This window comes from Lactuca virosa, chromosome 7, assembly GCF_052849685.1.
Source record: "Lactuca virosa cultivar CGN04683 chromosome 7, Lactuca_virosa_CGN04683_v6, whole genome shotgun sequence".
NCBI classification, from domain to species: domain Eukaryota; kingdom Viridiplantae; phylum Streptophyta; class Magnoliopsida; order Asterales; family Asteraceae; genus Lactuca; species Lactuca virosa.
The window spans coordinates 120,198,523-120,270,611 of NC_136432.1; the positions used below are offsets into that span (position 1 = coordinate 120,198,523).

General features: G+C 37.6%; 2 protein-coding genes across 2 annotated transcripts; both read left to right on the plus strand.

The window, feature by feature from the left end:
* The first annotated feature begins 20,924 nt into the window (after positions 1-20,924).
* Positions 20,925-32,819, plus strand: LOC145127083 (uncharacterized). Its single transcript, XM_079062329.1, has 7 exons — positions 20,925-21,000; positions 22,812-22,962; positions 29,326-29,555; positions 29,869-30,755; positions 30,894-30,951; positions 31,339-32,072; positions 32,451-32,819. The coding sequence occupies exons 1-7, from the start codon at positions 20,925-20,927 to the stop codon at positions 32,817-32,819; spliced, it is 2,505 nt and encodes an 834-aa protein (XP_078918455.1).
* Positions 32,820-58,830: 26,011 nt separating this feature from the next.
* Positions 58,831-59,313, plus strand: LOC145127084 (uncharacterized). Its single transcript, XM_079062330.1, has one exon. It carries the CDS (start codon positions 58,831-58,833, stop codon positions 59,311-59,313), a length of 483 nt encoding a protein of 160 aa, XP_078918456.1.
* The last annotated feature ends 12,776 nt before the right edge of the window (positions 59,314-72,089 follow it).

Sequence of the window (72,089 nt, forward strand, 5' to 3'; positions counted from 1 at the left end):
AAAACCCCTTTAATTTTAATACCTTTCATATTTACTAAAATATCCATTTTTTAAAGAAGTTACCAGTTGTTTTGTGAGGTGGGGGCAGAGTTCAGTAGTTAGGTTAGTATGAGGTGTGGTGTATGGAGGCAGGGTTGAGGTGGATGTGTGGTGTGGTAAGTATCAATGTGTTTATGTGAGAATATGTGTATGTGTGTGTGCGGTATGGTGGTGAGGGTGGGAGTGGATAAGGTTGTATGTATAGTGTAAGGGTGGACGTGGGTGGCAGTAGAGTATATGTGAGGTAGGGTTGGGTAGGCATGTGGGTATGGGTATGGGTATGATGGCAGGGTTTGATGTGGTTATGGGGTAAGTGTATGTGCGGAGGTGGTGTCTGTAACGACCCAAATTTTTGAAAGAAATTTTCATTTTTAATTAATAAAACACATTTACATAAACCATGAAATCCCAACATAATTGTTTTCAAATCACCATTCATTACAACTTATTTAAATCATCAGAGTGTCCCCAAAACATATCAGTGAAAGAGAGATAGAGTGCACGCCGCGCCATCATGCCTTGCCCTTGCCCTTGGGCTCAGATGTACCTCAAACTATTCCACAAACAGTAAGAAAATGCTTAGTGAGTTCCCCAGAGCATACCACACATACAATTCAAAGATCACATATCATATTAGCCCTAGGCTACATACATTACATAAGCCATGCATACAACATATATGGATGCCCTGGAAACCCTCCAAGGTCTTACTCCGGGTGTCTCAGGAACCCCCCGGGGTCTTAGCCCATGTGCCTCAGGAACCCCCCGAGGTCTTTACCATTGATGCCTCGGAAACCCTCTGAGGTCTTATACCCAGGTGCCTCGGTAACCCCCCGAGGTCTTTCATGCAAATATCACAAATAATCAAGCATAACACATCACATAACAATTAATGGGCCGGCCTTGGTGCCTTAGACCCATTGGTATGGTGAGGAGACTCACATCTGTCTGCTGAATACAAAAGCTGCTCTCCTAACAGTCCGAAACCTCCCGAGCTGAATAATAATATTAATTAATTGTCTGGACCTTACTTAATCATAAGAAACCCAAACTTCGAACCCTACCATGAGGCCCAATTATTTTTCCCTTACTAATGGGCCTAAAGTCCAAGTCCAAAATCATTAATGGGCCTCTTGGCCCAATAAGGCCCAACCAATATATCCATGGCCCATAATAAATGATATGACTTATAGTTCACAGAATACCACCATGCCCAATAATCAAATGATGCCCAATAGCTCAAAGGCCCAAAACAGATTCAGCCCAACTGTGATGCGTACGCTCGGCGTACCATCCTGGTATGCGCAGCGTACTGGGGTCTTGGCACTACGCGCGGCGTACACTGGGTTACGCCCAGCGTACTACCAGTTTAAGCACTTTCTCCATTAAGTGCTTAATACTCGTTTCCTTTACGTCCAAAAGCCAGATCTAAGTTTGTTCAGATGTCCTAAGGCATAAAGTTGGCAACTTTATGCCTTTGCGTGCCTCATATACACCCAACACCTCCATTAAGACCTTTTCAAAGTCTTTGACCCATGCATGAGGCCAATACTTCCTTCGAGACTCCATTTTTATGATACTAAAAGACCAAGGGACCCCAGAGCTGTCATTCCCATCTTCTGAAGTTGCTTCACTCACCAATGGTGGTCCAAAATCAACCAAAAGGGACAAGATAGAAAACCGTAGCTTGATCTAGAGATTTAAGATGAAAGATCCAAGATTTTTACCTTCAGAAGCTTTGCAAGATGACCAAGATGCAGGTTCTTGAAGCACCAAATCGTCCCAAGCTTGCTTGACCACCTCTTCTTATTAGAATGAACACTAAAAGGGCCACAAATGCACTTTTTAAAGCTCAAAATGGTCTCACAAGTTTCTCTAGAGTGTAAGAACGTTCTAAGGCTGTGGAGGCTCTCTAGGGTTAAGTCCAAGGGACTTAAGGTCGCTTAAATAGGCCTCATGTCCGAAAATTAGGGTTTTGGACCCCTGGCACGTACGCCCAGCGTACGTCCAGCTCCACCGCGACCATCCATACATAGTACGCTAAGCATACACTTAAGTACGCCCAACGTACTTAAAGGACCAATTATGCTAAAATGTAAATTCTTGAGGGTTTCAAGTCGTACCTGATTTAGGGTGTGATAACTCTCCCCTACTTGAACTAGACTTCGTCCTCAAAGTCCGCAGTTGCAAACAGATCGGGGTAATGCTCCCGCATCTCCTCCTCCAGCTCCCAAGTCCATTCGGAGCCCTTCTAGTGCTGCCATTGCCCCTTTAATAACTTCACTTCCTTGTTCCGGAGCCCCTTTGTCTTCCTATCCAAGATGGCGACCGGGCTCTCGACATAATTCAGGCTCCCATCCACCTGAATGTCATCCAAGGAAATAACCGCAGACTCGTCAGCAACACACTTCCGAAGCTGAGATACGTGGAAGGTGTTGTGAATCTGACTAAGCTCCTCTGGCAACTCTAAGTGATATGCCACCTTGCCCACTCGGGACGTGATCCTAAACGGGCCTATAAACCGAGGCCCCAACTTGCCCCCTTTTCGAAACCTGATGATCCCTTTCCAGGGCGGCCCCAACTTGCCCCCTTTTCGAACGTCGTCGGTCAGCATAACTTTTCTGACGGCTCTGCGCGACTCGCAACCGGTCACGCAGCTGCTGAATCAATCTGGTAGTCTTGAGCACTACCTCAGTGCTCCCCATGACCCGATGCCCAACCTCGTCCCAACACACTGGGGTCCTGCACATCCGACCATATAACATCTCGAATGGGTCTCGGTCAATACTAGCATGATAACTATTATTGTACTAGAATTCTGCCAGTGGGAGGTATGTATCCCAACTCCCTTCAAAATCCAGCACGCATACACGAAGCATGTCCTCTAGTGTCTGGATCGTCCTCTCACTCTGATCATCATTCTGAGGGTGGTACGCCGTACTGAAATGTAGCTGAGTGCCCAGTTCCTCGTGGAACTTCTTCCAAAACCTGGAAGTAAACCGGACATCCCTGTCGGAGACTACAGACACGGGCACCCTGTGTCTAGCCACCACCTCCTGGACATAAATGTCTGCCAGCTTCTTCGCGGATATACTCTCAGAAATCGGAATAAAGTGGGCACTCTTCGTCAGTCTGTCTACGATCACCCATATGTCGTCCACATCTCTCTCCGTCCTGGGTAACTTCGTGATGAAGTCCATAGTGATATCTTCCCAATTCCACATGAGAATGGGGAGCGGCTGAACCTTGACATGAGGTCGCTGATGCTCGGCCTTGACCTTCCTGCAGGTCAAGCACCACTCCACGAACCAGGAGATCTCCCGCTTCATGCAGGGCCACCAATAACCCAGCCTCAAGTCCCTATACATTTTCGTATCTCCTGGGTGTATAGAGAACTTGGACTTATGCGCCTCCTCTAATAGCCTCTGCCTCACTCCCCTATCTCTGGTACCCATACCCGACCACATTGCGTCAAAAGGCCGCGGCTATCCTTCACCAACAAAGGATACTGCCCCCGAATCCGCTCGATCTTCCAATTCTCCTTCTTCACCCCCTCGACCTGACCCTCTTTGATCATATCCAACAAAGGAGAAGTCACCTTCATCCTCATGGAAATGTCCCTAATCGGGGTCCCCCCCGTCTTGCGGCTCAATGCATCAGCCACCACGTTGGCTTTCCCTGTGCGATATAGGATCTCACAATCATAATCCTTCAGCACATCCAGCCACCTCCTCTGTCGCATGTTGAGGTTCTGCTGATCCATCAAATACTTCAGACTCTTGTGATCGGTATAGATAGTGAACCGTACTCCATATAAATAGTGCCTCCAAATCTTGAGGGCAAACACCACTGCCCCCAATTCCAGGTCGTGAGTGGGGTAATTCGCCTCATGAGGCTTCAACTGCCTCGAGGCGTAAGATATCACATGCCCCCTCTGCATCAGTACCGCACCTAACCCTGAAATTGATGCGTTACAGTACACCACCAAATCATCTAACCCCTCATGTAGTACTAGAATTGGAGCCTCGCATAACCTCCATCTCAGGGTCTCAAAAGCCATCTGCTGATCCGCACCCCACCGAAAAGTCACATTTTCCTTGCTCAAGCAGGTCAATGGCACAACAATCTTGGAGAAATCCTGGATAAATCTCTGATAATAGCCTGCTAAACCCAAGAAGCTACGAACCTCTGATGCATTCATCAGTACTTCCCACCGCATCACAGCCTCAACCTTGGCTGGATCAACCAAAATACCCTCCTGATTGATGACATGCCCCAAAAACTGTACTTACCGCAGCCAGAAATCACACTTGGAGAACTTAGCATAAAGTTTCTCCTCCCTCAGGGTCTCTAATACCTCCCTCAGATGCTGCTCATGCTGCTCCCTGGTCTTAGAATAGACCAGGATATCATCAATAAAAACGATCACCGACTGATCCAGCATCGGTCTACACACACTGTTCATAAGATCCATGAACGCTGCTGGGGCATTGCTGAGCCCAAACGGCATCACCACAAACCCATAATGCCCATACCGAGTCCTGAAAGCCATCTTCGGTATATGCACATCCCGAATCCTCATCTGATGGTATCCCGACCGAAGATCAATCTTGGAAAACCATGACGCACCCTGAAGCTGATCAAACAAATCATCGATCCTCGGCAATGGATAATGGTTCTTCACCGTTAGTTTGTTCAGTTCCCTGTAATCAATGCACATCCTGTGGGATCCGTCCTTCTTTTTCACGAAAAGGATCGGTGCCCCCCACAGGGAACTGCTCGGACGAATAAACCCTCAGTGTAGCAGCTCTTGAAGCTGCGTAGATAGTTCCTGCATCTCCGGTGGTGCCAACCGGTATGGTGCCTTTGATATCGGAGCGGCACCCGGCACCAAGTCAATGCGAAACTCCACCTGGCTCTCCGGAGGCACTCCTGGTAACTCCTCAGGGAAGACGTCCCGAAAATCCTGTACCACTGGCACACTGTCCACATCCGTCACGGTCTCTATTCTCGTATCCGAGACATAAGCCAGAAATCCCGTGCAACCCTGTTGTAAAAACCTCATAGCCCTCGCAGTCGAAATGAGGGTCGGTCCTTGCGAGGCCCTCTCACCATGAATAACTAGTTCTCCCCCACTTGGGGTTCAAACCCTGACCAACTGGCGCTCGCAATCAATCATGGCCCCGTTGGCTCCCAACCAATCCATCCCGACAATCACTTTCAACCCTCGCAACGGTATCGGAACTAGATCAACACGGAACCTCTCGCCCAACACATTGAAGACATAGTCCTAATATACCCTCGCAGCACTAACGGTGTGATCGTCAGCAATCTCTACCTCAAGCGGGGAATCCAAGGTTCCCGGCGCGTCCCGAAACTTCTTGCTAAGCGCAAGAGACACAAATGATCGGGTAGCTCCCGAGTCAAACAAGACATGAGCTGACACACCATTGACCAAAAAGGTCCCTATACATATACACAATACACATATAAGCAATACAAATTAATAGAGAGCAGGGAGAATAAATACATACCAGTCACGACATCTGGCTCTACCCGAGCCTCCTCGGTAGTCAGCTGGAAAGCGCGCTTTCTCACTGTTGGAGCATCCGCCTTAGCAGGGAGGCCATCAGTGATCCTCATTGTGACAGGCGCAAGCGCCATCACTGTTCCTCCCCCTCCCTGCAACCTCGGACAATCAGCCTTTTTATGGCCAGTCTGGTTGTAGTGGAAACATATCAAACCCTTCTTGGGGCAATCACTGCTCACATGGCCCTGCTGATTACATGTATAACATGTCAGACCCGTCCCTCGGCATGCTCCACCATGAGATCTCCCACACTTAGGACATCGGCCACGGCCCTGCTGGCCCCTACTCGTTGAATCCGAGGTCTTAGGCTTCTTAGCCTGACCCACTATTGTCTGAACCTGCTCCGTCTTCCGCTTTCTGCGCAAGTCCAACTCCATTTCCCGCTCACGGGCCTTCTCCACCATCTCATTCAGGGTTTTGCACCCTGTAAAGCTCACAAACTCCCGGATATCATCCCTCATCATGGAATGATATCTCATCCTCCTCATGTCCTCGTCAATAGCATACTGCGGAATCAACAAAGATCATTCCCGAAACTTGGCGGTGATCTCCGCCACCGTCTCGGTAGTCTGCTGCAAATCATGGAACTCTCGCACAATTCGTTGTACCTCAATGGGTGGTGCAAACTCCAAATCAAATCGCCGAAGAAACTCGGCCCACGTCATCTCAGCCACCCCGGCTTGCCCAACCTATCTAGTAACCTCGCCCCACCAATCTTGGGCCCTGTCTCTCAGAATACATGAAGCAAACCCAACCTTTGCCGCATCCGGGCAAGAACTCGTGCGCTGGGCATTCTCGATGTCCGCCACCCAGCGTCGGATGACAATGGGGTCCTTGACCCCGAAAAACTCTGGCGCCCCACACGCCTTGAACTCCCGGACCGAGGGAGTTCGGGCCCCAATCTGGCACGCAGCAATCTCAGCCCTGAATGATCTGAGTCTCTCCTCCATGATCTCCATAATGCCCTCCTTGACCATCCCAAAAAATGATTGGGGTAGCGTCAAGGATGCCCTTCGTAACCTCGGCTGCAATGATATCGCACAGTCTCTCATCAATAGGCTCAGTACCGCTGCCCGATCCAGACCTTGATCCTGATCCCCCTGCCCCAAATCGTGTCACCACCATGTTGAGCTGAAATGTCCTAAACCATACAAATCAGGACATATATATATATATATATATATATATATATATATATATATATATATATATATATATATATATATACATATATATATATATATATATATATATATATATATATATATATATATATATATATATATATATATATATATAGGGGAGCTTCCCACACCGGTCCTCCTTAGAGCTGTCAGCTCTAGCATTGGTTCGGGTACAGGTCCAGTGCTTTCAGTAGTACGGGCCCAATACTACTTTCCACACCTACCTGTAGCTTTCCCCAAGGCTCTACCTGATAACTCCAATTCGTCCCAAAATAAATCATAACCCACAACCCACTTCATAACCCAAATCCCAGGCTGTCCTAAGATTTGCTCTACCCATATTTATTGGACCAATCATAACAGGTTGCCTTTATGCATGCAAATTATACACAGAAAAGGATCAAATAGACTTTCGAATAGAAGATTCTACCCTAGGACCACAACCAAATAAGGAACAGGAAATAAGGCCAAATCAATCATCCTGAGGCTATAAACTCTTAACCGTATACAATTTTAAAAGCATACACATAGCAAGTCTCATACGAACATCGAGCTCAAATATCAGTATATCATGGCTAACACATTGGCTACTACTTACTTGGCTCGGCCGATCACGCGCGTTGCACTCTCTTCTTTTCATTTCATAAAAGTTTTTAACTTTTATTTTGAAAACAATTTATCATTTCCTTAGTTTGACTTCTGACACACCCGAGAGTGTTCCCGAAGCCCTCAAACTAAGGCTCTGATACCAACTGGTAACGACCCAAAATTTTCAAACAAATTTTCATTTTTAATTAATAAAACACATTTGCATAAACCATGAAATCCCAACATAATTGTTTTTAAATCAACATTCATTACAACTTATTTAAATCATCAGAGTGTCCCCAAAACATATCAGCGAAAGAGAGATGGAGTGCACGCCGCGCCATCATGCCTTGCCCTTTCCCCTGGGCTCAGATGTACCTGAAACAATTCCACAAATTGTAAGCGAATGCTTAGTGAGTTCCCCAGAGCATACCACACATACAATTCAAAGATCACATATCATATTAGCCCTAGGCTACATGCATCACATAATTCATGCATACAACATATATGGATGTCGTGGAAACCCTCCAACGTCTTACTCCGGGTGCCTCGGGAACCCCCCGAGGTCTTAGCCCATGTGCCTCGAGAACCCCCCGAGGTCTTTACCGAGGATGCCTAGGAAACCCTCCGAGGTCTTATACCCAGGTGCCTCGGGAACCCCCGAGGTCTTTCATGCAAATGTCACAAATAATCAAGCATAACACATCACATAAAAATTAATGGGCCGGCCTTGGTGGCTTAGACCCATTGGTATGGTGAGGAGACTCACCTCTGTCTGCTGAATACAAAAGCTACTCTCCAAACACTCCGAAACCTCCCGATCTGAATAATAACATTAATTCATTGTCAGGACCTTACATAATCATAAGAAACCCAAACTTCGAACCCTACCATGAGGCCCAATTATTCTTCCCTTACTAATGGGCCCAAAGTCCAAGTCCAAAATCATTAATGGGCCTCTTGGCCCAATAAGGCCCAACCAATATATCCATGGCCCATAACAAATTATATGACTCATAGTTCCCAGAATACAACCATGCCCAATAATCAAATGATCCCCAATAGCTCAAAGGCCCAAAACAGATTCGACCCAACTGTGATGCGTACACTCGGCGTACCATCCTGGTACGCGCAGCGTACTGGGGTCTTGGGACTACGCGTGGCGTACACTGGGTTACACCCAACGTACTACCAGTTTAAGCACTTTCTCCATTAAGTGCTTAATGCTCATTTCCTTTACGTCCAAAAGCCAGATCTAAGTTTGTTAAGATGTCCTAAGGGATAAAGTTGGCAAGTTTATGCCTTTGCATGCCTCATATACACCAACACCTCCATTATGACATTTTCAAGGTCTTTAAGCCATGCATGAGGCCAATACTTCCTTCAAGACTCCATTTTTATGATACTAAAAGACCAAGGGACCCCAGATCTGTCATTCCCATCCTATGGAGTTGCTTAACTCACCAATGGAGGTCCAAAATCAACCAAAAGGGACAAGATAGAAAACCCTAGCTAGATCTAGAGATTTAAGATGAAAGATCCAAGCTTTTTACCTTCAGAAGCTTTGCAAGATGACCAAGATCCAGGTTCTTGAAGCACCAACTCGTCCCAAGATTGCTTGACCACCTCTTCTTCTTGGAATGAACACTAAAAGGGCCACAAATGCACTTTTTAAAGCTCATAATGGTCTCACAAGTTTCTCTGGAGTGTAAGAACGTTGTAAGGTTGTGGAGGCTCTCTACGGTTATGTCCAAGGGACTTAAGGTCGCTTAAATAGGCCTCATGTCCAAAAATTAGGGTTTTGGACCCCTGGCACGTACGCCCAACTTACTTCTGGTACGCCCAACGTACGTCCAGCTCCACCGTGACCATCCATACATAGTACGCTAAGCGTACACTAAAGTACGCCCAGCGTACTTAAAGGACCAATTATGCTAAAATGTAAATTCTTAAGGGTTTCAAGTCGTACCTGATTTAGGGTGTTACAGTGTATGTTATATGGGGGGTGAGGGGTTCGTATGTGTGGATTTGGGGTGATGTGGCCTACGTCATAAGGTATAAGCTATAAGTCATAATCCAATACGACAAGCCTTTAATCCCCAAGCCATAAGCAATAGACCATAAGCCATAAGTCATAAGCGATAATCCCTAAGCCATGAAACCTTAAGTAATAAGCATAATCCCTAATCACTAAGCCATAAGCCCTAAGTCATAAGCCATAGGTCATAAGCTTGTGGCTTATATCTTGTGATTATATCTTAGAGATTATGGCATGTGACTTATGGCTTAGGGACTATGATATATGGATTAGGGCTTATGGGCTATAAATCATGGTTTATTATGTATGGCTTATGGCTTAAGGACTATGACTTGTGGCTTTTGGCTTATGGCTTATGGCTTATGGCTTATGGCATATGACTTCTGGTTTATGGATTAAGTTTTAGGATATAATTTATGAATTATGGTTTATGAGTTAGGGCTTAAGGTTTATGGATATAGGTTTAGGGGGATTTGGCTTATGGTTTAGGGCTTATAAATTCATAAGAAAGGGTGCAAGGGTAAGATTGTGAGGTAAGCTTTGCGTATCGGGTGTGGAACCTATCACTAATTAATATATATGGCTTTGAGTATAGGGTTTAAGGCATATGGCTTAGGGATTAAGGCTTTGTCTTAGGGCGTAAGGTCTATGGCTAAGTAATGTGTATGGCTAAGGGTTCATGGTTTATGGTTTATGGCTTATGGATTACAGTTTGTGGATTATAGCGTATGACATAAGGCTTAAGTTTTATAATTTAAGGTTTATGGTGAATAGTTTAAGAGACAAAAGGTTTAATGCTAAGGGGTTATGGCTTATACCTTATTCCATATGGCTTATGGCATAAACCATAAGCCCTAAATCATAAGATCTAAAGTGTATATCCTAAAGCATAAAGCCTTAAGTCACAAAGCCTTAAGCTACAAGTCAAAATCCATAAAGCTATAAGCCATAAGCATTAAGCTTTAAGCTTCAATCTATAAACTTTAATCATTAAGCACAAACGCATACATACTTATGAATTAGGGTTTATGGCTTATGATTTATGGTTTAAGGCTAAAGGATTAGAGCTTAGGGCTTAAGGTTTAAGACTTGTGACTTTTGTCCTATGGCTTAAGACTTACAAGTTATAGCTTATGAATTAAGGGGTAGGCCTTAGTGATTATATCTTCTACCTTATGACATATAGTTTATGACTTATGGCGTATGACTTAAGGCTTAAAGCTTATGGATTAAGGTTATAGGTATAGGGCTTAGGGCCTATGAATTATGTCACTCACCGGTTATAAAGACTGTTATATATTTTATGTTAAATAAATCTTGATATACTATTAGATATTTTATAATGATTTAACCAATTATAATTTAGACAACTATAAAAAAACAATAATAAAATATTAATAAAGAAAATAAAAAATTTAATAAAATGTATATAAATTTTTTTAAGAAATAAATGTTTTCATAAACAAAATTAAAAAGATAAATTTTTTTCCAATTTTATAAATACAAAATACAAGCATAAAATTTTATTTTCAACTTTTCGTTCTAAATTTTCCTTTTTCAAATCAGGCTACATTGTCCCGCTCATATTTTGACCCAAAATATATCTAATCTAAAATCATACCAAAATATTTGAAAGATTAAAAATAATGGGTTTTGAGCATTCTAACATTCCTATGGTGTACATGCAACCCTATAAACCTTGGATCTATGTTTTCTCTAAAATACATGCAAATAAAAATTTCCAAGGTTTTACATCCTAACTAGCATGACATGGGGAACTTGTATCATAAAATTACTAGTAGAATGACATACCTTTTATAGTGGTTGATTGCTTGGAGTTTGAGAGCCTAGCACCAATAGTGTGGATGCCTCAAATGGAAATCACAAATCACCACAAACTTTGGAAAAACTCTTGAGAGAATAATGCACACTCTTGAATTGGCCACTACTCTTGTACACACACAACTAGTCCCAAATCAAGTGCCAATGACTCCTTTATATAGTGTGGAGGATTAGGGTTACATCCATGTAAACCCTAATACCCATGACTCTTCCTTTCCAAGGATCCATGGGTTAAAAGCTCCATGGACCATCCATGGACTCCCATGCAAGCCTAGCCCATTCCAAATGAGTATTAGCCCACACTATATAAAATACAAGAGCCTATATTTAATTAGTCACCTTTTTGATCACTAAATTAATTCTAAATTAATTTATGATCAATACTAATTAAATAATATGATTTCATATTAATATATTATAACTTATAATATATTAACAAATCATAAACACATTATTCTCAAAAGGTTATCCAAATCGTTCGGGTGAAGTGCAACCCAAATGGACCATGCCGGGTCGGGTCAAGTGCATCTTAAATATTGTTATGGACTAAGACACCTTATCCAACAGTATCCCACTTGGATAAGTCTAATAACTATATTTGCATATATGACTTCAGGAACCAACCGACAATCGTATCTCTCAAAACTCTGTTGAACTATGAAGCGCCATTTTAGATAAGTGATCATATAATCCTGTGTTCTAGATACCAGACGGACAAATGCATGGAACAATGTCTTACTTATTGTCCAACAGTTTGTTTCTCGATTTCCCGATTTGTTTGACATAAAACTTAATTGAACACATCAACTACGTTCGGATCGAGCCTGGTACATGGGTCAATACAAAATCATCGAGGGGCCCAAATATCGCTTCTAATCCAAGAAGGAACAGATAAACTTCGACTCATATGCTTGTTCTACTACTTGTTGAAATATACACAAAGGCACATTTTATAACATCGAGTTACCAATGCGTTTACGTACAATCAATGTATAAACAACTCATAGGCAACAAGTCGTATCTCTAGGTTTGAAGACTTATATGATATTACCGTCTCACGATCACTCGAGATAAAATTCCATGAAGTGATGCAAGTGAGCGTGGGTTTATTCCAATACTCAGAACTTATGAGCACTCATGAATGTTGTAGCAACCATTGCTATGGCTAAACATCTTTAGACATCTACAAGCCCAATTCATGACCGTCTTAATTCATACCTACTTCCGACATATGACCGACTGTGGAAGTTTGAATAACTTAGTCATTCGGAAAGAATAACCTAGTTATTATGGAAGTCAAAACATGCAAAGTGAAACACAAGAATAATTGAATCCAATATGGTCTCAGCACTTATGAATATAAATAAAACACCTTTTATTCATCACCATATTGATTACACATTTTTCTGTTTCGATTTATCAACTTAACACTTGAATTAAAACAATAGTTGTCCCATGCCCCAAGCATGTACACTAGGTTTTCTAAACAATAGTCATGCCATACTCCAAGTATGCAAACTATGTTTGTCTATGATCCTTGCTTTGTGAAGTAGATCACTTGAACATAATTCCAATGATGCTCATTTCACAATCCCAAATCCTTACCGTAAATGTAAGAATATCAAATTCTTGTCATTTACTGTAATCTGTTAGATTTTAAACTCATATGCATTGATCCTCTTGCAATGACTATGCACGAAAGTCACAAAGACCTGGCAACAGACATTACAAACTATTCCAGTGGAGATCAATTCCATGGAAACGAAGTCTCACATTCAAAGTACATTCCTTTGAATATCCTTCTTGCATAAAAGTTTCTAACTTTCTCATAGATTCTTAAAATCCAACTCCCAATATGGAAAACATTTCCATATTCCCATTTTGACTACTACTTCTGAACAAGAGCCACCTCTTTTCAGAATATGTCAATATGGCCCTTTCCAAAATTTAACATCATACTTCCAACTGTCCATGGGAAACCAATCTTAGGTAAACCTCAGATTGTTCTCGACAATTGCTTAATCATTTCTGTCATATCCAGTTCTATCCCTTTTTCCCTCTTAATGCTCTAGGCATTTTCAAAATTTAGAACAGATAGATATTGTAGCACATGTGATCGATCCTATACCCGAAGCATATGAGACACGATTCATGATGTCTCACATAAAGACATGATACTAGATCAGTCTTTTGCTACAATATTTTTTTTATTTGCCATGTTCTCAAAAATCGACTATGAAGAAGGATGTCGTAATCATAATCGAATTTTGAGAACGCAATATATATAGAATTCCCTTATATTGAACCATTCCAACATAAAATTCATATATATATATATCCTTGACTAAAGACGATTGAAATCTCAATCTAAACCACAAAGATTGAAATGAAGTATAATCTCCTCTCCCTTAATTATAGCAAAACAACCTTTTCCAAGTGAAACTTTGTTTTCTATAATTAACAATACTTATCATAATTGATTATGCCCCCACTTGTATAATAATTATTTAGCATAACAATTATACTCCCACTAGCTTTGACATGTACTCAGAAATCAACTTCTAGAAATCAATACTTTATTGACTTTCATCACCAAAGTTCAGATTTCTTGATACGAGATACTTCGACAAAACTTTATCTAAGCTTCTCAGACTCATACATCTTTCCTTAGATAGTTCACATGTGTGTCTAAACAATTATGAAGAGGGATGTCGTAATCATAATGTTTAGACCTTTTTGCCATTTCTCACAAGTCCATGTTAGTGTGCCGGTTAACCACACACGCTCCACTAACGACTTTGAGAATGCAAATATCACAATTGCTATCTACTTAAAATCTACTTAGTGAAAGCGTTTCCTCACCATCATTTTCATGAATCGGAAATAAACCTTGTGACACTTAGATTTTATGGTGTATGTGTTCCTATCCATATGAATTTGTCAAATCCATAATCAAAGGACAAGGTTAGTGACAAACTCAAACTCACATGAATTGAACTTGTTCAATCTTGATTTCTTGCCTCTTGGTAGAACAAGGGCCCACCATTGCTTCCAAGTTGTTATGGACACAATTGAGAACTCACATAACTCACATACATAGGCAACTTTACCGGAATAGGCACAAAAACAAGAATTATGTCAACACGATAGGTTACAAACCTCAAGTCATGTGCTAGCGATAAACAATAGGTTTTATCCTTGATTAGTTCTTGAAACTTTCAAGACCTTTAAGACTCCCACTGTCCTCTTGACATATAAGTTTCTCTTTGTCAAGAATCATTCCTTGACAACCAAACAAATATTCAAGAGTCAGTGCGGATTCTTATCAAGATAAACACTTCACACAATTGGCCTTAGTTGGTCTTTGTTTTATCCAAAACATCACAACTTGTCAATTTCAAATGTACAAGAGTAGAAAACATTTTACTCTTACATTTGACAAGTGTTATAAACCTTCTTTAAGATGTGTCACTCAAGTTACAATCTTGGAGTATGACTCTAAGGCTTGTTTTGGAACGAAGTATGACTCATCATCTCGATTTTAACCACTTCAATAATTCATGACTCCTCTTCTTAGCCATAAGAATGCACTAAGATGTCCTTATAGGATGAATTGTGATATGGTCTCACAATCATTAAGATGATCATAAAACATGATACTAAAGTACTCTCCCATCTTTTCAGATTTGAGAAACTTTTATCTTTCTGCCAAATTTGATTCTTCCCATTCGTTCTGCCACACATCGAAACTTTTCCAATGTTTCAAAACTATACTTAAATTATTAAGTATAACCATATTTACTAAAATTTAGTAAATCATGACGAATAGTCATATTGATCTTTTTGTGGTGGACTTTGACCTGCACACACCCAGTGTACCCGATCCTTTAGTCTTTCACCTGACTCACATATACATGTGGTCAGGGAATTAGTCTTAACTTTCCAAAAAATGAAAATTCTCATTCATCATGCAATACAACCTGCATGATTCCAAGTTTCAGTCCAATTGAAACTTGGGTGATGAGAATCTTTCCTTATTTGGTAAATTTTGACACTACCACAGATGAAAGAATCACATTCATTATTGCTAGAAACACACAAACATTAACATTCCATAAATGTCATTGCAAGGAGATATAAAATAAAATAAAACAAAATTTTTATTTATTTATAAAATGCGGAAAAACGTTTTCCTTACAATGCAGCTTTAAATGGAAAGTATGCTATTACATATTTCCTAGCAATCTATCATAACTCCTAAGTAGTAGCTCAAGAATCCGATCTTCGAACCATGCGATGAAATCCATCTTCGTGATCAGATTCAACATACTCTTCTTTTAAGCTTCCTTCCCTTTGCTTGATCCTGCAAAACATTAAAATGCAACCCAGTCACATCATGTATTAAGAATAAAAAATTAGGAACTTAACAAAGTTAGATAGTGGACTTACCTGAAGCAGAACCATACATTATGACTAAAGATCTCAGGTAGTCAGGGCAGCTTCGATTCCAATGTCCCTTTCCTTGGCAATAGAAACACACAGGCTCATCTGAGCCATCACATAGAGCAGTCTCAGAAATGGCCTTTCTCTTATGATCAACACTTTTGACCATGGTCAATTCCTTCCCTTTAGGAGAAGGAATCATTTATGGGATGTCCATGTCATCTTGGGAGGCAGACCTTCCAGTCAAAGTTGCTTGACTATTGCGCCAAATCATTGCTGATTCAGCAGCAATTAGCAAATAGGTAAGATCTATTAGGGTCATGTCGAGATCTGTCACGTAGTAGTCTTTAACAAACTCACTATATGACTCAGGAAGTGACTGAAGAACCCAGTCAATAGCCAACTTCCTTGGGAACCCGCCACCCATCATCCTTAGCCTGTCATTGTGTGCCTTCATCTCCAAGACATGTGCACACACTGGATTTCCATCCTTGTGTTTACTATCCAATAGGACTTGAGTGAGTTTGAACTTTTCAAGTCTTCGAGCTTGTGGGTCAGGGAGAATAATTGGAGGAGGTGGAGGAAGTGAAGCATGATGTTGTGGGGCATCATCTTCAAGAGATTTTGGAAGATCATACTTGTCTGAACCAGACATCTACAATGGGAGAGATTCAAGTTAGTTGATTTAAAATCCTTAATATAACACCCAATATGAAATATTAAGGCTAGGACCCAACACAATATTTTATAACTTGGAAGAGGGATGCCGTAATCCAAGCTATAGAATATTTGAAGGTAGGTGAATGACGATTCACCAATTTCCACCATGAAAAACGAAATGATTTATTAGGTTTTATTTGGATTTGAAACTCCTAGATCTTTTGAAATTCATTGAACTTTTCAATGGCATGTTTCAATCTCGATTGTGCCCTTCAGATTTTGTGACTGGGATGCCGAGGATCACAAAACAAGGTGTGAATAACCATGCAAATTCACTTGGTACCCTTAGTATTATCACCTAATCAATGTGTCGGTTAACCACACGCGCTCCACCGATCTATGATAAACATTAAGTCACCCTTTGCCATCCTTACTAGTCCAAGTTAGTGTGCCGGTTAACCACACACGCTCCACCAACGACTTGGTAAGGTGCAAAGTGTAAATTTCATGGGTTAGCACCAAATTCACATTTTCCTAAATTAACTAAGATTGAGAATTTATAAAAGGTTTAGTTACTTTATATTCATCATTATACTTTTAATGAGAATTATAGTCATTGTCCAACCCGTTCGGCTAACGACCCTCCACCAGTCAAGGAAGCGGTGGGTGAGAGTGGACACCCATTAATCTGCCATTTTATAGGAAACAACCTTATACCCCCCTTATAGACCGGCTTCGTGAATGAGGCCTACTAACGGTAAGATTGACTTGCTCTTATACATATATATTAACTTATAATACTATAAAGTATAAGGGTTGAATTTTAACTTTTAAAACTCTAAGGGTTGGAACTAAAGTGTGTGTGAGACCTTACAAATTCCAAAACTTGAGGGCAAGTTTTGAACAATTCAAAAACTTTTGGATTTTCATAACTTATGAGTTTAATTAAGGTTTAAAAAACTTTTAATGAAGAGACTCTTGGACATCCATAACTTTAGGACAAGTTATGGAGTCCATAAAACTATTTATGATGAAAAGACTCTTCAACTTATGTAACCTATGATTTTTAATGGACTTTAAAGAAAAAACTTTTGGTAATCCATAACATCAGGACAAATTATGGAATCCATTAAAACACATCAAGATCAAGAATTAACTAACAAACAATTTGCAAATAATTCCTATGATCTAACAAAACTCATAAGTTCATGAACATCCATATCAACAATTTCAAGAATCATATGAACACATACAAACCTTAAAATTTTGATAATAGCCTTTGAAATTGGATTAGCATAATCATTACAACATAAAAAACAGGTTTTATAAGTCCAAAACAGTTTAGTGTAATGATTCTAGTTCAATTCCAGCTTAAAAACTCGAAAAATTGCACTCTGGGCCTCCTACTCGTCAAGTGCATGAACCTACTCGACGAGTAGGATGAATATATGCTTGGACTCGTCGATTCCCCCCATGGACTCGGCGAGTCCATTGTCCAGACAGCAAGATTTTTTGATTTTTCAAGTGTTTGCATCAAGTATTCAAGAAAACAAGCCTAGGCTCTGATACCACTAATGGGTTTTGAGCATTCTAACACTCCTATGATGTACATGCAACCCTATAAACCTTGGACCTATGTTTTCTCTAAAATACATGCAAATAAGAATTTCCAAGGTTTTACATCCTAACTAGCATGACATGGGGAACTTGTATCATAAAATTACTAGTAGAATGACATACCTTTTAGTAGTGGTTGATTGCTTGGAGTTTCAGAGCCTAGCACCAATAGTGTGGATGCCTCAAATGGAAATCACCACAAACTTTGGAAAAACTCTTGAGAGAATAATGCACACTCTTGAATTGGCCACCACTCTTGTACACACACAACTAGTCCCAAATCAAGTGCCAAGGACTCCTTTATATAGTGTGTAGGATTAAGGTTACATTGATGTAAACCCTAATACCCATGACTCTTCCTTTCCAAGGATCCAAGGGTTAAAAGCTCCATGGACCATCCATGGACTCCTATGCAAGCCTAGCCCATTCCAAATGAGTATTAGCCCACACTATATAAAATACAAGAGACCATATTTAATTAGTCACCTTTTTGATCACTAAATTAATTCTAAATTAATTTATGATCAATACTAATTAAATAATATGATTTCATATTAATATATTATAACTTATAATATATTAACAAATCATAAACACATTATTCTCAAAAGGTTATCCAAATCGTTCGGGTGAAGTGCAACCCAAATGGACCATGCCAGGTCGGGTCAAGTGCATCTCAAATATTGTTATGGACTTAGACACCTTATCCAACAAAAATTCCCTCCAGTGCGAAAACTAATAAAGTCCCGATTCCTAAAATTTTCACGCTTAAAATTTCCATATTTCTAATTCCTTCCCATGACCACTGTCTCCCATCTTTCCCTAAACCCTAATCGAAAACGGCATTGATCCTGACTCTAGCCTACAAATCATCTCTGCTCAGACTCTACAACTCACTGTTCCTGCCTCCTGTCACTGTTTGTCGGCGAGATTTTCCAAGGAATCTCTAGCTCACGTACGAGTCACCACGATAATGATGTTCCTATTAGACCATCCGGTATGGGTGTAACGAAGGCCATCGTGGTTGAGCTGGACCACGACCACAACCGTGCACACCATCCTGGACGGTCGTGGTCGATCGTGGTCGTGCTCTTCGGTGTTCCAGACGACAAACTCAAACAACCAATCAAAAAATTTTCCTTTCTTTTGACCGTTGAACGGTCATTTTGTTAAGTTTTAATTTTTTTTTCTAAAAATCAATACCTATATAAATCTAATAAAACCCTCACATTTCATCACACTTTATTCTCATTCTATAAACCAAAAAACACATGAAGGATTTAGAATTGTTAAAAATTTTGATTCGGATGATGACGGGGAATTCATCTCGACCTTCTTCACTGTTGTGCAACACATTCACGATGAAGAAAGTTCGAATGTTGCTCGTACAAGGGTGGTCGTCAATCGTGATCGCCAAGCCGCACCCGACTTATTGGGATGTGATTACTTCGCCGATAATTGTCTTTACAATGATGACGCATTCGAAGGTCGTTTCCGTCTAAATAAGGCGATATTTTTACGTATTAGAAATTCTTTAGAATCCTGTTATGAATTTTTCAAACAAAAACCCGACGCTAGGGGAAGAATGGGTTTTAGTAGTATACAAAAGTGTGCGGTTGCGCTTAGGTATTTGGGATACGATATAGTATTTGATGCATCTGATGAATACTTCAAAATATCCGAGAGGACCGCAATTGATTGTGTAGATTGGTTTTGCGCATGTGTGTATGAGGGTTTTCATCAACAATATTTCCGTAAACCAACTCCACGTGATATTGAGAGATTATATTCGAATCATGAATAGAGGAATGTATTTCCAGGTATGCTTGGCAGTCTAGATTGTACGCGTGTGGCTAGGGAAAAATGTCCAAATGCATGGCGTGGTCAATTCACTCGAGGATATATAGGTGAACCAAGTATAATCCTAGAAGCTGTCGCATCTCAGGATTTATGGATATGGAATTATTTTTTTGGAGTCTAGGGGTCTAACAATGACATTAACATTCTTGGCCATTCTCCACTTTTTAACGATCTTTGGACCCGCAAAGCACATGATATAACGTTCACGGTGAACGTACATTCGTATAAATACGGTTACTACCTTTGTGATGATATATACCCGCATTATTCTACACCTATGAAGGCATATTCGGTTCGTAGAAGTCAAAAGGCAAAGTTGTTCACAAAGAGACATGAATCAGTGAGGAAGGATATCAAGAGGGCATTTGGAGTCCTCAAGCAGGCGTGACATGTAGCGAAATATGCTACATAACTTTGGGATAAGGATAGAATTAAACGAATGGTCCTAGCATATATTATAAGGCATAATATGATTATTGAAGATCAAGGTCGAGCGATTTGCACGTACGATCCGCACGACGTCGTCATCCCTCTTGAAGAGTTCGTACCCGGAACGAATGAATTTTTATCACGAGTTGTTAAAATTCATAACAGCGAAACGTGTTTCAATCTTCGAGAAGATGTTGCGGATCATTTGTACCAACTCAACAAGAACGAAGATTAGTTTTTTTTACTTATGTTTGTTTGTTTATTTGTTTTTTTTAATTTAGGTTATTTAAGTTAATATAATGTTTTTTTTATTCTAGGTTAATTAAGTAACGAATTTTGAAGTTGTATTTTTATTTTTAATGTTTTTTTTTATTTTAATTAATGTAATTTGGTATTTTAAATTAATGAAAATTAGTATTTTAAAAAAATTATATGATTTTTATGTATTTTTTATTTAAATTTAATTAAAAAATGAGGTGGAGTGGTGTGTTTAGTGGTAGGTATCTCATGGTTAGTGGTAGGGAGTGTGGTGATGATGTGACACCACCACTATAATGGTTATAGTGATTAGTGATTAGGTTATTTAACTTAACACATTCTCCAACCACTACCCGATTCTGAGTTTGAAATAATGGTTGAAGGTGAACCAGAGATGAATCAAGGGTCATTTTATCTTCGCTCAATCAACAATGACACTGATTGCAATGGTAAGAAAATAATATTCTTGCCTGTAATTTGGTTTCAATTTCATTATAAATGAATGAATGGAAGTAGATCTACTCAAGTCCTCTTCAAAATTAGAGATTATCTCAGCTTTCACTCAAAAATCGAACTTGATTTTAGTTATCCCCTTTGCTTGGTCTGATTTTGAGACTTAGATATTGAAATTCGAAATGCTCATTGCTGCCTTGGCCTATTTTATTATTAAAGCCTAATATTGATTTTGCCCTTCCTAATTTCAAATTTTTCCCTGTGCTTTGGGTAATTGGAGTTGGGACTTAGTTTTTTCTCATTCTTGTACAATCTGGAGTACGTATTGCATTTAGTCGAGGTATAAATTTAATTTGGAAGATGAAAATCTCTTTAATTATATAATACAAAATATTGAAGAGTGAAGACTAATACAACACTATTACTATTTATTTGATTCAGAGATTAACCAGGGAATATGCTTTCTAAACGTCAGCCCTGATGAAGTTGTATGAAACTTGTATTACAATAAGAACAATGATTCACTCATTACAGTATCATTCTGTTCTTCAGACAACTTTAGCTCCTTGATATGTAGAACAACAAGAATCGAGTTTGTGAAATCTCACTGTTCTTATGCTTTGTACATTGTATAATGTATAAAATTTATTATTTACATAAAAAAATTATAAAATTAGTGGCAGATACATACAATGAGGTCAACCTGATGCTGGTTTTGGTATTTTTGAATCTGAATTTTTGAATGGCCTGGTTTTGTGGAATTAGATGATGTGAATGGAAAGGTCTTGACATTTTCAGCACAATATAGGTAAGTTTTGTACTATCATTTTATTATTATTAAAGCATTGTACTTTCAAATTATTCTTTAAGACATGTAATATATTGTTGAGATTTGCACAGATTTTCTTTATTATTTAAGGCATGTAATATACTATTGACATGGCAAATATTTTTTTTATGATTTTTTTTTTCTTAGTAAAGCATTGTATTTTCAAATTTTCCTTTAGTGATTAAAATGTTAATATTTTTTTACCAATTAAAAATCAATTTTGTTTTGCTTTATTCGGTTTTGAGCAAGGGAAAAATAGTAATTACACCTTTTTTTGACTATTTTCGTCTCTAGTAATGTAGCAATTCGATATATATCAACAACACTTTGACAGGGAAATGTCTTGCGAAGATGAAGGCAAATAATGTTTTTCCTTTGGTTGTCACTGGTTACAACATTAACTAACAAGGTAAATTTGACCGCCTTTTTATATTATAATTTTTCTCACATCTATGTTACCCTTCCCTTATTCTCTATTATCTATTTTGCTCTCTCAAAATCACATATGTGTTGAGTTTAAATTTCGAAATTTTGCAAATTCATGAACATTTATAGAGGGGAATTAAGGCTTCCAAGTTATTTCCCTACATACCACAATGACATGGGCAAAATACCTCCATCATATCAATTTGTTCAAGATTTATTCAAAAATTCACGTACATATGATGTAATCTCTTTTATTTTTTTTTTTTGTAATAAATTTCATATTTTCCATCTTAACTTTGTTAAATTGGATAATGGGCGTTTTGATTAAGTGAAATGGTGTATGGAATGCGTTATTACTATAGGTTCTTACACCTACGTAGTGGGGCTTTGGAGAAAGAAGTAGTCTGATGGAAAAGATATGGACTACAATCAAGAATTAAGTGAATCTTTAAGAAAACTATATAGATTTGGCTCATTTGCAAAGACGATTCCGATGATTAACGGTGCAACGGAAGCATGTTATATTCCTGAAAAAGAAATATGAATTGGAAGAATTGAGGAAGCTTGTCAAGAAACAAAAAGCGAAAAATGAAGAACAGAATGCAATAATGAAGGCCAAAGATGAACAACACAACACAAAATGTGAGCGGCTTGAACGACAACTACAATCGGCAATGAGGGTTATTAACGCTTTTAAAGAACTGTAAAAGTAGTAGATCATAGAGTTTAGATTTGTTTCATGCAAAGTTTTTATTTTGAATTATGTTACTTTTCATTTCCATGTAATAAATATTTATTGTTTTATTTTATGATATAAATGTTATTTAATTTTTTGTTATTTTTGTTTTTATATATTAGTACAAAATAATTTGGATTTAATTTGTAAATTAATTATCCATTTGTAGTTATGAAATCTTTGATACGGAAGCATTTCTATGTAATTTGATATGAAATCTTTGCTATGGAATTTGCTATAGAATATAGACCACAAATTTTTCTTTGGAACCATCATAATGGTTTTAGCTAGGGATTCATCATAACGAATTTAGCTAGGGAGTCGCCACAATGGATTTAGCTACCGAGTCATCACTATGAATTTAGCTAGGGAATAATCACATTAGATTTTTCAAGGGATTCATCATCACCACGGATTTTGCTAGGGATTCATCACCACAGAATTTGCAAGGGATCCACTACAACGGAATTTGTGATGGAAGAACTATTAAAAAATTCGCAAGGGAATCCTACTACGGAAGACATGACGAAATACCATGTACAACAGATTTCATTCCGTTGCAACATTTTCGATGAAATTATTGTTTTCGTTGCAAGCCTTCACTACGGGGCTTTTAGAGACGGAAATGGTCCATCGCAAATTCTATAACTCTTCCTCATTTGCAACAAAATGTCAAGTTTTTTCAAAGAGTTCCCTCTCTAGGAATATCAACTTTTTCTTATAGTGGTATATTGTAGTGATCTGTTAGATTGGTAGATCAGTATGATTACATGTATTGTTTGGTTATTGTTTATCTGCTTGAATATGTCGACATAATGTGATTAGGTTGAGGCGATACGACTTTTTTCTATAGGCCAACAAACCCAGGGAAATCTAGCTATGTGTTGTGGGCCGATAGGCAATCTAATTTGAGGATTGTAGGCCTAGGGGCAATCCATTTTGGTGACTGTAGGGCCTGGGGGAATCAAATTTTATAATGTATTCCTGGTGTGCATGCATTATATATGTATTGTCGTGTGGGGTATTTTAGGGGAACTTACTAAGCTTTGACTTACAATTGTTGATTTCAGTGTTTTCAGATACTACAAATGATCGGGGCAAGGAGAGGGCATGATCGTACACATCCTCCGGTTGATTTTTAGAATCGAGAGATTATCTTGATACACTGATTTCTATTGTTCTGGTTGAAAAACAATGTTTGACAGTTTTATGGTTTTATGAAAATGTCTTTTAAAAATGGAAATTTTGTCATGGTTTTTAGCATGTTACATATTTAAATAAATAACATTTCATATGGTTTCTATTTAAAGGCAATTCATGAAATCTATGAAACTTGTATAGTAATAATAGTTCAACAATGATGCACGTATTAGGATGAAATGTTATTGTTGAAGTCATCCTTTTGGACATATATATGCATTACAAAATATCTAGTTGGATAAGATTTTGGAATTTAATTAACCACAAAGTCATCTTCTTGGACATATAAATAAGATATTCATTACTAAATATCTAGTTGGATAAGATTTTGGAATTCATTTGACCACAAGTCTTATGATAAATGCAAGTTTTATTTGTTAAGATAGATGAAAAAGACACCATTTTTTTGGTGTGAATACCTATTGGAATTAGTTTGTACTAATGGACCGTTCAGATTATCCACAATACATGTTAATCAAAATACATCCAAAAGTTTCGATGAACTGTTTTGTGGAATATTTTCTTGGATTTATAAATGAGAGATGCATTACCAAATATCCACTTGGATAGGATTTTGGAAAGGATTTGACCTCATGTCTTATGACAAATGAAATTCTCATTTATCAAGATAGACGATGAACACATCACTTCGTGATGTAAATATCTATTGGAATTAATTCACACTAATGGACCGTTCAGATTAACAGTAAAACATGGTAAAATCATCTTCGTTACCTTTAAATGTATGAATACGTTTATCTAAATAAACATATGTCTGGAACCTTGAAGGTGTACAGAGCTCTAAAAAAAACAAGTTAGGAGTCAACTGGGCAATAGGATAAGAAACTCAAATTCAACTGGGATAGTGAGAATCTTAGTCAAAAGGATTAATGATCATATTTGGAGTTGTGAAACGGTTTCACAAACTGTTTTAACCTAAAATACTGTCACAAGCAATGTTGTTAGATAGAGAAAAAAATCATTAATTGATTTGGTAATAAATGAGTCATAATTTTATTACTAATTGTTCATGAATTGTATCATGAATAAGTGTTATTAGAGTTCTTGGTTTTGTACCGACTCAAAAACGTTTACAAGAAACTATGAGTTGTTTTATTTCATTATACATCCTAATGAAACTTTTCGGTAATTTTTTACAAACCCTATAAGAACAAAGTGTTTATTGCTCGAAGGGCAGTCTTTCAAAAGATAGTTGATATCCAAAAGATCTAATGGGAGTCATATTGAACTCGATGAGAGTCACGAGTAAACCAAAAACGAACCTAAAGTTGATATAAGCACTCAACTAGAGGTTGAAATACGTATTGAGGGAACTGACATACCTCCAACTTTTCCTCATAAGATCTGATAGAATACGTCATGTACTTGACAAATAGAAACTATATTACTGGGATATAAGTCACTGATAGATTTCAATCAGAGTCAATCGTCTATCAAAAGCTGCAGAAGGACCTATAAACCTCAAATGGAAGAAAGAATGTGGAAAATAAGATTCAGTCCATGTATGTTTGAAACTTAGATTGATCAAATACTTGGCCTTAAAACCGTATAGTGTTAGTAGATCCTCAAATGATTTCAAACATGGATAGAAAGACATACACATCCAATACAATATAGGTTGTGAAAAATGTGTAAGCATGAGAAGTCTATTTGTGGACTATAACAAAAATCTCATATTTAGATTATTTGTTACAAAGAGAAAGTCAAAAGTTTGAGTTTCTAGAAATAAAAGATAAGCCATAAGAATGTCAAATTTAGTAGGAGATTTTTTCTCACTGTTATACGGTATATGGTGTTGGGTTATATTCAATAACAGTCTAATTATAGAGTAAAAACTATGTGATTAGAAACAAAAGCATTTTAAGATTTCAATCAACTTAAAACCATTTTAACCCACCAAGGATCATTTTGTAATCATGTAAAGATTAAATGAAACATAGAAAGAAAAGATTACAACCTTTGAAGTATTTGATTCTCATGTGAGATGGAAGTTGATGAAGTGATGCATGAAGCTCCAAAGTAGAAGCTCTCTAGATATATGCACCAAACAAGAGTAAACTACTAAAACATGTTAGTTTTCACTTGTATATAAGTTGTTCTTAATATTTAACACATATACCAAATAAGTATTAAGAATAAGCAACTTATAATCACATAAATCAAGAAACAAAATGGAAGATCATTAGAGATGAGAGAGCATCAAAACTCACAGTTTTGGCAGCCCTATAAGAGAGAAAAAAGATAGAAAAAAACTATTTAGTTTTTTTTGCTCATGCCCTTCATTATGTACTTGTACTCATGAATAAATTCTAAGTCAGTCATTAAATGAAAGTATGGCACCTTATAACTAGCATGGTGTGAAGAAAAGTAAATCCAACACTCAAACTCAACCTCTCTTGGAAGTTGGCGGTTTGGGCATGAAAGTCAAGAACAAGAGTATGTTGTGAAAGATCTAGTATGCTCAAGAGTGATATTAAAATGATATTGCTAAATGACATATGATCCTAACGGTCACACTAACAACAACTTGATACAAATTATTATTTATTAGAAATAGATTTTAATAAATATTCATAAACTCTTATAATAAATTGGGAAAAATATTTATTTCAAGGAAATAGTTATTTTTACAATACAAGTAACACATTATTTCATAATGTATGAATTAATAAGTCATGTACAACATTTTGGACTAGGTAAGTCTTTTTTCTTTTAGCAAAAAGACAAACTTTATATCTTATAAACTTTGAATTTATAAAATATAAACTCAATTTTCTCTTTTCCATAAGCATGGTCGGCCATGCATGGGGAAAGGAAGAAGCATGGCTTTCTTATTTGTTTAATCAAAAGTATTCAAGGTATGGTGCATGCTAGGGAACAAGGTTGTCTAAAGTGCTTAATGGTTAAGGACTCATGGATTAATATTCTACTTTAAATAGTGGACAGTGGATTCATTTTGGTTCACTCCTTCCTTGCAATTGCTGAGAGTACTCCCTCTCCTCTCCATATTCTCTCAAGTCTTGCACTTTGAAGATATTTGTTGCTTGCATCCTCTCTTTAAGTCATAATCTTGTTTTGACTTTAAAGTTTAAAAGTTGTAACTAGCATTACATCAATTTGGAACATTGTTGGTGTATCAAGGGTTCATCCTCACTCCATCAACTTCCAAGCCTCCCCTAGAGGACTCAAAGTGCTTCAAAGGTTGTTACCACTTCTTCCTTCTATGGTTGTGTTTTAAATCTTTCTTTTACTTGCAAGATGATCCTTGGTGGGTGATAGAATGTTTATGTTATTTATAAAACTCAAGTCTTCCGTTTTCCATATTTGTAGTTTTTGAAACTAAGTTTTAAATAAAACCCACAATTGGTATCAAGAGCCACCTTGCAATTTTGGATAGATTTTTTTTTGATTTATGGAAATCTTAGTTTTTGGAGAATATGGATAACTTGTTTTTGTATAAAAAGAAGTTCATACATATTTTCTTTGACATTTTTATAATTGTTTTTTTATGTGACAAAAACTTACATGCATTTTTTGTCACTTAGAGTTGTCTTAGAAAAATAAAGGTTGTTTTATCCTTATATGTATTTTAGAGTGCATAAACAAGCCTTGGACTATTTGTGTTGTTATTTGTGTGATTTGGTTGAAAATGGTTTGTAATATTCTTTTATTCACAAATTATGTAATAAAAGCAGCTAGTTTTTATTCTTGTTATTTTTTATGTAATAGATTAGTTTTAGACTAGACTTATTTTATGAAAAATGTAACAAGATAAGGATGGAGGCCATTTCTTGAAGAACCATGGAGAACCGCGGTTTTATAAAGATTTTATAAAAGTTCATTACTTTTACAAAGTTTTTATAAAATTAAAACAAAGTTGGTTGTCATTGCATGTGGGAGCTTCAAGATCACATGAAGAACAAGTTGTAATATTTGGTCCCTTTGTCCCTTAGGAAGGACTTAACACTTTTGTGTTGGATCACAAAAGTGTAAGATAATTTAAGGCTTGTTTATGTCAAATGCATGTGTGTGTTGTGTATTTTCAAGTAAATATTTTGTGTGTTTGATAATTTAGTTTTTCACAAACCCAAACTATTTTTTGGACAAAATAAACATCACATGGAGTTTGGATTTCAAAATATAAATATGGACACTGGATGTAACATATTCTAGCCATAAAATAAAAACCGGTTTTATAAAATTGTTAATTACGGCAACTTTTTGAAATATTGAATTATAAATGTAAAAATCCTGTCTTTATGACTTATTCAAACTCCAAAGTATCATTTAATAAAAGGAAGTTTTATGAAACAATATTAAAAGGTTCTAAATTGCTCAAACACAAACTTAATACAAGGTATTAATTTTAAAATTGAACCAAGCCGAAATATAAAAAAAAACTCGGGGGTTTATATAAGAACTTTAAAAGTGATTTTTTTAGAAAATGGATATCATGACATATTGGATGCATGCAATTCTCATGATATCACATGTTTTATATAGAATAATAAAACATTCAAATCCTTTTTCTCAAAATGCAAGTCTATGCCATCCAATTTCAGAAACATTTGCACATCACTTATATAATGCTAGTGGGATAAAGGATACCTAACCATTAGTATCATCTTTTGATGGCCAAAGTATTTTTGCGATTTCTATAAACAAGTTATAGGCCAATTATACAAGTTTCTGTAATTGGATGACTTGATTGGAAACCTCTTGTGATAAAGGTCACCTAAGCAAGAGTGTTCCAAGGCATAGATGAGACCAAACATGTCAAATTAACAAATGGGTTGTTAAGGGTCTCATACATCTAGGAATTGCAAATGGTGTACTTAATACAAGTTATTTACCTTGTTAAAATTGAGTAAATGGGATAAAGGATACCTAACCATTTATTTGATTTGTAACTTGGATCCTAGACTTTCAATAAATAATGTTTTTGGAAACAAAAGGGTATTGTTATTTAAAGAACTAAATACTAAATGAAAACTTTGTTAAACTTTTGTAGATTGCTCTACCAACTACTGTAACACACCACCCAATGAACATTCGGTCAATTCTTGAGAAAGAAAAACTCAATCTCTCCAACTTTTTGGATTGACACAGAAATTTAAGAATAGTTTTGAAACAAGAAAAGAAAGATTATGTCCTTGAAAAACAAACCCATGATGAACCACCTGCCCTCCCAAAGGCTACACATGATGGATGGCTAAAGCATATAGATGATTCAATTGATGTTTCGTGTCTTATGCTTGCCTCTATGGTTCCCGATCTTCAGCAGGATCTGGAACACGACACTACCTTTGACATGATTGAACATCTCAAGGAGATGTTTCGTAAATAAGCTAGAATTGAAAGGTTCGACACTATGAGAGCACTCCATGCCATGAAAATGGAGGAGAGTGGGAATGTGAGCACACATGTTCTCAAGATGAAAAGTTACATGGATCAATTAGAGAGAATGGACTCTCCATATCCACATGACTTGGCTACAGATATCATTCTGGACCCTTTGCTAAAGTCTTACAATGCTTTCATCATGAACTATAACATGAATGGGTGGGAGAAACCTATCTTTGAGTTGCACGGGATGCTAAAAACTGCACAAAAGAATATCCCAAGTAAAACCCCCCAAGTGCTCATGATTAGGAAGGAAAGGTCAAAAAGAACAAAGGCAAAACTTCAAGGGAAAGTCACAAGCTAGCAAGGGAAAAGGGAAGAAAGCTCCCCAAAACCCACCACCCAAGAAGAAGGAAAAGGTTTCCAAAGATGACACATGCTTTGAGTGTGGAGTTGTTGGGCATTGGAAAAGGAATTGTCCTAAGTACCTTGCTGAGTTGAAAAACAAGAAGGTCGGGGAAGGCCCTTTAGGTATATCCATTTTCATGATTGAAATGGGATTATTTACTTTTTCATCTAACACTTTGTTATTAGATACTGGTTGTGGAACTCATATTTGTAATTTGTTGCAGGGGTTCAGAAAGAGTAAGGAACTGAAAGCAGACGAGATGGTATTACATGTCGGCAATGGAGCACGTGTTGCAGTCCAAGCTTTAGGACATTTTGATTTATGTTTACCATCTGGTCTATACTTGACATTAGACGTTGTGTGTTTAATTACTTCTATTACTACAAATATCATTTTAGTTTCACGTTTGAGAAAATTTGGTTATGATTTCAAATTTGTTGATGATAACATTCACTCCTTCTTGAAAGGAATATTCTATTTTGAGGCTAGACCAATAAATGGAATTTATGAATTAAACCTAGATGACACCTCAAAAAATAAGTCCCTTTATCATGTTAACACCAAAAGACTCAAACCAGATATGAACCAAACATATCTAGGGCATTTTCGCGTTGGACATATAAACACGAAGTGCATATCCCAACTCCAAAAGAGTGGACTTTTGGGGGAAAATGACATTGAGTCATTTGACATATGTGAATCTTTTTTATGTCGCAAGATGACAAAATCCCCTTTCTTTGGAACAGGTGAAAGGGCAAGTGTTTTATTAGGCATCATACACACCGATGTATGTGGACCTTTCAAAACAATGTCAAGATATGGTGAGAGATATTATATCACCTTCACCGACGACTTTAGTCATTTTGGTTATGTGTATTTGATGAAACATAAAAATGAAGCATTTGAAAAGTTTAAATTGTTTCAGAGTGAAGTTAAAAATCAGCTCGAGAAAACAATCAAAATCCTTTGTTTGGATAGAGGAGGTAAGTACTTGAGGCAAGAGTTCCAAGACCATCTAAGGATTCATGGGATTATCTCACAACTCACTCCACCTAGAACACCACAGCTTAATGGTGTTTCTGAAAGGAGAAATCAGACCTTACTTGATATGGTTCGATCTATGATGAGTCGAAGTACACTTCCTTTATCATTTTGGAGTTATGCTTTACTCACCGTAGCCCGTATCTTGAATATGACACCAACTAAGAAGGAAGATAAAACACCTTATGAGATGTGGTATGGAAAACCTCCATCCTTATCTTATATGAAAGTTTGGGTATGTGAAGCGTATGTTAGACAAGAGACTTCCAACAAACTTAAGCCTAGATCTACCAAATGCATCTTTGTAGGATATCCTAAATATTTTTTAGGATATTACTTCTACATCCCTAGTGAGAATAAGATCTTTATTTCACAAAAAGTTGAATTCTTAGAAAGCAAGTTTCTAATGGATGAGGCTAGTGGGAGGCCTGTGGAACTTGAAGAAGATCAAGAACCTCAACCCGAAGTATCTTTAGTTGGCACTAGTACTAAACAAGAGGCTGTTGAAGATGAAGAGATCATTGTCCTTCAACCTACTGAAACACAAGGCATTCGCAGATCCGGTAGAACTCGTCGTGAACCTGAGAGATATGGATTTCTCATTGACGAGTGCTTCGTAATGACAAATACTGATGAGCCGGTCAACTACCAGTATGCAATGTCAGATCCCGAATCTGACAAATGGCTGGAAGCCATCAACGTTGAGATGCAATCCATGAGAGAAAATATAGTCTGGGACTTGGTTGATCTTCCTCCCAGTAGCAAGACTGTTGGAAGTAAGTGGATCTTCAACAAGAAGACTGACATGGATAGCAACTTACACACATTCAAAGCAATAATGGTTGCTAAAGGATTCACTCAAACTCATGGGGTTGATTATGATGAAACCTTTTCACCGGTTGCTATCATTAAATCAATTAGGATACTACTTGCCATAGCTGCATGTTATGACTATGAGATATGGCAAATGGATGTCAAAATCGCTTTTCTAAATGGACACTTGGAAGAAGATGTCTATATGGTTCAGCCCGAAGGTTTTGTCGACCAAAAGTATCCTAATAAAGTGTGTAAGCTCAAGAGATGCATTTATGGGTTAAAGCAAGCATCTCGTAACTGGAATCATCGTTTCAATGATGAAATCACAAAGTATGGTTTTATTAGAAATAAAGATGAATCGTTTGTTTACATGAAAACTAGTGGGAGCTCGGTGACATTCTTGGTCCTATATATGGATGACATATAAATCATGGGAAATCACATTCCAACTTTACAAGGTCTAAAGACTTGGCTTGGAAAGTGTTTCTCAATGAAGGACCTAGGTGAGGCACAATACATTCTTGGAATCAAAATCTATAGAGATAGATCAAAATGATTAATAGGTCTAAGCCAAGGTACATATATTGAGAAAGTATTGAAACGGTTTAATATGGAAAACTCTAAGAGAGGATTTGTACCCATGGCACATGACACTATACTAAGTTCATCTCAATGTCCTAGCACAAAGGCTGAACTAGACAAGATGAAAGATATTCCATATGCTTCTGCAATTGGATCCATCATGTATGCCATGTATTGTACAAGACCGATTCTTGCTTATGCTATGAGCATGGTAAGCAAGTTCCAACAAAATCCAGGGGAGAGTTATTGGAGAGCTGTGAAGAACATTCTAAAGTACTTACGAAGAACTAAGGATTTGCTCCTCGTCTATGGAGGCGTGGAAGATAGCTTAAGTGTAAAGTGCTACACTGATGCTTCTTTCACAACTGGTCGAGATGATTGCAAATTGCAATCAAGATATTGTTGGATATAGTGTCTAAGTCCATAACTTTATTTGGTATGTACTTGACCCGACCCGGCATGGTCCATTTGGGTTGCATGGCATTGCAATACTTGGATAGACTAAATGAGAGAATAAGGCACTTATGATTATTAATATATTATAAGTTCTAATATATTAATAATAGTATTATTTAATTAGTATTGATCAAGTATTAATCTAGGATTAATTTGGTGATCAAAGTGAGACTAATTAAATATATAGGGTTGATTATGACAATCATCAATTCTTTTATGGTGGATTAATGATCCATAGTTTATGGGTTATGGATGTAACCAAATGGAGCTCCATGGATGGTCCATGGGAGTTACAAATCCATGGGTCATGGGAAATCAAGAGTCATGACAATTAAGGGCATTCATGTGTAAACCCTAATTGTGACAACACTATAAAAGGAACCCTATAGCTAGCAAAAAGTGGAGCTAGTGGACATAGTGTTACTAGAGAGGGCATAACCAATTTTGAGTGCTAGAAGTATTCTCTCAAGTTATTCCAAGTCTTGTGGTGTTGTGTGAAGCATTTGAGGCACAACATTTGGGGTGCTAGGCTCACAAAGTCTTGAAGGAATCCAAGCAACAACAAGGTATGTATTTCTACTAGTTTTATGTTTTATGTAATCCCCATGCCATGCTAGTTAGGAAATAACCTTGAAAAAGTAATTTGAATGTATATAGAGAAAACATAGATTCAAGGTTATTAGGGTTGCATGTACACTTAGGAAGTGTTAGAATGCTCAAAACCCATCAGTGGTATCAGAGCCTAGGACTGTTTTCTGTATACTTGATGCAAAACTGCTTAAAAATCGAAAATTCTGCATTCTGACGACTAGACTCGCCGAGTCCATGGGGAGGACTCGCCGAGTCCATGAACAAATTCATCCTACTCGGCGAGTAGAATAATGCACTCGGCGAGTAGGAGCGTGCTGGGCAGTTTTTTCGAGTTTTGTTGCTGGAAATGGATTAAGATCATTATCCCAATCTGTTTTGGACTTGTAAAATCTGTTTTTCAAAATGATAATGATTATGTTAACCCATTTTACATGGCTTTTATCAATTTTCAAGTATTGTATATAGTTATATGATTTCTTGAAATTGCTTAATATGAATTTGTGTTCTTATGAGTTTTTAGAAGATCATAGGAATTATGTGTAACCACCATGTGTGTTTAATTCATGATCTTAATGGCTATGATGGTGTCCATAACTTGTCCTCAAGTTATGGATAACCAAAAGTCACTTCTTTTAATTATGATTAAAGAACTAAAGAGGTTTCATAAAATGAAGAGTCTTCATTTTTATGAACCATTAAAACTCATAAGTTACAAATTGAAGAGACTTGGAATAGTTTCAAATCTTGCCCTCAAGTTTTGGAATTTGAAAAGTCTTATACTTTAATACTTTAATTCCAAATTAAACCTTAGATTTTTAAAAAGGTTTAAAAATCAACACTTATACTATTATTATAATTTTATTATATAGATATGTATAAGAATATGTCATTCTTACCGTTAGTAGGCCTCATTCACGAAGCCGGTCTATAAGGGGGGTATAAGGTTGTTGCCTATAAAATGGTGACTTAATGGGTGTCCACTCTCACCCACCGCTTCCTTGATCGGTGGAGGGTCGTTAGCCGAACGGGTAGGATACGACTGTAAATACTTGTTAAAAGTATAATGAATTATAAAGTAACTATACATTATAAATTCCCAATCTTAGTTACTTTAGGAAAATGTGAAATTGGTGCTAGCCCATAAAATTACACTTTGTACCTTACCAAGTCGTTAGTGGAGCGTGTGTGGTTAACCGGCACACTAACATGGACTAGTAAGAGTGGCAAAGGGTAACTTGACTTTATTATAGATCGGTGGAGCGTGTGTGGTTAACCGGCACATCGATTAGGTAATATTGTTGAGGGTACCAAGTCAATTTGTATGGTTATTCACACCTTGTTTGTGATCCTCGGCATCCCAGTCACAAACTTGAGAGGGCACAATCGAGATTCAAACATGCCATTGAAAAGTTCAATGTATCTCAAAAGATCTAGGAGTTTCAAAACCAATAAAACCTAATAATAAAATATTTCGTTCTTATGGTGGAAATTGGTAAATCGTCATTTACCTACCTTCAAATATTTTATAGTATGGATTACGGCATCCCTCTTCCAACTATAAATAGTTTGTTGGATCCTAGCCTTAATATTTCATTTGGGTGAATTATTAAGGATTCCTAATCTAATGAAACTTGTCTTTCTTTCCTTTCAGATGTCTTCCAACAATGCTTCTGGCTCAAACCCAACAGGCTCCTTTTCCCTTATGAACTTGTGTGGTAAGGTCATCTTTGATGGATCCAATTTCAATGAGTGGATCAGAAACATCAGAATGATTACCCGCTACGAGGACAAAGAATATGTCCTCGATAGGGAGCTTAAGGTTGTGAATGAAGCCACTGCTACTCCTGAAGATTTTGCGGAGTTTGTTGCACATGAAAAGGATGCTACTAAAGTAGCATGCATCATGATGGCCACCATGACTCCTGAACTTCAAAAATCCTATGAAGATTTCTACCCCTATGAGATGCACCTGGATCTGATGGAAAGGTACCATCAGAGCGCGCGTCAGGAGAGGTATGAAATCATCTCCTCCATGATAACCGCAAGGATGAAGGATGGTGAACCCATCACCGGTCACTTGCAGAAGATGCAAAGGTTCGTTGACCGGTTGCTGAAGCTAAATGTTGACTTTCCTGAGGAAATGGCGATTGACATCATTCTCCATTCCTTACCTCCAAGTTATGATCAGTTTCGTATGACTTATCATATGAACAAGGAGGAAGTCACACTTAGCAAACTTCAAGGACTCTTAAGGACAGCTGAAAATGGCCTTAAGGGTAAAGCGGTTGCTACTTCTACTCCTTCAACAGCCCCTGTTCTGGCTATTGGGCAGGGAAAGGGTAAGAAAAGGAAAAACCCTTCGAAGGGTACCAACGGTAAGACTCTTGATGGTTCCTCTTCAAGTGGGACAAAGAAAGGTCCCATTACTCCTTCTTCAAACCCAAAGGAAGCACAATGCTTCTATTGCCAGGATAAGGGACACTTCAAGCGAAGCTGCCCCAAATATCTGCAAGATCTAAAGGATGGGAAGGTTAAACCCACCCATGCAGGTATTTACACAATATTGTCTAACAACTCATCTAATGCTAATTCTTGGGTGCTTGATACAGGGTGTGGTATTCACATTTGTACTGATTTACAGGCACTAAGAAGAAGTGAGCAAGTGGAGCACAGGAAGATAAACTTAGTCATGGGCAACAGGAAAGCATCACCTGTTACCAAGATAGGAGTTTATTCTTTATTGCTTAATAATGGGTTAATGTTAGATTTGAATAAGTGTTGTTACTCGCCCGAAATGGCGAGAAATATTATTTCCTTTCATGGCTTGTACAAACAAGGTTTTACATTTTCATTTGATAATAAAAATGGTGCTATTAATGTTTATTACAATGATATATTTTACTTTAAAGCATTACCTTGTGATGGTGTATATGAAGCCGTGAATGTTGTAGACAATCTAGGAAATAATGTGTTGTATATTGATTCTTCAGATAGCTTGGATAAAGCATCCTTGTGGCATTGTCGTCTTGGACATGTTAACAAGAAGCGCATAGGCCAACTCCAAAAGGTTGGAGTCTTGGAATCATTTGACCTCAAGTCAGATGATAGTTGCGAGTCTTGTTTACTTGGAAAAATGACAAAGTCACCCTTCACAGGTACTTGTGATAGGGGTGAAGGTTTGTTGGACCTTGTACACACGGATGTGTGTGGGCCCTTCAGAGTTGCTACAAGGGATGCTAATCGCTATTATGTGACTTTTACTGATGATTACAGTAGATATGGATATATTTACTTAATCAAGCATAAGTCAGAAACCTTTGAAAAGTTCAAAGAGTTTAAGCAGGAAGTTGAGAATCAATTGGGCAGGAACATCAAGATGCTCCGATCCGATCGAGGAGGAGAGTATCTTAGCATTGAGTTCCTTGACTATCTTAAGGAATGTGGGATTGTCTCACAATTGACACCTCCCAGAACACCACAGTTGAATGGTGTAGCTGAGAGGCGCAATCGAACCTTGTTGGATATGGTTCGTTCCATCATGAGTCGAGCTTCATTACCAATCTCTTTCTGGGGGTATGCCTTAGAGACTGCCGCCCATATCCTTAATCTAGTCCCTACTAAAAAGGTTGCCAAAACACCTCACGAGATGTGGACTGGGAAAGTTCCCAATTTGGACCACATCAAGATTTGGGGTTGTGAAGCTTTTGTGAGGCGTGAGACTCATGATAAGCTTGAACCTCGAAGTGAGAGGTGTTTTTTCATCGGCTACCCACAGAGATCCTTTGGTTACCTCTTCTACAGACCTAGTGATAATGTGGTTTTTGTAGCAAGAAGAGGAGTCTTTCGTGAGAGAGAATTCATAAGCCAAGGGGACAGTGGGAGGCAAATTGACCTTGAAGAGCTTCAAGAGTCAAGTGGTGAAGGAACCTCTAATGCTATCGACCAACCTGAGGAGGAAACTCCTGTTGATCCGATAGATGAGTCTGTACCTCCAAGACGTTCCACTAGGGTGAGGAACACACCTGATTTTTATTATGGTTATCACATCACCACTGAAGGTGATACATTTATTAGTGATAGTACACTAATAGATTTGGATGAACCTAATAATTACAGGGAAGCCATGGCAGGCCCTGAGTCTGCTAAATGGAAGGAGGCTATGGACAGCGAGATTCAGTCCATGTATGACAATCAAGTTTGGAACTTGGTTAACAATGTACCAGGTCGTAAGACAGTTGGGTGCAAATGGATCTTCAAGAAGAAGACCGACATGGATGGGAAGGTACACACTTATAAAGCGCGACTGGTTGCGAAGGGCTTTACTCAAACTCCGGGAGTTGACTATGATGAGACCTTCTCACCAGTAGCTAAAATTAAGTCTATTAGAGTATTGTTAGCCATAGCTGCATTTCATGATTATGAAATATGGCAAATGGATGTCAAAACCGCTTTCCTTAACGGAAAGTTGGCTGAGGATGTTTACATGGCTCAACCAGGGGTTTTGTCGATACAAGATACCCTAATAGAGTGTGTAAGCTTGATAAATCCATTTATGGATTGAAACAAGCATCTCGCAGATGGAATCTTTGCTTTGATGAGAAAGTCAAAGAGTTTGGCTTTTCTAGGAGTGAGGATGAGTCTTGTGTGTATGTCAGGGCTAGTGGGAGCATAGTTAGCTTCTTGGTGTTGTATGTGGATGACATACTTCTCATAGGAAACGACGTCCCAACCTTGCAGGAGGTTAAGTCCTGGCTTGGGAAGTGTTTCGCTATGAAGGACCTTGGGGAAGCTGCCTATATCCTAGGGATAAGGATATTGAGAGATAGGAGTAAGAGACTAATTGGACTTAGTCAAAGTACTTATGTGGATAAGGTACTGAAGAGGTTCAGTATGCAAGATTCCAAGAAAGGAGAATTACCAATCCAGAGTAATGCCAAGCTGAGTAAGACTCAGAGTCCGAGTACAGAGGCTGAGATAGCTGAAATGAGTCATATACCATATGCTTCCGCTGTGGGCTCGATCATGTATGCTATGACTTGTACTCGCCCTGATGTGGCCTTTGCTTTGAGCATGGTCAGTAGATATCAAGGGAACCCTGGCAAGGCACACTGGACAGCGGTAAAGAACATTCTCAAGTATCTGCGGAGGACTAAGGATTGGGTCCTTACCCTCGGGGGCAGTGATGACTTGAGAGTGGAAGGATATAGCGATGCTAGCTTTCAGACTGATAGGGATAATTTCCGCTCTCAGTCAGGCTGGGTCTTTATCCTAAATGGAGGGGCAATTACTTGGAAAAGTTCCAAGCAGGAGACAGTAGCTGATTCTACTTGTGAATCAGAGTACATAGCAGCAAGTGAAGCAGCTAAGGAGGCGATATGGCTAAAGAACTTCATCGGAGACCTTGGAGTTGTACCAGCTATAAAAGAGCCAATGGAAATTTTCTGTGACAGCGAAAGTGCGGTTGCTTTGGCTAAGGAACCAAGAGATCACGGGAGATCTAGGCACATTGACAGAAAATACCATTTCATAAGACATCGAATAGAAGAAGGACTCCTCGTGGCTAAGAGGGTATCATCAGATGAGAACCCGGCAGATCCCCTCACGAAGGGACTGAGCAGGGTTAAGCATTTACAGCATGCGAGGCGCATTGGGCTGAAGGATGATATTAGTTTCAATAATTAGATTCCTGAAACTTGTAAAATGTAATTGACATTTGATGATAAATAAAAGTTGTTATTTATTTATGAGTAAGGTGTTACTATCTTATGTTGATTGTTTACTATGTTTCAATTTTGCATGTTTTTACTTCCAGAATAATTATGTTATTATTCAAACCATCCACAGTCAGTCAAACTTTGGAAGTAAGTATTGATTTAAGACTGTCATGAATTTGGCTTGTATGATTTGTCTAAAAGTGCTTTGGACAATGCAATGGTTGCTACAACATTCATGAGTACTCATAAGGGCTGAGTATTGGATCCAACCCACGCTCACTTGCATCACTTCATGGAATTTATCTCGAGTGATCGTGAGACGGTAATATCATATAAATCTTCAAACCTAGAGATATGAGTTGTTGACTATGAGTTGGTTATTCATTGATTGCACGAAAACGCATTGGTAACTCGATGTCATAAAACGTGCCTTTGTGAGTAATTCAACAAGTAGTTAGTACAAGCATATCAGTCGAAGTTTATCTGTTCCTTCTAGAAATAGAAGCGATATCTGGGCCCCTCGATGATTTGGTTTTGACCTATGTACCGGGCCCGGTCAGAACCTAATTGATGTGTTCAATTTAGTTCTATGTCGAAACAAATCAGAGATCGAGAAACAAATGCTGGACAATAAGTAAGACCATGTTCCATATGTTTGTCCGGCTGATATCATGAGAACAGAGGATTATATGATCACTTATCTTAAATGGCGTATCATCATCATCTCAGTTCCGAGAGACTTTGAAAGAGCTACGATTGCTAGTCGGATTTTGAAGTCATATTCGCAAATATAGTTATTAGACTTATCCAAGTGGGAGACTGTTGGATATAGTGTCTAAGTCCATAACTTTATTTGGTATGTACTTGACCCGACCCGGCATGGTCCATTTGGGTTGCATGGCATTGCAATACTTGGATAGACTAAATGAGAGAATAAGGCACTTATGATTATTAATATATTATAAGTTCTAATATATTAATAATAGTATTATTTAATTAGTATTGATCAAGTATTAATCTAGGATTAATTTGGTGATCAAAGTGAGACTAATTAAATATATAGGGTTGATTATGACAATCATCGATTCTTTTATGGTGGATTAATGATCCATAGTTTATGGGTTATGGATGTAACCAAATGGAGCTCCATGGATGGTCCATGGGAGTTACAAATCCATGGGTCATGGGAAATCAAGAGTCATGACAATTAAGGGCATTCATGTGTAAACCCTAATTGTGACAACACTATAAAAGGAACCCTATAGCTAGCAAAAAGTGGAGCTAGTGGACATAGTGTTACTAGAGAGGGCATAACCAATTTTGAGTGCTAGAAGTATTCTCTCAAGTTATTCCAAGTCTTGTGGTGTTGTGTGAAGCATTTGAGGCACAACATTTGGGGTGCTAGGCTCACAAAGTCTTGAAGGAATCCAAGCAACAACAAGGTATGTATTTCTACTAGTTTTATGTTTTATGTAATCCCCATGCCATGCTAGTTAGGAAATAACCTTGAAAAAGTAATTTGCATGTATATAGAGAAAACATAGATTCAAGGTTATTAGGGTTGCATGTACACTTAGGAAGTGTTAGAATGCTCAAAACCCATCAGATATGTGTTCATTATCAATGGGGGTGTTGTGTCATGGAAAAGCTCCAAGCAGAGTGTTGTTGCACAATCCACTACAGAGTCAAAATACATTGCTACTTCTGATGCTACACAGGAGGCTACTTGGATGAAGAAATTCATTGGGGATCTAGGGGTAGTCCCTACTATTCATGACCCCCTAGATGTTTTCTATGACAATGAGGGTGCTATTGCTTTTGCAAAAGAACCCTGATCACACAAGAAGACCATGCTTATTTGCCACAGATTCAACTTCATCCGGTATAAAGTTGAAGAAGGTGAAATTAGTATTCGCAAAGTTCACACTGATCAATATTTGGTGGACCCTTTCATGAAGCCTCTTCCTCAAGAAAAATTTGAAGGACATGCTCGAGGAATAGGACTTCGCTATTATGGTGATTGGATTTGATCTATATATTAGTATTGAATATTGCAACATTATGTAACATCATATATTGTAATGACTATGATATATATGGCATATGATCTTTTCATTAAATATTTGTTGTGTTCTTTATGAACATGTTTAATCCTTGAGTAAATTTATTCACTCTAAAACTCCATAGTCATTTATTATGGCGGGAGAAATAATGAAATATGACTAATATGAAATGGCATGGTTGACAAAGCGTTGTAACCAGTTTCATAGATACTTACTAGAGTGTAAGTATTGGAGTGACCCGTTCAAGATCATTTCATGGATCGCTGTCATGAATGATACTTGATAAAAGGTAATATATGTATATCCTTAACACCTGAGATACTTATATGGGACTTGAGTGTGGGGAACGTTATGCTTTAATGTAGTCAAAAGTTGTTCTTTTATTAGGTAGTTATAAAAGCTATTATCAGGCGTGATGTAAACCATGCAAGAGGTGTATGTAGTCAAGATGAGATTTGTTCCTCTTATTCGTTGAGAGTTAGACATCTAAGGCCTGATGTAAAGTTGAACACTAATATGAGATTGACTGCGATGCATATCTCATGTCCAACATGATGTCTTTAGCAAAGGGATAACTGATAAACTTACCTTACTCACCAATTGTAGCCTTGGGGCTTCTGGGGAATTGGGCGTTGATGGAATGGAACTATGTCATATATTGTTGGCGGCAGTGAAATGTTGCTAGACGTTCACCACAGAGTATATCAATTTGATATGTGTCTTGCCCAAGTGGGAGATTGAAAGATCTAGTATGCTCGAGATTCATATTAAAATGATATTGCTAAATAACATATGATCCTACGAGTCACACTAACAACAACTTGATACAAATGATTATTTATTAGAAATTGATTTTAATAAATATTCATAAACTCTTATAATAAATTGAGAAAAATATTGATTTCAAGGAAATAATTATTTTTAAAATACAAGTAACACATTATTTCCTAATGTATGAATTCATAAGTTATGTACAACATTTTGGACTAGGTAAGCCTTTTGTCTTTTAGCAAAAAGATAAAGTTTATATCTTATAAACTTTGACTTTATAAAATATAAACTCAATATTCACTTTTCCATAAGCATGGCCGGCCATGCATGGGGAAAGGAAGAAGCATGGCTTTCTTATTTGTTTAATCAAAATTATTCAAGGTATGGTGCATGCTAGAGGACAAGGTTGTCTAAAGTGCCTAATGGTTAAGGACTCATGGATTAACATTCTACTTTAAATAGTGGAGAGTGGATTCATTTTGGTTCACTCCTTCCTTGCAATTGCCGAGAGCACTCCTTCCCCTCTCCATAGTCACTCAAGTCGTGCACTTTGAAGATATTTGTTGCTTGCATCCTCTATTTAAGTCATAATCTTTTTTTGACTTTAAAGCTTAAGAGTTGTAACTAGCATTACATCAAGTTGGAACATTGTTGATGTCTCAAGGGTTCATCCTCACTCCATCAACTTCCAAGCCTCCCCTAGAGGACTCAAAGTTCTTCAAAGGTTGTTACCACTTCTTCCTTCTATGGTTGTGTTTTAAATCTTTCTTTTACTTTAAACATGATCCTTGGTGAGTGATAAAATGTTTATGTTACTTATAAAACTCAAGTCTCCCGTTTGGCATTATTTGTAGTTTTTGAAACTAAGTTTAAATAAAACCCTACATGTTGCACTCTTTCTAACTAACTAGCTAGTTATAAGTACAACTAGATGTTGACTTAAAGTTCCCATTTAGTTGTGCATGACTTATATATTGATGCCATATGAATATAACTAGTTTTTGTTCTCTTTTATTATCATTTCCTAGAAATAATAATTTCCCAATAGTTGTTAAAATATTATTTTCATAAAATAATAATTCTCCAATTAAATATAAATACTGATAATATTTATTAATAATCAAATTACTTTATTAACTAATCAATTAGTAGTAACTTGTTGTAAGGAGTGAACCTATAAGATTATATGTTATTAGCGAATATCATTTTATAATGACTCTTGGGGATAAAGATCTTTCAATCTCTTACTTGCACAAGAATCATCATAGTTTGATATGAATAGTGATGAACGTCTGACAACCCGGAACTTCTATCCTGTACCACTACTTCATTCAATCAATGTTAGACCCGTTTCTGTTTTCATTTAGCACTTTTTAAGGGTTCGTTTAGGCATTAAAAGCTTAAGTACAACCAAGGTGGATATTAGGGAAGAAATATCAAAGTCGTAGAGTAGCATTTCAAGCCATACACTTCTTCAGGAGGAGTGTACGGCCGTACACATGGGTGTGCGGCCGTACACCCCCTCAGGGTCGCACACTCAAGGTGGTTAGTCACCCAACCCTATATATATATGAGTTGAATCCCATCCTTCATTTCCTTTTCTTCCCTTGGCTGCAAACTACTCCATTCTCTCTCAAGTTTTCAACCGTGAACCCTCCAAGACTTCAGAAACGTGAGTATGCCATTCTATAGCTTGTTATACTTGAAAGACCTCTTGATTCAAGCCTTGGTTCATCAAAGTTTCATCATATTCTTCATCTTTGAAGGAGTACGGCCGCACACCTTCATAAGGTTGTTCGTACACCCCCTTAAAGGCTCTCCAAAGTGAGAGTTTGACCCTCATCTTCTACTTGTACATGATACTAGCCTTGATTCACCTTAAAGTCGTCAAATTGGGCATAAACATGAAGAGTGTACGGCCGCACACCCCTTGTACGGCCGCACACACCTCTTAGAGCCGTAAACCCATTTTGATGGTCATTTTAGGCCTCAAACTTGCATTACAACCAAGCATGGGACCTAGAACTCTTCTTGGATGCTAGTTAGAACCTTGGAAACACCTCAAAAGCACATCTCATCATGAGTGTACGTCCGTACACTCATGGGCCACACACCCATGGCCGCACACACCCCTAGGGTGGCCGTACACCTCCCTCACTCAATCATATGTGATTGTAACACTTAGTTCAAGTGTTTCCAAGTCCCTAGAGTGTTTTCCCATCATGTATAGTAGTGAAATACCCTAATTTGACTCCTATATGTGTTATTACATGTTAAATAGGATCCAATTGTGTTCGAGGCTTCACTTGACACTCAGCATCTCATATCGATCTTTCATACAAACCACTCACTCGAGGTGAGTTCATACCCCTACACTTTTCCGAGTTTTTAATGTTTTTAGGGGGGGGAATACAAGCCAAACATAAATAATTTATGAAATTTATACAAAAGGATTTCAGTAAACTTAAAACTGAGGGAATCAATACAAACACATAGTTTCTACAGTTTTATAAAATATTTAGATACTTTATCCCTTTGGTATTATGTTGAGCATAAGGGACGTTTTCAACTTACGAGCATAACCACACAGTTTTCAGATCAATACATGATTTTACACATACAAATACACAAACTATAATAGGTATAGTTTGGAAATTCATACAAGGTTATACATATACATACACACAAACTATATTAAGTATAATTTGGGAATACATACAAGGTTATACATATACATACATACAAACTATATTAAGTGTAGTTTGGGGATACATACAAGGTTATACATATACATACACACAAACTATATTAAGTATAGTTTGGAATACATACAAGGTTATACATATACATACACACAGACTATATTAAGTATATTTTGGGGATACATACAAGGTTATACATATACATACACACCAACTATATTAAGTATAGTTTGGGGATACATACACGGTTAAAAATATACATATACACACATCTTTTATGAATGATTATTTGTAAAAAGGTTTCCTCGCATTATTACTTGTAATATCGTTGATCTAGCTTGAGAGACACGTCTTTGGGTACAATTACATGTACTAGTGTAAGACTACCCCTTATGATCCAGAATCTCCTCGAAGGAGAGCGTGATTTTTGTGTATAGATCTATACGGGACTGACTATCCCGCACCTTGCAGCTAGCTACAGTAGGACCGGCAGGTCTACGGGTGACAAAGTCATAAAGGATACTGGTGCCCGATTCGTGCCATATCAAGTTAATGTATGGACATAAAACTCGCAAATAGATAACAACGAGTTACTTATGTAGTAATATATTATACATGAAAAATGATTATTTAGTAAAAGTATGAACAAATACATGTTTTCTTTACGAGAACTAAAACTACTATACATACTGATAATAACCAGGGTTTTCGAACAGAACATTCCATACAGAGATTTTTCGTACAAAATTTATCAGACAATACATCTAGTAGTAATCCAATCGTACAAACATTTTTACTGGTACTACCTCACTTTTACTAAAGAAAATATTGGATTTTCTTGGAAACATACAAAACATTTTCACTGATTCGTTAACCGGTTTTTACTACAAAAATGCTTATGAACTCACCAGGTTTATGCTGATAGTCTTTTCAAAAATGCTTGTATTCTCAGGAAATCATTAGACAGGTATCTTGACAGACTTTTGAGAAGATGGAGCATCTAGAGTCACGTCTTTTACCTTTGTTATACTTTTAGATGTATAAGAATGCAAAGCAAACTGATGTAAACACTTATTATATATATATTTAATGTAATGGATGTGTTTACTTTGATTACTATGATACAATTGTTGTGATACTATACATGACGTCGTCCTCCCCTGAACGTTTCCGCCATTCTGGTTTGGGGGTGTGACAGATTGGTATCAGAGCTATTGTTTATAGTGAACTAAGTATACCGAACCTTACATGGTATACAACTATAAACACTAAGGGGCTGAAGTGCTCTGAACTAAAAGTATACTTTTAAAATATAAGTATTTTATAAGAAGTATATAGGTATACATACGTACCAGAAACAGTAACATAAGTAGAACAAAACAAAAGTATTTGGATGTTGGACACTGCGGTTAAACCTGGGCAGTTATGTAATCATGTCTAGGGTCAATATAGTCTGATCAACTATATTTATTCGATACATGACCAACATGTGCTTGGGAGTGACTGTGGTGGTGCAGCAGACCTAAAACTTACCAAACTTTATATACCTCAAGAGATCAAAAGAACAGAACCTACACCATTAAAATACTATAGGAGTATTTTAGGTACTATAGGATAGCAACAGAGTATTGAGCATACACTTATAATACAATAGAAGTATTATTAGACCCGACGTCTATTAACTATCTCTTTACCCCTATCCTCGCGTAAATAACATGGTTGGATTCCATCTCCCTGGCGACCCGTATTTTCCCAACCAAGGGAATAATGGATGACTCGAGGCAGAGCCCGAAGAAAATCCTGAAATTCCCGTGGACGATGACTTCGCCGAACAATTTCCTGAGGAGACTGACTCAGAACCTGAAGTTGAGAACCTACCTCAAGTGGCCCCAATACCAAATCCTAATCACCGAATTGAATTCCAAGGTCCAACGCCTATGTGGGTCGGGAGTTTGAATAGGTGGAGCCATGAGCAAGGCCAACCCCTCCCATACCATGGAAACCGCAACTTCTACAATCTGAACGAGGGAGGCCCTGCGGACAGGGCCCTTCCAATCCTGGTTCGTCGAGTGGCTCACAATGTTGATTTAGGTGCACCAGCCATCCAACGAACTGTGGAACTCGAAGCGGATTCAAGTGCCAGTATGGATCGCGTTCATCGCCTTGGAATTGCTCATGGGAGAACTATGAGAGACAATGAAACACTGCGACAAGAGCTAGCTACGACCTGAGCTGGAGTCATGGAGCTCTGAGCACGCCAGTCAGTATACGAGAGATGCCTGCTTGGTGTGGAATGTCAACTGGCCGAATTAAGGATTCATCCGAGGAGTGTCCGTTGTCGCTAGGAAATACTCTACTCATCCTCCCTTTTGGTTTAAGAAATAGCCTTCATATCTATTCTTTAAGTAGCTCTTTTCCCCGTAAACATTCCTATCTTATAAGTACTGTTTCACTAGTTCTTTAGGTTGTCAAAAGTATCCCTCTGTTGGTATGATGTAGACCTACTCCTAGGTCAAATGTTCCGAACTCTGTGTAATCTCAATACCAACTTTAATGACAGCAATCTTGTTTCAGTTAAAGATTATCATTTTCAAAAAAAATTATTCTAGATCAGTAGCCTGCGAAACTAAGTAACTCAATCAAAGTCATACCACCATTGCATCTTGAAATTCATATCGGAGAAATGCCACCTCACAAATATCGCATCAGAAATTCATTTCAAGAATAGCCAATTCAAATCCGAAAGTTTATTTTATATAGACTTCTTTTATGGATAATTATCAGGACACTATAGAAGTCGGATTATCATACTCTCGGAAACCAGTATAACTTGGCTTAGTTAATGCTCGTGCAATACACACTTCCATAGAGTACACTTCAGGAACATTATCAGAACCATTCAGAGTAGCCCTCTAAGGCGTGAAATTTATAAGTATATAAATTTATGAAATACAACTACCGATGATCATCGCTACTCACTAGATCGTTTCTCGTCATGCCACAAAACCATGTCTTCACAAGGAGGTAACCAACCGACTAGCGAGACACCATTTCTGCAGATGGACTTCGCTACATTTCAGGCCACAGTCACAGCCGCTGTAAACGTTGTCATGTCGGAAATTCAACGCCAACAACCCAAATGAAAATGGAAACAGTTTCAACACTTCAAACCGTAGCAACAAACCCGGAAACCGACAAGGGCCTAGTCAGGATGATACCCCAACTCCCAAACCTAAGAACAATAAACAGAAGTTTTTGAACAAAAAAGAGCCCAAGTTATCTCAGAAACTTGCCAAGAGACAACAACGTGTGACAACTTCTATAGCCACAACATCTGGCACTCCAGCACCAATGCCAGTTCGGCGATACACTTTTACCAGGTTGCAAGAAATGCAACTTCCACCACGTAGGAAAATGCCGCGAATCGCAATGTAAGAACTGCAACAGACAAGGGCACACCACCCGTTTCTTCAGGGCACCGACACAATCAACCCCCCAAATTCTCGGTATGAAAGTGGGTCAGGTCTATTATGGTTGTGGCGAATCGGCACATTTCAAGAGAAATTGTCCAAGGACCAAAAATGGCGAAGAAGCTCACTTCTATAGGACCCCGAATCAACACATCACTTCAACTACCGATGCTAGTAAAATTCAAGTGTGCCATGCATGCGGTGAAATGGGGCACTTCAAGATAAACTGTCAGACGGAGAGAAATAACGAAGGAGAAGGAGGAGTGTAACAACATGAAAATGTAGGAACAACGAGGAACCTCTCTCTCTTGGAGGCTTTGGTACGTTTTCTAAATAAAAAGTTCCTTGAAATCTTAATCTTTATTAATATATAAATTTGGGGAAAATTTGGAAGTGATTATAAATAACTCGCTCGTTCGAACAAGTCACGACATCCATAAGAAAACTAAAGATCCGTTTAGGGAAACTATAATGGCTTAGTTTATACACCAGGGTTGTGTATAGCCGAGCTGTTGCAGGCTTAGAGTGAGAAATTCCGCCTTAATTCCTGTTCCTTGTCGGATTGTGGACTTAGGGCAAAGTCGTTCAAACGACCGTCTTATTCATCTTAACTATACATAATTTGTATATGCCAAGCAATCATAGAGCTACCAATAAGAATCATAAATATGAAGTACCATCACTAGTAATCAAAACATTTGCACTGTTTGTACTCACCCATCGTGGTACAAGTGTTACAAGTGGTAGCATCAAAGAGAAAATAGAAAACACTAAAACATATACACAAAGTACATCGTCAAGCACACTAAAGATACACTATCGTATAGCAATCAGTTCTTTCAAATTGGTCTAACTTTTGTCTCTGTAAAGAGTTTGTTATCATCATTCGTCATGGATTGGTGTGTTCCTCACCATACTAAGCTCATGCGTTTCCAACGCCCTGACCGTCAAATTCACGAAATCCTTGCCATACGTAACGACAACCCGACCTTGATCTCAGAATCGCCCTCCTCATAATTTAGACCCCGATGAACTCATGCGAAGGGTACTTTACCCTCCGAAACCCTTCCGAAGTATACCCAGTGGACTCTCCAGAGCTACCACTCGTTCCATAGGTCGAGTTTAAGCTTAGAGATTAACACAAATCCATATTCAAGAGATGGACAAAATAATCGTGCTGATAAGAGACGGACACTTGTGGAGTTCCAGGTTGGTAACCGAGTCCTTTTTGAAGGTCTCAATAAGGAAAGGCACGATACGCTTTGGAAAGCGTAAAAAGTTGAGTCAGAAACACATAGGGTCATTTAAGATTCCCACCAGGATCGGTCCCGTAGTATACAAATTTCGTTACCCCGAGAACTTAGCCAAGTACATTCTGCCTCCCGCGAGTCGAACCTAAGGATGTGTCTGTCCGATAAGACACTTGTAATTTCCCTCGATAAGATCGAACTAGAAGAGAACCTTAACTCCGTGGGGGAGCCAATAGAGATCACGGGCCGAGAGGTCAATCAAATGAAGTAAAGCCGTATCCCGATAGCAAAGGTTCGTTGAAATGCCAAAGCAGAACTTGAATTCACTTTAGAGCGCGAAAATTTAATGAAACAGAAGTACTCTTCTCTATTTCCAAGTTCATGATTAGTTTTCAGTGTCTGAATTTCGGGACGAAATTCCCTCTAATGGGGGGAATGATGTGACAACCCGGAACTTCTATCCTGTACCACTACTTCATTCAATCAAAACTTAGACCCGAATCTGTTTTCATTTAGCACTTTTTAAGGGTTCGTTTAGGCATTAAAAGCTTAAGTACAACCAAGGTGGATATTAGGGATGAAGTATCAAATTCGTAGAGTAGCATTTCAGGCCATACACTTCTTCAGGAGGAGTGTATGGCCGTACACATGGGTGTGCGGCCGTACACCCCCTCAGGGCCGCACACTCAAGGTGGTGAGTCACCCACCCCTATATATATGAGTAGAACCCTTTTCTTCATTTCCTTTTCTTCCCTTGGCTGCACACTACTCCATTCTCTCTCAAGTTCCTCAACCGTGAACCCTCCAAGACTTCAGAAACGTGAGTATTCCATTCTCTAGCTTGTTATACTTGAAAGACCTCTTGATTCAAGCCTTGGTTCATCAAAGTTTCATCATGTTCTTCGTCTTTGAAGGACTACGGCCGCACACCTTCATAAGGTTGGCCGTACACCCCCTTAAAGGCTCTCCAAAGTGAGAGTTTGACCCTCATCTTCTACTTGGACATGATACTAGCCTTGATTCACCTTAAAGTCGTCAAATTGGGCATAAACATGAAGAGTGTACGGCCGCACACCCCTTGTACGGCCGCACACACCTCTTAGAGTCGTAAACCCATTTTGATGGTCATTTTAGGCCTCAAACTTGCATTACAACCAAGCATGGGACCTAGAACACTTCTTGGATGCTAGTTAGAACCTTAGAAACACCTCAAAAGCACATCTCATAATGAGTGTACGGCCGTACACTCATGGGCCGCACACCCATAGCCGCACACACCCCTAGGGTGGCCGTACACCTCCCTCACTCAATCATATGTGATTGTAGCACTTAGTTCAAGTGTTTCCAAGTCCCTAGAGTGTTTTCCCATCATGTCTAGTCGTGAAATACCCTAATTTGACTCCTATATGTGTTATTACATGTTAAATAGGATCCAATTGTGTTCGAGGCTTCACTTGACACTTAGCATCTCATATCGATCTTTCATAGAAACCACTCACTCGAGGTGAGTTCATACCCCTACACTTTTCCGAGTTTTTAATGTTTTTAGGGGGGAAGACAAGCCAAACATAAATGATTTATGAAATTTATACAAAAGGATTTCAGTAAACTTAAAATGGAGGGAATCAATACAAACACATAGTTTCTACAGTTTTATAAAATATTTAGATATTTTATCCCTTTGGTATAATTAGAGATGGCAACGGGGGCGGGTTTTACAGGGGACCCCAATCCCCATCCCCATCCCCGAATCCTCATTCTAATCCCCATCCCCATCCCCATCCCCACCGGGGAATATAGATAAACCCCCATCCCCACCCCAAACGGGGATTGGGGATCCCCAACGGGGAATCGGGGATTTCTTTTTCTCTTTTAATATGAAAATTTTTATGTAAAGAAAACATATAAATTTCAATTTTACCAGCATAAGTATAAAGATTTTACAAAATATATAAATATATATAGATTGCATAAAAAATATAAATAAATTTTCTACCATATTTAAATACATACATGAGAAATCAAGTAGAAAAAACTATCAGAGTGATATTTGAGGGAAAATAGATGAACAAAATACAAAAAAATTATACATGAGTTTAAATAAGATAAAAGAAAAACAAAGTATAATTCCAACCAAGTAATTACTAATGAGTTAGGTTACTTGGATAAAATTCTATGTATTGTAAATTGTACTATAAATATATGTTTTGTATTACTTTTATATATTAATATATATCGGGGGCGGGTCCAGGATCGGGGAGTAGGGGTATCCCCATCCCCATCCCCTTCGCCACTTTTTTATTCGGGGATTCCCTATCCCCGTCCCCATCCCCGGTCAAAACGGGTGCGGGTTTCGGGTTCCCCATCGGGTATGGGGCTTTTTGCCATCCCTAGGTATTATGTTGAGCATAAGGGACGTTTTCAACTTACGAGCTTAACCACACAGTTTTCAGATCAATACATGATTTTACACATACAAATACACAAACTATAATAGGTATAGTTTGAAATTCATACAAGGTTATACATATACATACACACAAACTATATTAAGTATAGTTTGGGGATACATACAAGGTTATACATATACATACACACAAACTATATTAAGTATAGTTTGGGAATACATACAAGTTTATACATATACATACACACAAACTATATTAAGTATAGTTTGGGGATACATACAAGGTTATACATATACATACACACCAACTATATTAAGTATAGTTTGGGGATACATACACGGTTAAACATATACATATACACACATCTTTTATGAATGATTATTTATAAAAAGGTTTCCTCGCATTATTACTTGTAATATCGTTGATCTAGCTTGAGAGACACGTCTTTGGGTACAATTACATGTACTAGTGGAAGACTACCCCTTATGATCAGAATCTCCTCGAAGGAGAGCATGATTTTTATGTATAGATCTATACGGGACTGACTATCCCGCACCTTGCTGCTAGCTACAGTAGGACCGGCAGGTCTACGGGTGATAAATTCATAAAGGATACTCGTGCCCGATTCGCGCCATATCAAGTTAATGTATGGACATAAAAATCGTAAATAGATAACAACGATTTACTTATGTAATGATATATTATACATGAAAAATGATTATTTAGTAAAAGTATGAACAAATACATGTTTTCTTTATGAGAACTAAAACTACTATACATACTGATAATAACCAGGGTTTTCAAACTAAACATTCCATATAGAGATTTTTCGTACAAAATTTATGATACAATACATCTAGTAGTAATCCAATCGTACAAACATTTTTACTAGTACTACCTCACTTTTACTAAAGAAAATATTGGATTTTCTTGGAAATATACAAAACATTTTCACTGATTTGTTAACCGGTTTTTACTACAAAAGATGCTTATGAACTCACCAGCTTTATGTTGATACTCTTTTCAAAACTGCTTGTATTCTCAAGAAATCATTATACAGGTATCTTGACAGACTTTTGAGAAGACGGAGCATCTAGAGTCACGTCTTTTACTTTTATTATACTTTTGGATGTATAAGAATGTGAAGCAAACTGATGTAAACACTTATTATACGTATATATATATATATATATATATATATATATATATATATATATATATATATATATATATATATATATATATATATATTTAATGTAATGGTTGTGTTTACTTTGATTACTATGATACAATTGTTGTGATACTATACATGACGTCATCCGCCCCTGAACGTTTCAGCCATTCTGGTTTGGGGGTGTGACATAACGTCTAACAACATTTCACTTCCCCTAATAACACATGAAGAATAACGCATTTCATGAACATCCAATTCCCAAAATTTCAAAGCTACAATTTATGTATAAGATACGATTATCACTTATCCCTTTGTTACAGACATCCTGTTGAATATGATACTAGGATCGGGATCAATCTCTTTTGTTGTTCAACCTTAGGTAATGTGTGTTAGATGTCTAACTCTCAGCACGTAAGATGCAAAAAATCTCATCTTTACTACATAAGCCTCTTGTGTAGTTCATAGCACACATAATAATGACCTTAATAATTTTCTGTTTAAAATTCAGTATTTGACTATATCAAAGTATAGCATTACATACACTAAATTCCCTATATGTATCTTAGGTATTAAGGATACACCGATAGTAGATTTTATCAAGTATCAATCATAATATAGATATGTGAGGGAATCCTTTGTCAGGTCACATCCAATACTTGTTCTCTGACAAGTACCTATGAATCTTGGTTAAAACTCATTTCCTACTTTCATCTTATGCGAGTCAACCAATTCAATTCATATTAGTGTCACTTCATAATTAATCTCACATATAAAACCTACTATGAACTTTTAGCATAATTATATTATTCATGGATTAAACTTGTTAGTATAGAACACAAAATGTACTGACCTGAAGATCATATCCCAATATATCTAAACATTATAATAGTTTTTGTCAGAATGTTCCAATATCCAAATACTAAATCCAAATAAAATTCCATTTCTAGAATAAAAAATTCTTATAACTTAACCTTGAACTTTCATGCTTAGCTTAATGGAAGGACTTTATTAACGGATTTAACTAAATTTAATTTGGGTGAATTATGTGAATACGATTATCTCCGTATTTGACTTTATTCTAAGTATATTTAAATATCTCATAGAATATTATTGGTGTTCTGATGTGACTCTAAATCTCTTAGCTTGATTGAGTATACTCTTGAATGCATAAAGGATTTCTATGTGGTCCTTGAATGGTAGGACTCAACCTAGTTTTTCAATGAAGTCATTCATCTAATCATATTTGATTGCAGCTTCTAAAGTAGAACTGAATACTTATTTTATAGTAGATTGTGCAATAATCTTTTGCTTGGACGTCATTCCAACAAAACTTACTCTTCATCCATAATGAACTCATAATCCAATTATATTTCATAATTATATATTTATGTTTTGAAGTAATCAATTTATGTAGCTATTTAAATGAGGATCTTCTTCTAAATTGATCAACTCATATACATTATATTAGTTCTTTTTATGTACTCTTAGAATTTCCTTATAGTCATCCAATGACATTGCCATGGATTTAATTAGTATGTTATGATACGTTCATAGCAAGATCATATACCTGTTGTTGTGGATAATATGGTATAAATGATAGATTTATTTGTTGAAGAAGATATAATATAAATGATTTTATCTAGCTCAAACCTATAAACTAGGACCTATTAGGCCAGGCTTAAAATGGTGACGTATGGCAATGCCAAGAGTCCTCTAAATGAATCTTGTATCTAGATGTCTTTTAAGATATTGTCAACGCATGCAAAAAAAAAAATTAAAACTTTAACATTCATCGTTATATGTCTCCATAGATTTTACATTCCAATAATGTATTTTGTCATTCATAAGTCTTTCATTTTAGAAACACTTCCCGAGTCAAGGAGAAACTGCCTTACATAATCGTAATTTAGTTTCTCATAATTAAGTATGTCTTGTTCATACAAGATTAGGAATATTACTATGCTTCCACTAGTTCTTAGTAAACACATATGTTATCTTCATTGTTATATAAAAGCATACCTTGTGTTTTTATATTAAAATGATGATTCCATCCTTGATATGTTTGCTTTACATCCACAAATGGATCTTAAGGCTTACACATTTTGTTAGCATAACTTGGATTAAGAAAACCTTCAGGCTAAGCTATATAGATGTCTCTTTTTTGATCTAATCCTAACTACTTGAGAAAAGGTTTGATCATAGTCAATGACATGAGTATGAGAAAAGCCTTTAACAACATGTCTTGCTAAATGTGCATAAATCTCCATATAGCATTGCATTGCATTTTTAGTGTAGCTTTCATGCATTTTGCATTTAGGGACATTATCGAGGATCTATCGATATTTCACCATTTTTCGTGGATGTTTCAGGGTGATTTGAAGATTGGAGCATGCTTAGGATGTTCGACGGAAGCTCTCGGTGAAGTTTCGGGATTTTCGGAGCAAAAATGAAGAAATTGAAAAAATCGGAAACTGGTTATTTTACAGCTCATTACACGGCCCGCACTTTGGCAAGGCATACGTTACGCGGCCGCGCTTTGGAAGCATTTCAGCACATCAGGATCATTACACGACCGTGTAATGACAAGGCATACGTTACACGGGTCGTGTAACGTGATCTGAGTGGTTTTTGAGTTTGTAACTTCCGATTTATCTTGGGTTCCTGACACATTTAGACATAACTTTGACTTGGGATTTCAAGAGGGCGATTTTGGGAGATCATATCACTACTTAACACTTTGGAAACACTTTAATTTGCATTTTTTAATTTGATTTGAAGATCAAAACTTGTTGAATTTGTAGTTTGATTTAGTAATGTGTGGCTAACTTTTCTATCATTTATGATTCCAGATTCCTAAGTGTTTGTTATTAGATTGTAATTTGCACTTGAATTCATGTTTATCATCTAGTAATCTTTGATTTGGTCTTAAATATATGTTTGATTAGTCTTCTTTTCACTTGATCAATGGAATTAGGGTTCTTATCAACTTAGTTAGTCAAATTGTAAAATCCATATATGGTTTATGATTTGATATCAGTAACATTCACTTGATTGGTTGTAAATAGATCAGCATTTGTGTAATCAAAGATTAGATGTTCATTTTCCCAAACTTAGGAGGAATGTTGGATTTTGTTAGTAATTGTTACACGAACTTAATGTCATTTAGTAATTTGATGCAAGAGCTTATTTGAATTAAAATAACTAAATGAAGTTTTATTTGAACAATATATTTTTAATGAAATACTTTTGTTAACTTGGATATTAGAGCTTATTAATAGCTAATTACCAACCTAGATTGAACATGAATTATAGTCACATTACATCTTATAACATAACACATGTATAGGAATCAGAATCAGAAATGTCTTTCACTTTTTGAGTTTAGTATTAATTTTATTTTTGCATGAAGTTCAATTTGAATTCATACAAAACCCCCCATTTTAACATAGACTATTTCATGTGTGAGAATATGGCTAAATAAGAAGTCCCTTATTCCTGTGGAACGACCCTGTTTAATCTATACTATCTTTAGTGTACGTAGTAGCAGTGACTTGTATTTTATTATTATTATTATTATTTTATCCCATTATTTGTTGGTTTGACCACCAAAAAAATTGGCGCCATTGTCGGGGATACAGTAGTACTAATTATTTATGCCAAGATCTTTTTGTTCAGGTATACCTTTACCAGTTGATTTGGAGATAGAAAAATTTGCGAAGCAAAGACTAAAGCAAGCTAGACTTTTAAAGAAACAAAAACAATTTGGAGCTTCTACATCAAATCCTTCAACCACATCTTCACCAACATTTAGAAATTCCACCCAACCATCTTCAACTTTACTCGAACTTGAGACTTTCATACCTACTCCTACCATGTGAGACAATATTGGAGGCAATCAAGATCCTCCATACCCACCTCCTGAACAAACCTTTAGACAATGGGCCACGCAAGATGTTACTCAACAACCATTGTGCATCAATTATCCTGCAGCAAAAAACTTTGAACTCAAATCCGGACTCATTCATTTGTTGCCTTCATTCCGTGGTCTTGAGAATGAAGACTCATAAAAATTTCTTAAGGAATTTCATGTTGTTTGTGTGGGTATGAAGCCACATGAAGTCACTGAGGATATGGCTAAATAAGAAGTCCCTTATTCCTGTGGACCGACCCTGCTTAATCTATACTATCTTTAGTGTAAGTAGTAGCAGTGACTTGTATTTTATTATTATTATTATTTTATCCCATTATTTGTTGGTTTGACCACCAAAAAAATTGGCGCCATTGCCGGGGATACAGTAGTACTAATTATTTATGCCAAGATCTTTTTGTTCAGGTATACCTTTACTAGTTGATTTGGAGATAGAAAAATTTAAGAAGCAAAGAATAAAGCAAGCTAGACTTTTAAAGAAACAAAAACAATCTGGAGCTTCTACATCAAATCCTTCAACCACATCTTCACCAACATTAAGAAATTCCACCCAACCATCTTTAACTTTACTCGAACTTGAGACTTTCATACCTACTCCTACCATGAGAGACAATATTGGAGGCAATCAAGATCCTCCATACCCACCTCCTAAACAAACCTTTAGACAATGGGCCACCCAAGATGTTACTCAACAACCATTGTGCATCAATTATCCTGCAGCAAAAAACTTTGAACTCAAATCCGGACTCATTCATTTGTTGCCTTCATTCCATGGTCTTGAGAATGAAGACTCACAAAAATTTCTTAAGGAATTTCATGTTGTTTGTGTGGGTATGAAGCCACATGAAGTCACTGAGGATCAAATCAAGTTAAGGGCATTCCCCTTTGCTTTACAAGATTCAGCCAAAGAGTGGTTATATGACTTACCACTAGGGTCAGTCACAACATCGAATGAACTTGCACGAATGTTTTTAGACAAATATTTTTCCAGAAATGAGAGCTTCAGCCTTACGTAGAGAAATCATTGGTATTAAGCAACATAAAAGATAAGCTTTTCATACTTAAGAACAAGAATGGTACAATGATGCACCAAGTTTAGTGAAAGAAATTTCTACCCCAAAACTTGAGAGTCAACTTTCTGAGTTGACTAAAGTGGTGATGATGCTTGCTAAGGACAAGGGTGTGAAACTACCAGCTGTTAGACCATGTAGTATTTGTACCCAAGTTGGACACCTCACTGATATGTGCCCAATGTTACAAGAAGATATAGAGTCGGTTCAAGTTATGGGATTTTCTAGTCAACAACAAGGAAACTATCAGCCAAGAAGCAATCCGAATTGGCATCAACCGAATGTCAGTTTTCAACCAAGGCCACCACCTTATCAACCAAAACCTCCATTTCAAAATTAAATGCATCATCAACAAAATTATCAACCAAATTTCCAGCCCAATCGACCTCCTCATCAACCTCAATTCCAACCTCAAAACATGCAACAAGGAAGTAGTTCAAGTGGATCAGGAATGTCTTTGGAAGACATTGTCAAGAGTTTAGCCACAAGTACTCAATTATTTCAAAATGAAACCAAGGCGAGTATCAAGACTTTGGAGCAACAAATGACTCAACTCGCCACTTTTATGAGTAAATTGGAGTCACAAGGCAAACTACCCGCACAAACCAAAAAGAACCCAAAGCATAATGCATGTGCCATCACTTTGAGGAATGTTAAAGAATATGAAGGACCACAGATGATTGACGAAGAAGAGATAGAGTTAGAGAAAGAAGATGAGAAGTTAAAAGCACCTTCAAAGTAAGTACCCATTGAAGTAAAATTCACTCCTCCTCCATTTCCCACAAGGTTGAACAAGTCAAAGCGTGAGAGAGAAGATAATGAAATCATGGAGATGTTCAGAAAGGTTAAGGTAAATATTCCTCTTATTGATGCCATCAAACAAGTCCCTAGATATGCTAAATTCCTTAAGGAATTATGCACATCTAAGAAAAGATTAAAAGGGAATGAAACCGTCAAAGTAGGTGAAAATGTATCTGCAGTGTTACAGAAAAGATTACCTCAAAAATGTAAGGATCCAGGTGTTTTCACGGTTCTGTGCAAGTTAGGTAATCTTCATGTTCCACGAGCTATGCTAGATCTTGGAGCTTCTATCCATCTTTTGCCATATTCTATTTTCAATACTTTAAATATTGGCATATTGAAGAAGACCGGGGTGATCATTCAATTGGCTGACCGATCTTTAGTACATCCAAAAGGTGTACTAGAAGATGTGTTAGTTCAAGTGAATGAACTAGTATTTCTAGCAGATTTTTATATTCTTGACATGGATAATGATGACTCACCAAATTTAAGTTCAATTCTTCTATGAAGACCCTTTTTAAAAACAGCCCGGACAAAAATTGATGTTTATGATGGTACATTTTCCATGGAATTTGATGGAGAGGTGATAAATTTCAATATTTATGATGTTATGAGATATCCAAGTGATATTTCATCTTTGAATTTTGTGGATGTCATTGAACCTTTAACCGAAGAGTGTTTTGATTTTTCTAATGTCGATGTGTTAGCTTTATTTTTAGACATGATTCTTCAAAAAGATGTAGTAGAAAAACTTTCCAAGCAATTCAAAATTGATAAAGAGATTATGGAAGTTGTATATTTGATGGATCAAAAGAAGAAAATGAGGTTTGATGTTCCAAAACTAAAATTATCGATGCCTAATGAGAAAGTTGTTCCTTCTATTATGCAGGCACCTGAATTGGAACTCAAGACTTTACCCGAGCATCTCAAGTATGCTTATCTTGGAGAGAAATGGACTTTACTCGTGATCATTTCCACAAAGTTGACAACAAAGGAAGAAGAAGAGATTGTCACCACTTTGAATAAATATAAGGAAGCTATTAGGTGGATTATAGTTGACATCAAAGGGCTAAGTCCTTCACTTTGCATGCACAAGATCCTTATGGAAGAATATTACAAACCTTCCCGAGAAACTCAAAGGCGTTTGAAACCTCCAATGATGGAGGTTGTGAAGAAAGAAATTTTGAATTTGTTGAATGCGGGAATGATTTATCCTATATTAGATAGCAAGTAGGTAATCCTGGTCCAAGTTGTACCAAAGAAGACAGATATTATCGTTACAAAGAATGATCAAGGTGAATTAGTCCCCACTCATGTGCAAAATGGGTGGAGAGTTTGCATAGACTATAGAAGACTCACTTCCTCGACTCGAAAAGACCATTTTCCACTTCCCTCATTAACCAAATGTTGGAAAGGCTAGTGGGAAAAATACACTATTGTTGTTTGGATGGGTATTCCGGTTTCCGCCAAATACCCGTTGCACCTGAGGATCAAGAAAAAACCACTTTCACATGTCCTTTCAGAACATTTGCATATAGGCGGATGCCTTTTGGGATTTCCAATGCTCCTGCCGCTTTTCAAATGTGCATGGTAAGTATTTTTTCAAAGTACGTTGAGGAAATCATTGAAGTGTTTATGGACGATTTCACTGTTTATGGTAATTCTTTTCACGAATGTTTGGGTAATTTAAAAAAGATTTTGAAAAGATGTATTGAGACCAACCTTGTTTTAAATTATGAAAGTGTCATTTTATGGTTAACAAAGGTCTCATACTTGGTCATATTGTGTCTTCTAAAGGTCTATAGGTGGAAAAAAAATAGATGTCATTAAGTCTTTACCTTGCCCCACTTGTGTTCGTGAGGTACGCTCCTTTCTTGGTCATGCAGGTTTTTATAGAAGATTCATCAAAGATTTATCCAAGATATCTCGTCCCATGTGTGAGCTCTTACAAAAAGATGTAGAATTCGAATTTTCCAAGGAGTGCAAGCAAGTTTTTGATCAGTTGAAAGAGTTGTTAATCTCAGCACCAATACTTCAATCATCAGATTGGAGTTTGCCATTTGAAATCATGTGTGATGCTAGCAATCATGTGGTTGGTGCAGTGTTAGGGCAAAGAAAAGATCAAGTTCCTCATGTCATTTATTATGCCTCAAAGACACTTGATAGTGCACTAGCCAATTACTCGACAACTAAGAAAGAATTGCTATCTATTGTCTTTGCTTTAGAGAAATTCCGTTAATATTTGTTAGGTTCTAAAGTAATTGTTTATTCTGATCATGCAGCTATTAGGTACCTACTTGCGAAGAAGGATTCAAAGCCTAGACTCATTCGATGGGATTTACTCTTACAAGAATTCGACATTGAAATCAAGGACAAAAGCAAAAAGTAAAACCTTGTGGCTGATCATCTTAGTAGGATTGTCTCCCCCAATGACTCAATTCCTATTCATGATGCATTTCCCGATGAGAATCTATTTTTGGCAAAAGTTGCCCCATGGTATGCCTATATTGTGAACTACATCGTCACAAATCAATTTCCGCCAGATTTGACCCGATGGCAAAAAGATAAAATTAAGAAAGAAGTCAAGAGGTATGTATGGGATGAACCATATTTGTGGAAATATTGTGCTGATCAAATGATCAGACGATGTGTTGAACAACATTATGTATCTTCTATCTTAACATTTTGTCACTCTTATGCTTGTGGAGGGCATTTTGGTCCTCAAAGAACTGCAAGAAAAGTATTAGAGAGTGGATTTTACTGGCCAAGTATCTTCCATGACTCTTATGTTTTTTGTGCAAGTTGTGATAAGTTTCAGAAGATGGGTTCTTTAAGCTCAAAGAATCAAATGCCCCTTAATCCCATTTTAGTTTGTGAGATTTTCGATGTTTGGGGCATTAATTTCATGGGGACCTATCCCATCATTTTCGGGTTTTACTTACATTGTTTTGGTTGTGGATTATGTTTCTAAGTAGGTGGAAGCAAAAGCCACCTGTACTTACGATTCAAAAGTTGTGATAGATTTCTTAAAGGCTAACATCTTTTCCCGATTTGGTGTTCCAAAAGCCTTAATCAGTGTCGTGGTTCACATTTTTGGAATCGTATGCTTTGAAGTGTCTTGAAGAAGTATGTTGTTACTCATATAGTCTCCACAGCATAACATCCACAAACAAATGGACAAGCCGAAGTGAGCAATCGAAAAATCAAGGGTATTTTGGAGAAAACTGTCAATACAACAAGGAAAGATTGGAGTGCCCGTCTTGATGATGATTTGTGGGCATACCACACTGCATTCAAAACTCCTATCGAGATGTGTCCATACCGCATTGTCTCCGGAAAGCCATGTCGATTACCCGTTGAGTTGGAGCATAGAGCCTATGGGCAGTTAAGCAATTCAATATGGATTTAATTGAATCGGGAAAGAAGAGAAAACTTGACATACAAGAACTTGAGGAGATCCGCAATGAAGCATATGAGAATGAAATGTTGGGTTTTATGTACTCTAACATCCCTATGGTGCACATACAACCCAAATGCTTTGGATCTAAGTTTTCTCTAGTTACACATGCAATATTCATTTTCCAAAGCATGAAGCCTAACTAGCATGAAACTTAGATATATGAATCATAAAAACTAGTTAGATGATTACCTCTTGTTGTAGCTTGTAGAACTTGGCCTTATAAGATGTTAGCACCTCAAATGTGATGCCTCAATCAAGTCACAAACACCAAGAACAATTAGAGGAATATGGGAGAGGTTTAGGAGACACCAAAATCGGCGAACTTCTTCTTGGGATACTTATGTGTCGATTTTGGCGCTAAGGGAACACATTTATAGTATAGAATCTCAAGGGTCACTTGTAAAACCTAATTCATACACTTAGGCTTTTAATCCAATAACACTTCATGGACTCTCATATGAATTTAGTCCATTACTAATTAGTCATGGATCATTAGCCCAAATTATATGTATCACTAATTTACATAACCAGCCCCTGTTAATTTAATCAGTCTCTTTTGATCACTAAATTAATTCCAAATTAATTCTTGATCAATACCAATTAAATAATATGATTTCTCAATTAATATATTATTCTTATAATATATTAATAAATCACAAATAACCTCTTTCTCAAATATCCATCCTATCAAATTGTGCTAGTGAAGGCAACCCAAAATGGACCATGCTACTATCGGGTCAAGTACATACCAATTATAGTTATGGGCTTAGACACCTAATCCAACAGTCTCCCACTTGGATAAGTCTAAAAACTATAATTGTAAGCACGACTTCAAAATCCAATTAGCAATCGTAGCTCTTAAAAGCTGTTGTCGAACTCTGACGCGTCCATTAGATAAGGGATCATATAATCCTCTGTTCTTCAAGATATCGTGTGGACAAAGACATGGAACAAAGTCATACTCATTGTCCAACAATTTGTTTCCCGATTTCTGATTTGTTTGACATAGAACTTAATTGAACACATTAATTGAGTCCTGACCGGGCCCAACACATAAGTCAAAACAAAATCATCAAGGGGCCCAAGATATCACTTTTAATCCTCTTAGGACAAAAGGAACATATAAACTTCGACTTATATGCATGTACTAACTATTCGTTAAATCATACACAACAATACGTTTTATAACATCAAGTTACTAATGTGTTTTCGTATTATCAATGTACAAATAATTTGTAATAAACAACTCATATATCTTGGTGCGAAGACTATACAATATTATTGTCTCACAATTACTCGTGATAAATTCCATGAAGTGATTCATGTGAGTGCGGGTTTAGTCCAATACTCAAATATTATTTCAAGAGCACTCATGAATGTTGTAGCAAACTTTTGCTATGTCTAACACCTTAGACAATCTTAAAAATCCATTCATGACAGTATAGTCTCATAACCTACTTCCAAAGTATGATCGACTGTGGATAGTTTGAATAATATTATTATTCTGGAAGTCAAAACATGCAAAAGTGAAACAATAGTAAACAATTGACACAAGATAATAACTTTACTTATAAATAAAACTCCTTTTATTCAATCATCAAATGTCAATTACATTTTAGCTATTACAAGTTTCTAAATATCTATCTAATCACTAAAACTAATATCGTCCTTCAGCCCGATACTCCTAGCGTGATGCAAGTGCTTAAACCTACTCAGTCCCTTCGTGAGGGGATCTGATGGGTTCTCCTCTGACGATACCCCCTTCACTATGAGGAGTTCCTCTGCTACTCGATGTCTTATGAAGTGATATTTTTTTTCGATATTCCTGGATCTGCCATGATCCCGTGGTTCCTTGGTTAAGGAGACCGCACCCTCATTGTCACAGAAAATCTCCGTAGGCTCCTTTACAGCTGGTACAACTCCAAGGTCTCCGATGAAGTTCCTTAGCCATATCGCCTCCTTCGATGCTTCGCTCGCTGCTATGTACTCTGATTCGCACGTTGAATCAGCTACAGTCTCCTGTTTGGAACTTTTCCAAGTTACTGGTCCTCCATTTAAGGTAAATACCCAGCCTGACTGAGAGCGGAAATTATCTAAGTCTGTCTGAAAGTTGGCGTCACTGTACCCTGTCACTCTCAATTCATCACTCCCACCGAGAGTAAGGACCCAGTCCTTATTCCTCCGCAGGTATTTAAGAATGTTCTTTACTGCAATCCAGTGAGCTTTACTAGGATTCCCTTGATATCAACTAACCATGCTCGAAGCAAAATCCACATCAGGGCGAGTACATCTCATAGCATACATGATCGATCCAACTGCAGAAGCATATGGTATTCGACTCATTTCTTCTATCTCAGCATTGGTACTCGGACTCTGAGTCTTACTCAGTTTGGTATTGCTCAGATAGGCAATTCTCCTTTCTTGCAGTTCTCCATGCTGAAACGTTTTGTGACAACCCGAAATTTCTAACTTATACATTCTTCATTTTTAATCAAAGTTAGCCTCGTTTTACTATTTTGTAATGAAGTTTTAGGTCTATATGGGTACTTGAGGCTTAGTATAATCTTGATATGAGTCTTAGAAAGAGTGGGAACGTGGGTAGCATCACAAAATCAAGCCAAACACACCCAACAAGGTGTGTGCGGCCGCACACCCGAGTGTGCGGCCAGCCAGCCGCACACAGCCGACCGCACACCCTCCCAGCCTCACTCTCTAGCCTATATAAAGGACCCCAAGTCAACCTTACACCCTTTTCACACTCCTTGAAGCTGGAACAATTCTCTCTCAACGGTTCTTCAAGTTCCCCTCTCCAATCATCAAAACAAGTAAGTAAACACCCTTAGATCCTTATTACAACACATTAGAACGCCTTTTCCTCGAGTTTGATCCATGAAATCATCCTCCTAGATGATCTTCATGTGTGTACGGCCGCACACACATCTTTTGGTCCTAAAATGGGCTTAAACACCCATCCAAGCTTAGCATCGACCAAAACACCTTCTTAGAATCCTCACCAAGCCTTGGAAAATCGATTTGGACACATTTTTATGGGAGTGTACGGCCGCACACAGGCCTGGCCGTACACACCATGTGCAGCCGCACACACCCTTTTTAGGGTCTAAAATGTCACCAAACTCCCAATCAGGCTAAACAAGGGTCAAAACACCTTCACTAGAACATCCCAAAGGCTTGGAACCACGTTTTTGACACACTCCATAGTGAGTGTGCGGCCGCACACAGGCTTGGCCGCACACCCTGGCCGAACACACACAAAAACCATGTTTTTGTGGCCTTACACCCCAATATAGGGCCATACACTCCTTATGTGCAACCATATGAGTTGGTAACACTAAATTCTAAGTGTTTTTATGTCCTTAAGAGATGTCCCTATCACCATTAGTGGGTATATCTACTAATGTATTCACATATATGTAATTATATGTTAAATAGGATTCGCGTGTGTGCTCAAGTCTTCACTTCACACTTAGCATCCTATCCGGCACTTCCATCCAAACCGCTCACTACAGGTGAGTTCATACCCCTTAATTAACCTTTTAAATGTTTTTAAATGCTTTTATGGGGGAGAATACAAGTTGAATCATGATAGTTATCATATCAATCACATGTGAATAATAACTATCAAACTATGGATTTACTACACTCTTAGCTGTTTTATCAAGCAATACTACTTCAAATGATTTCTCGAATGTTTTTACACGTTAAACTTTTTATCAAACTTGTTTTCTAAACTACACCTTTCCTTTCAAACCCCGTTATATCTATGTTTCAAATAAAGGTTTTCATGTACTTCAAACTGTGTTCCAAATAAGGGATTTCTTATACTTTAAACTGTTTATATCAAACAAAGTTGTTCCTAAATCGTTTTATAAATTAACATCAAGTCATCAATTCTTATTTTTAAACTTTCCAAGTGTCTTACAAAATTTCTTTTAAACTTTTATATTATCAATTGCATGCCTCTATATGTATAGTTATATAAGTAATGTTTAAAGGACTTAGGACTGCTAACCCGCCTTATTTCCTGTTCCTTGTTTGCTTGTGGACTTAGGGTATCCTGTTATTTGTCCGAAGGTCATCTAAATATTAGTTATATATTATGTATACATATATAGACATAAAAGTCCTATCAGTCAGTTCAGTACCTTTGGGTAGCAAAGGCATCCTTCCATTGTTCGTATACATATATTACTAGTAACTATAATGGGTATAGTTAGGAGATACTATTTACTATTTCTAGTACAAGGAATCACACAAGAGTCAGTTCATTCATGAGTCTATACAAATATTTAAGTACTATAAATGGAATGTGACATACTACTTCTCGATACGACACTTCAATGTGCTATCACCGTGTAACCAGAGTCTCCTGGAGGGAGATCGGGCATTATGTGTATAGATCTATACGGGATAGACACTCCCACATCCTGACTGCTAGCTACAGTCCGACCCGATAAGGCCCAGGGGTGACAAAATGTCACCATACTACGTGTGACCTGAAGGGTCATCAGTTATTCAGCCGTCGATCAGCATGGTTACATACGAGTTCACATTCAAACCTTCAATTACCTAACTAAGAATATAAGGCCATTTAGACTTTTCGAGGCATATTGTTCATTCGATACTGCCTGGAGTCTACACTTCATTCATTTAGACTTTTCGAGGCATATTGTTCATTCGATACCGCCTGGAGTCTACACTTCATTCATATAGACTTTTCGAGGCATATTGTTCATTCGATACCGCCTGGAGTCTACACTTCATTCATATAGACTTTTCGAGGCATATTGTTCATTCGATACCGCCTAGAGTCTACATTCCTTTCATTCAGACTTTTCGAGGCATATAGTTCATTCGATACCGCCTGGAGTTTATGTTTCATTCATTTTATAACCAGCAGTGTCACTGCTGAAGTAAAATATTATTTTCCCTATTACAGTTACTTTGTGACTTCATCACACACACGTTTATGTATACCTAAATGTAGATAATAATAGTTATAGTAGGGGAAAAACCTTCATTTTTACAGGGACGCAAATCTTCAAAACAGTCGGGTCTTGGTAGAAGACTGCTTTTTATACTAGTAGGAAATATGGGATTTTCTAGGGTTTTTCATTCCTATACAAGGTTTTCATAAAACGATTACCAGTCTCTTTCCTTACAGCTTTACAAATCAATGACACTAAAATGCTTATGATCTCACCAGCTTTAAAGTTGATACTCGCTTTCAAAATAACTTGTATTCTCAGGTCACCAGTAGACAGGTACGATGACCTGGTTTTGGAGAAGATGGAACAGTCATGACTCGTCTTTTATTTTGATTTCTTATTATTATGTTGTATACCATGAAAGAACATACATGTATTAAAATTTTACTATTAATGCAATGGATGATGTTGTTGCTTGTTTACTACTTTACACTGTTGTGATACTTTACATGATGTCCTCCACCCCAGAACGTTTCCGCCGTTCTTGGTTTTAGGGTGTGACAGATTGGTATCAGGGCATTGTTTATAGTGAATTGAGTATATCAACCCATAAAATATATACAGACTATAAATACAATGGGATTAAAATACTCTGATCAAGAGTTTATACTTTAAATAATAAAATATTTATGTATAAAGATTGTTGGGCAGAACTAAAATCAGTGTCACTAGGACAGAACAAAAGTATTAAGATTGTTGGGCAGCACAAGTAGACTTAGAGACATATAGTCAAATCTGGGAAGATATTGCCTGATCAACTATATTATCCGAGGAGTGACTAGCATGTGCCTAAGTGTGGTTGTGAGGTTGCAACAAGTCTAAAAACTTACCAACAATACCACAATGAAATCAATAGAACAGAACATACACTTAAAATACTATAGGGGTATTTTATGTTACTATAAACTATGTATGTGCTAGATTCCTATATCCCTTTTTCTCGCGTAGATAACATGGTTGGATTCCATCCCCACGACAACTTATACTTCCCTAACCAAGGTAATGGAGGAGGGTTTGAAGCAGAGCCAGAAAATGATCACCCAATCCCGATGGATGGTCACCAGGCTGAAGGCTTTGCAGATGGTTACGACTCCGAGCCTGAAGTTGAGAACCTACCCCTGATGACTTCTGTCCCAATTCCTAACCATCGTCCGACTTTTCAAGGCCCGATGCCCCCTTGGATAGAATGTTTGGAAACATGGAGCCAAGAATAGAACCAGCCCATACCATTCGACGGAGACCAAAGCTTTTATGACCGGAGCGAGGGAGGCTCAGCAGACAGAGTCTTGCCAATTCTGGTCCGCAGAGTGGCCTGAAACGAGATTCAGGGCAGGACAGCTCTCCATCGAATCACGGAAGTTGACGCCAATGTGAGAATGCATACCCTCCGCACCACTCGTCTGGAAGATGCTCGTGAGAGATCTAGGGGAGACCATGAGACCCTACTGATGGGTTTTGAGCATTCTAACACTTCCTAAGTGTACATGCAACCCTAATAACCTTGGATCTATGTTTGTCTAATAATCATGCAAAGTTGAATTCCAAGGTTATATTCCTATCTAGCATACATAGGGAACATTTTTAACTTGAATGAAAGATAGAATAACTTACCTTGTTGTTGATTATGATCCTTGAAACCTTGTGAGCCTAGCACCCCAAGTGTGATGCCTTAAATGCTTCACACAACACCAAATGCAAAGGAGTAAACTTTGAGAGAATCTTACACTTGCAAAATCGGCTCTAGCCCTCTTGTTTCTTAGTGTCACCTATTTTGGTGGAGAATGGGTTTCTTATATAGTGTTGACACATCTAGGGTTACACCATGTAAACCCTAATGTGTCATGACTCTTCATTTCCATGACCCATGGGTTTGTAACTCCCATGGAGCATCCATGGAGCATCCTATGGGTGGAACCCAACTTGATAATCCATGGAGCCTCTTAGCCCACTATATAAGATATGGAAGATTTACATAATCTACCCATATATTTAATTAGTTATCTTTTGATCACTTAATTAATTCTAAATTAATTATTGATCAAACTAATTAAATAATGATATTAATATATTAGAACTTATAATATATTAATAAACCATAAGTGTTATTTCTCTCATTTTAGTTTATCCAATTGCATGGTGCCATGCAACCCAAATGGACCATGCTGGGTCGGGTCAAGTACATACTAGAAATAGTTATGGACTTAGACACCTTATCCAACAGTCTCCCACTTGGATAAGTCTAATAACTATAACTGCAATACTTCAGGAACCGATCGGCAATCGTAGCTCTTTCAAGGTCTCTCGGAACTGAGAAGATGATGATACGCCATTTAAGATAAGTGATCATATAATCCTCTGTTATAGATATCAGCTGGACAAATACATGGAACAATGTCTTACTTATTGTCCAGCAGTTTGTTTCCCGATTTCCGATTTGTTTGACAAAGAACTTAATTGAACACATCAACTTAGTTCTGACCGGGCCCGGTACATAGGTTAAAACAAAAACATCGAGGGGCCCAGATATCAGCTTCTAATACAAGAAGGAACAGATAAAATTCGACTCATATGTTTGTTCTACCACTCATTGAATTATACACAAAGCACGTTTTATAACATCGAGTTACCAATGCGTTAACGTACAATCAATGCATAACCAACTCATAAGTAACAAATCATATCTCTAGGTTTGAAGACTTATATGATATTACCGTCTCACGATCACTCGAGATAAATTCCATGAAGTGATTCCAGTGAGCGTGGGTTGAGTCCAATGCTCAGAACTTATGAGCACTCATGAGTGTTGTAGCCATGTCCAACAACTTAGACCTCTGCAACCAATCATGACAGTCTTGATTCATACCTACTTCCGACATATGACCGACTGTGGAGGTTCGAATAATATGATATACCAAACATAATTATTCTGGAAGTCAAAACATGCAAAAGAAATATAGTAAACGATCGACAAGAGATAGCAACACTTTACTCATAAATAAAACACCTTTTATTCATCATCTAATGTCAATTACACTTTACAAATTTCAAGGTTATCTAACTACTAAATCTAATATCATCCTTCAGCCCTATGATCCGAGCATGCTGGAGATGCTTAACCCGAGTCAGTCCCTTCGTGAGGGGATCTGCTGGATTCTCATCCGATGATACCCTCTTTGCCACGAGGAGTCCTTCTTCTATTTGATGTCTGATGAAATGGTATTTTCTGTCGATGTGTCTGGATCTCCCGTGATCCCTTGGTTCCTTGGCTAAGGCAACTGCACTTTCACTATCACAGAAAATTTCCATTGGCTCTTTAATAGTTGGTACAACTCCAAGGTCTCCAATGAAGTTCTTCAGCCATATCGCCTCCTTTGCTGCCTCGCTAGCTGCTATATACTCTGATTCGCAAGTTGAATGAGCCATTGTCTCTTGCTTGGAACTCTTCCAAGAAATTGCTCCTCCATTTAAGGTAAAGACCCAGCCTGACTGAGAGCGGAAATTATCCCTATCAGTCTGAAAGCTAGCATCACTATACCCTACAACTCTCAAGTCTTCACTCCTACCGAGGGTAAGGACCCAATCCTTAGTCCTCCGTAGGTACTTGAGGATATTCTTTACCGCAGTCCAGTGTGCCTTGCCAGGGTTCCCCTGATACCTGCTAACCATGCTCAAAGCAAAGGCTACATCAGGTCGAGTACACGTCATAGTATACATGATCGATCCTACAGCCGAAGCATAAGGTATTCGACTCATTTCTGCTATCTCAGCCTCAGTACTAGGGCTTTGTGTCTTACTCAATCTGGCATTACTCTGGATGGGTAACTCTCCTTTCTTGGAGTCCTGCATGCCGAATCTCTTCAACACCTTATCCAAGTAAGTACTCTGACTAATTCCAATTAGTCTTTTACTCCGGTCTCTCAAGATCCTTATCCCCAGAATATAGGCAGCTTCTCCTAGGTCCTTCATAGAGAAACACTTCCCAAGCCAGGACTTAACTTCCTGCAGAGTTGGGATGTCATTTCCTATGAGTAGTATGTCATCCACATACAATACCAAAAAGCTAACTATACTCCCACTAGCCTTGACATATACACAAGATTCATCTTCACTCCTAGAAAAGCCAAATTCCTTGACTTTCTCATCAAAGCAAAGATTCCATCTGTGAGGTGCTTGCTTTAACCCATAAATGGATTTCTCAAGCTTACACACTCTGTTAGGGTACTCTGTGTTGACAAAACCCTCTGGCTGACTCATGTAAACATCCTCAGCCAACTTTCCATTAAGGAAAGCGGTTTTGACATCCATTTGCCATATTTCATAGTCATGAAATGCGGCTATGGCTAACAGAACCCTAATAGACTTAATCTTGGCCACTGGAGAAAAGGTCTCATCATAATCAACTCCCGGAGTTTGTGAGAAACCCTTTGCAACCAGTCGTGCCTTATAAGTGTGTACATTACCATCCATGTCGGTCTTCTTCTTGAAGATCCATTTGCACCCTACAGTCTTACGACCTAGTACATTCTCAACCAAGTTCCAAACTTGATTGTCATACATAGACTGTATCTCGCTGTCCATTGCCTCTTTCCACTTGGCTGACTCAGGGCTTGCCATGGCTTCCGCGTAACTGTTAGGTTCATCCAGACCTATCAGTGTCTCATCACTGATAAGTGTATCACCTTCCGCAGTAATATGGAATCCATAGTAATGCTCAGGTGGATTCCTAACCCTTGTGGAACGCCTCAGAGGTACAGACTTGTCAATTGGCTCAACAGAAGTTTCCTTCTCAAGTTGAGTGCTAGGGTTTGAAGTTCCTTC

What these genes read in the sequence shown, in the direction of transcription:
- LOC145127083 (XM_079062329.1), top strand. Translation starts at nt 20,925, where the DNA reads ATGGTTGAAGGTGAACCAGAGATGAATCAAGGGTCATTTTATCTTCGC. An exon ending in CAATGACACTGATTGCAATG is followed by an intron (nt 21,001 to 22,811) that starts GTAAGAAAATAA and finishes ATGAATTGGAAG; the next exon opens with AATTGAGGAAGCTTGTCAAG. An exon ending in ACCAAAAGTATCCTAATAAA is followed by an intron (nt 32,073 to 32,450) that starts GTGTGTAAGCTC and finishes GAAAACTCTAAG; the next exon opens with AGAGGATTTGTACCCATGGC.
- LOC145127084 (XM_079062330.1), top strand. Translation starts at nt 58,831, where the DNA reads ATGGAGATGTTCAGAAAGGTTAAGGTAAATATTCCTCTTATTGATGCC.